Source organism: Brachyhypopomus gauderio, unplaced genomic scaffold, assembly GCF_052324685.1.
Source record: "Brachyhypopomus gauderio isolate BG-103 unplaced genomic scaffold, BGAUD_0.2 sc83, whole genome shotgun sequence".
Taxonomy (NCBI): domain Eukaryota; kingdom Metazoa; phylum Chordata; class Actinopteri; order Gymnotiformes; family Hypopomidae; genus Brachyhypopomus; species Brachyhypopomus gauderio.
This window is the reverse complement of record NW_027506904.1, coordinates 898881-970969: the sequence shown is the minus strand read 5'-3', so window position 1 is coordinate 970969 and position 72089 is coordinate 898881. Positions and strand designations below refer to the sequence as shown.

The window sequence follows — 72089 nt, the reverse complement described above, 5'->3', positions numbered from 1 at the left end:
AAGCTGATTAGTCTTTGCAATACATTATTCTTATCATTCTTCCGTCATGCAGCTAGGCTACTTCCGTTATGCTTTCCATTCCACAATCTAGAGTCTTAAAGAATTCAAATTCCTGCTGTGTGACCTTCAGAGTCGCCTGCTTCACAACCCATGTGAGCTGTCTAGAACCACACAGGTGCTTCACTCTGATAACATTATTTACAGGTGGCAAGGGCAGCATATTTCTCCAGCAACATCTTTAGAGTTTGGCTTCCAATACCACTGACCATTCTCATGCGCTAAAGAGTCACAAGCATATTTTTACAATCACAATGATTGGCACCTTTCATGACACTTTTAAAGCCACCTGTGTTGAAAATCGTGCCCATGTCTCTAAGCAGCCATGTCTCAACACAGAAGATACTTCTCCAAAGCTCATGGGCACACCACACCAGAGACATGAACTCTCTTCAGCAAGATCACAGCCTCCAACATCTTTCAAGCAATTCCATCACATAAACCAAGCTGTTTGAGCTAGGACAAACATTCACAAGTTCCTGATCCAAAGAGACCATAAAGTCTACATACAAAGCCATACATAACCCATGAGTAGTCCATAAGTAGAATATCAGCAAAGGCTCCTGCATATAGAGCATGTGTGCTGCAATATTCCACACACCACAATGATGTATGTCATCCTTTTAAGAAAGCACTTGTCTACCAACTTTTACTCCAGTGCAAACCACAATATAGCAAAATGCACATGTTTAATCATTTATTAAGCTGATTAGTCTTTGCAATACATTATTCTTATCATTCTTCCGTCATGCAGCTAGGCTACTTCCGTTATGCTTTCCATTCCACAATCTAGAGTCTTAAAGAATTCAAATTCCTGCTGTGTGACCTTCAGAGTCGCCTGCTTCACAACCCATGTGAGCTGTCTAGAACCACACAGGTGCTTCACTCTGATAACATTATTTACAGGTGGCAAGGGCAGCATATTTCTCCAGCAACATCTTTAGAGTTTGGCTTCCAATACCACTGACCATTCTCATGCGCTAAAGAGTCACAAGCATATTTTTACAATCACAATGATTGGCACCTTTCATGACACTTTTAAAGCCACCTGTGTTGAAAATCGTGCCCATGTCTCTAAGCAGCCATGTCTCAACACAGAAGATACTTCTCCAAAGCTCATGGGCACACCACACCAGAGACATGAACTCTCTTCAGCAAGATCACAGCCTCCAACATCTTTCAAGCAATTCCATCACATAAACCAAGCTGTTTGAGCTAGGACAAACATTCACAAGTTCCTGATCCAAAGAGACCATAAAGTCTACATACAAAGCCATACATAACCCATGAGTAGTCCATAAGTAGAATATCAGCAAAGGCTCCTGCATATAGAGCATGTGTGCTGCAATATTCCACACACCACAATGATGTATGTCATCCTTTTAAGAAAGCACTTGTCTACCAACTTTTACTCCAGTGCAAACCACAATATAGCAAAATGCACATGTTTAATCATTTATTAAGCTGATTAGTCTTTGCAATACATTATTCTTATCATTCTTCCGTCATGCAGCTAGGCTACTTCCGTTATGCTTTCCATTCCACAATCTAGAGTCTTAAAGAATTCAAATTCCTGCTGTGTGACTTTCAGAGTCGCCTGCTTCACAACCCATGTGAGCTGTCTAGAACCACACAGGTGCTTCACTCTGATAACATTATTTACAGGTGGCAAGGGCAGCATATTTCTCCAGCAACATCTTTAGAGTTTGGCTTCCAATACCACTGACCATACTCATGCGCTAAAGAGTCACAAGCATATTTTTACAATCACAATGATTGGCACCTTTCATGACACTTTTAAAGCCACCTGTGTTGAAAATCGTGCCCATGTCTCTAAGCAGCCATGTCTCAACACAGAAGATACTTCTCCAAAGCTCATGGGCACACCACACCAGAGACATGAACTCTCTTCAGCAAGATCACAGCCTCCAACATCTTTCAAGCAATTCCATCACATAAACCAAGCTGTTTGAGCTAGGACAAACATTCACAAGTTCCTGATCCAAAGAGACCATAAAGTCTACATACAAAGCCATACATAACCCATGAGTAGTCCATAAGTAGAATATCAGCAAAGGCTCCTGCATATAGAGCATGTGTGCTGCAATATTCCACACACCACAATGATGTATGTCATCCTTTTAAGAAAGCACTTGTCTGCCAACTTTTACTCCAGTGCAAACCACAATATAGCAAAATGCACATGTTTAATCATTTATTAAGCTGATTAGTCTTTGCAATACATTATTCTTATCATTCTTCCGTCATGCAGCTAGGCTACTTCCGTTATGCTTTCCATTCCACAATCTAGAGTCTTAAAGAATTCAAATTCCTGCTGTGTGACCTTCAGAGTCGCCTGCTTCACAACCCATGTGAGCTGTCTAGAACCACACAGGTGCTTCACTCTGATAACATTATTTACAGGTGGCAAGGGCAGCATATTTCTCCAGCAACATCTTTAGAGTTTGGCTTCCAATACCACTGACCATTCTCATGCGCTAAAGAGTCACAAGCATATTTTTACAATCACAATGATTGGCACCTTTCATGACACTTTTAAAGCCACCTGTGTTGAAAATCGTGCCCATGTCTCTAAGCAGCCATGTCTCAACACAGAAGATACTTCTCCAAAGCTCATGGGCACACCACACCAGAGACATGAACTCTCTTCAGCAAGATCACAGCCTCCAACATCTTTCAAGCAATTCCATCACATAAACCAAGCTGTTTGAGCTAGGACAAACATTCACAAGTTCCTGATCCAAAGAGACCATAAAGTCTACATACAAAGCCATACATAACCCATGAGTAGTCCATAAGTAGAATATCAGCAAAGGCTCCTGCATATAGAGCATGTGTGCTGCAATATTCCACACACCACAATGATGTATGTCATCCTTTTAAGAAAGCACTTGTCTACCAACTTTTACTCCAGTGCAAACCACAATATAGCAAAATGCACATGTTTAATCATTTATTAAGCTGATTAGTCTTTGCAATACATTATTCTTATCATTCTTCCGTCATGCAGCTAGGCTACTTCCGTTATGCTTTCCATTCCACAATCTAGAGTCTTAAAGAATTCAAATTCCTGCTGTGTGACCTTCAGAGTCGCCTGCTTCACAACCCATGTGAGCTGTCTAGAACCACACAGGTGCTTCACTCTGATAACATTATTTACAGGTGGCAAGGGCAGCATATTTCTCCAGCAACATCTTTAGAGTTTGGCTTCCAATACCACTGACCATTCTCATGCGCTAAAGAGTCACAAGCATATTTTTACAATCACAATGATTGGCACCTTTCATGACACTTTTAAAGCCACCTGTGTTGAAAATCGTGCCCATGTCTCTAAGCAGCCATGTCTCAACACAGAAGATACTTCTCCAAAGCTCATGGGCACACCACACCAGAGACATGAACTCTCTTCAGCAAGATCACAGCCTCCAACATCTTTCAAGCAATTCCATCACATAAACCAAGCTGTTTGAGCTAGGACAAACATTCACAAGTTCCTGATCCAAAGAGACCATAAAGTCTACATACAAAGCCATACATAACCCATGAGTAGTCCATAAGTAGAATATCAGCAAAGGCTCCTGCATATAGAGCATGTGTGCTGCAATATTCCACACACCACAATGATGTATGTCATCCTTTTAAGAAAGCACTTGTCTACCAACTTTTACTCCAGTGCAAACCACAATATAGCAAAATGCACATGTTTAATCATTTATTAAGCTGATTAGTCTTTGCAATACATTATTCTTATCATTCTTCCGTCATGCAGCTAGGCTACTTCCGTTATGCTTTCCATTCCACAATCTAGAGTCTTAAAGAATTCAAATTCCTGCTGTGTGACCTTCAGAGTCGCCTGCTTCACAACCCATGTGAGCTGTCTAGAACCACACAGGTGCTTCACTCTGATAACATTATTTACAGGTGGCAAGGGCAGCATATTTCTCCAGCAACATCTTTAGAGTTTGGCTTCCAATACCACTGACCATTCTCATGCGCTAAAGAGTCACAAGCATATTTTTACAATCACAATGATTGGCACCTTTCATGACACTTTTAAAGCCACCTGTGTTGAAAATCGTGCCCATGTCTCTAAGCAGCCATGTCTCAACACAGAAGATACTTCTCCAAAGCTCATGGGCACACCACACCAGAGACATGAACTCTCTTCAGCAAGATCACAGCCTCCAACATCTTTCAAGCAATTCCATCACATAAACCAAGCTGTTTGAGCTAGGACAAACATTCACAAGTTCCTGATCCAAAGAGACCATAAAGTCTACATACAAAGCCATACATAACCCATGAGTAGTCCATAAGTAGAATATCAGCAAAGGCTCCTGCATATAGAGCATGTGTGCTGCAATATTCCACACACCACAATGATGTATGTCATCCTTTTAAGAAAGCACTTGTCTACCAACTTTTACTCCAGTGCAAACCACAATATAGCAAAATGCACATGTTTAATCATTTATTAAGCTGATTAGTCTTTGCAATACATTATTCTTATCATTCTTCCGTCATGCAGCTAGGCTACTTCCGTTATGCTTTCCATTCCACAATCTAGAGTCTTAAAGAATTCAAATTCCTGCTGTGTGACCTTCAGAGTCGCCTGCTTCACAACCCATGTGAGCTGTCTAGAACCACACAGGTGCTTCACTCTGATAACATTATTTACAGGTGGCAAGGGCAGCATATTTCTCCAGCAACATCTTTAGAGTTTGGCTTCCAATACCACTGACCATACTCATGCGCTAAAGAGTCACAAGCATATTTTTACAATCACAATGATTGGCACCTTTCATGACACTTTTAAAGCCACCTGTGTTGAAAATCGTGCCCATGTCTCTAAGCAGCCATGTCTCAACACAGAAGATACTTCTCCAAAGCTCATGGGCACACCACACCAGAGACATGAACTCTCTTCAGCAAGATCACAGCCTCCAACATCTTTCAAGCAATTCCATCACATAAACCAAGCTGTTTGAGCTAGGACAAACATTCACAAGTTCCTGATCCAAAGAGACCATAAAGTCTACATACAAAGCCATACATAACCCATGAGTAGTCCATAAGTAGAATATCAGCAAAGGCTCCTGCATATAGAGCATGTGTGCTGCAATATTCCACACACCACAATGATGTATGTCATCCTTTTAAGAAAGCACTTGTCTGCCAACTTTTACTCCAGTGCAAACCACAATATAGCAAAATGCACATGTTTAATCATTTATTAAGCTGATTAGTCTTTGCAATACATTATTCTTATCATTCTTCCGTCATGCAGCTAGGCTACTTCCGTTATGCTTTCCATTCCACAATCTAGAGTCTTAAAGAATTCAAATTCCTGCTGTGTGACCTTCAGAGTCGCCTGCTTCACAACCCATGTGAGCTGTCTAGAACCACACAGGTGCTTCACTCTGATAACATTATTTACAGGTGGCAAGGGCAGCATATTTCTCCAGCAACATCTTTAGAGTTTGGCTTCCAATACCACTGACCATTCTCATGCGCTAAAGAGTCACAAGCATATTTTTACAATCACAATGATTGGCACCTTTCATGACACTTTTAAAGCCACCTGTGTTGAAAATCGTGCCCATGTCTCTAAGCAGCCATGTCTCAACACAGAAGATACTTCTCCAAAGCTCATGGGCACACCACACCAGAGACATGAACTCTCTTCAGCAAGATCACAGCCTCCAACATCTTTCAAGCAATTCCATCACATAAACCAAGCTGTTTGGGCTAGGACAAACATTCACAAGTTCCTGATCCAAAGAGACCATAAAGTCTACATACAAAGCCATAAATAACCCATGAATAGTCCATATACTGTTCACTAATTATATTTCTTATTACATTATATCCAGTCATCTTACAACAGTCCTCAGGACACGTATACTTCAAAAACGATAATAATTATCATTGGTCATTCTATAAAAAGAAGAAAATGTGAAATGTATTCTCACTATACCTGTTTAGAACAGTTTTGTAGATGTCAAAACTCATTACAAAGGCACAGACTTTATCAAAATGACAAACTTTAGAGGTTAGAAAGTTAACACTATTTAATTTGTAAATGAACAAAAATGCACGAGTGTCGCTTTAATTTGAAAAACAAATTGTTTTGTCTTGATTTGTTGTCCCGTTGCCTTGGTAAAATGCCTATAGCCTAAGGGCACGGCCTCCTTTTGATTATTCTTTTATTAATCTACAAAATAAAACTTTTCAGTCACATAAACAGACACAGGGCAAGGTAAACTAAATGGCACACATAATTACAGACATATTTAAAATAATTGTACATTATCGTAACGTAATACAGATGAATAGCGCAGCCACGGGGGCGCATGGGTAAGTGGGGAATGCCCCATTGGACCGAGGCAAATTACCCAAGAGGCCCCAGCGCGCCTCAGTTAAAAGATAGGTTTTACATGATGGTTAGGTTGTACAATTATTAAATACGTGTGTAATTGTTAGTATCATTTAGTTTAGCTTGCCTTGTGTCTGTTTATGTGACTGTACAGTCGTTGTCACTCCCGCCATGTTTGTGTCGCCATGTCATTAGACGTGTTCTTATATATCTTTTATGTGTAATTTAAATAGAAGGCGGAGTTTTCACATATCGACCGTGTGTGCAGCTGTTTTCCAGTGACTACAATCAAATCCGTCTCCCTTTTAATTTGTGGATTTACAAAAACGCACGAGTGTCGCTTTAATTTGAAAAACTAATTGTTTTGACTTGATTTGTTGTCCCGTTGCCTTGGTAAAATGCCTATAGCCTAAGGGCACGGCCTCCTTTTGATTATTCTTTTAATAATCTACAAAATAAAACATTTCAGTAACATAAACAGACACAGGGCAAGGTAAACTAAATGGCACACATAATTACAGACATATTTAAAATAATTGTACATTATCGTAACGTAATACAGATGAATAGCGCAGCCACGGGGGCGCATGGGTAAGTGGGGAATGCCCCATTGGACCGAGGCAAATTACCCATGAGGCCCGAGCGCGGCTCAGTTAAAAGATAGGTTTATGATGGTTAGGTTGTACAATTATTAAATACGTGTGTAATTGTTAGTATCATTTAGTTTAGCTTGCCTTGTGTCTGTTTATGTGACTGTACAGTCGTTGTCATTCCCGCCATGTGTGTGTCGCCATCTCATAACACCTGTTCATATAAGAGTTTTATGGGTAAATTCAACATCATTAAAAGCTCCTACTTGTTTACCCTATGTGCTACCATATTCCACCAACCTCAATTATGTCTGTTATTCTTTTAAGAACCCATATGTCTATCAACTTTTACTCCAGTGCAAACCACAATATAGCAAAATGCACATGTTTAATCATTTATTAAGCTGATTAGTCTTTGCAATACATTATTCTTATCATTCTTCCGTCATGCAGCTAGGCTACTTCCGTTATGCTTTCCATTCCACAATCTAGAGTCTTAAAGAATTCAAATTCCTGCTGTGTGACCTTCAGAGTCGCCTGCTTCACAACCCATGTGAGCTGTCTAGAACCACACAGGTGCTTCACTCTGGTAACGTTATTTACAGGTGGCAAGGGCAGCATATTTCTCCAGCAACATCTTTAGAGTTTGGCTTCCAATACCACTGACCATTCTCATGCGCTAAAGAGTCACAAGCATATTTTTACAATCACAATGATTGGCACCTTTCATGACACTTTTAAAGCCACCTGTGTTGAAAATCGTGCCCATGTCTCTAAGCAGCCATGTCTCAACACAGAAGATACTTCTCCAAAGCTCATGGGCACACCACACCAGAGACATGAACTCTCTTCAGCAAGATCACAGCCTCCAACATCTTTCAAGCAATTCCATCACATAAACCAAGCTGTTTGAGCTAGGACAAACATTCACAAGTTCCTGATCCAAAGAGACCATAAAGTCTACATACAAAGCCATACATAACCCATGAGTAGTCCATAAGTAGAATATCAGCAAAGGCTCCTGCATATAGAGCATGTGTGCTGCAATATTCCACACACCACAATGATGTATGTCATCCTTTTAAGAAAGCACTTGTCTACCAACTTTTACTCCAGTGCAAACCACAATATAGCAAAATGCACATGTTTAATCATTTATTAAGCTGATTAGTCTTTGCAATACATTATTCTTATCATTCTTCCGTCATGCAGCTAGGCTACTTCCGTTATGCTTTCCATTCCACAATCTAGAGCAGGGGTACTCAACTAAATTTGTCCGCGGTCCAATTTTGGCAGATAGCTGTCACCTGAGGTCCGGGGGGTGGCGAACGCAAGTTGTTGAGCTGGGGTGGTGAACGTAACACTCGTGACGGAGTGTTTTTTTCAATAGCCCTGAAATAAATACTCCGGTTTAAAATTAATTCTCCCGTCAAAATGAATAAATATGTTTTTTTTGGGTCCGTATCCAGTTAATCAGGAATGAGATTGGGTCCGGACAGGACTGCGTTCGGGTCCGGATACGGACCGCGGTCCGCCAGTTGCCGACCCCTGATCTAGAGTCTTAAAGAATTCAAATTCCTGCTGTGTGACCTTCAGAGTCGCCTGCTTCACAACCCATGTGAGCTGTCTAGAACCACACAGGTGCTTCACTCTGATAACATTATTTACAGGTGGCAAGGGCAGCATATTTCTCCAGCAACATCTTTAGAGTTTGGCTTCCAATACCACTGACCATTCTCATGCGCTAAAGAGTCACAAGCATATTTTTACAATCACAATGATTGGCACCTTTCATGACACTTTTAAAGCCACCTGTGTTGAAAATCGTGCCCATGTCTCTAAGCAGCCATGTCTCAACACAGAAGATACTTCTCCAAAGCTCATGGGCACACCACACCAGAGACATGAACTCTCTTCAGCAAGATCACAGCCTCCAACATCTTTCAAGCAATTCCATCACATAAACCAAGCTGTTTGAGCTAGGACAAACATTCACAAGTTCCTGATCCAAAGAGACCATAAAGTCTACATACAAAGCCATACATAACCCATGAGTAGTCCATAAGTAGAATATCAGCAAAGGCTCCTGCATATAGAGCATGTGTGCTGCAATATTCCACACACCACAATGATGTATGTCATCCTTTTAAGAAAGCACTTGTCTACCAACTTTTACTCCAGTGCAAACCACAATATAGCAAAATGCACATGTTTAATCATTTATTAAGCTGATTAGTCTTTGCAATACATTATTCTTATCATTCTTCCGTCATGCAGCTAGGCTACTTCCGTTATGCTTTCCATTCCACAATCTAGAGTCTTAAAGAATTCAAATTCCTGCTGTGTGACCTTCAGAGTCGCCTGCTTCACAACCCATGTGAGCTGTCTAGAACCACACAGGTGCTTCACTCTGATAACATTATTTACAGGTGGCAAGGGCAGCATATTTCTCCAGCAACATCTTTAGAGTTTGGCTTCCAATACCACTGACCATTCTCATGCGCTAAAGAGTCACAAGCATATTTTTACAATCACAATGATTGGCACCTTTCATGACACTTTTAAAGCCACCTGTGTTGAAAATCGTGCCCATGTCTCTAAGCAGCCATGTCTCAACACAGAAGATACTTCTCCAAAGCTCATGGGCACACCACACCAGAGACATGAACTCTCTTCAGCAAGATCACAGCCTCCAACATCTTTCAAGCAATTCCATCACATAAACCAAGCTGTTTGGGCTAGGACAAACATTCACAAGTTCCTGATCCAAAGAGACCATAAAGTCTACATACAAAGCCATACATAACCCATGAGTAGTCCATAAGTAGAATATCAGCAAAGGCTCCTGCATATAGAGCATGTGTGCTGCAATATTCCACACACCACAATGATGTATGTCATCCTTTTAAGAACCCATATGTCTATCAACTTTTACTCCAGTGCAAACCACAATATAGCAAAATGCACATGTTTAATCATTTATTAAGCTGATTAGTCTTTGCAATACATTATTCTTATCATTCTTCCGTCATGCAGCTAGGCTACTTCCGTTATGCTTTCCATTCCACAATCTAGAGTCTTAAAGAATTCAAATTCCTGCTGTGTGACCTTCAGAGTCGCCTGCTTCACAACCCATGTGAGCTGTCTAGAACCACACAGGTGCTTCACTCTGATAACATTATTTACAGGTGGCAAGGGCAGCATATTTCTCCAGCAACATCTTTAGAGTTTGGCTTCCAATACCACTGACCATTCTCATGCGCTAAAGAGTCACAAGCATATTTTTACAATCACAATGATTGGCACCTTTCATGACACTTTTAAAGCCACCTGTGTTGAAAATCGTGCCCATGTCTCTAAGCAGCCATGTCTCAACACAGAAGATACTTCTCCAAAGCTCATGGGCACACCACACCAGAGACATGAACTCTCTTCAGCAAGATCACAGCCTCCAACATCTTTCAAGCAATTCCATCACATAAACCAAGCTGTTTGAGCTAGGACAAACATTCACAAGTTCCTGATCCAAAGAGACCATAAAGTCTACATACAAAGCCATACATAACCCATGAGTAGTCCATAAGTAGAATATCAGCAAAGGCTCCTGCATATAGAGCATGTGTGCTGCAATATTCCACACACCACAATGATGTATGTCATCCTTTTAAGAAAGCACTTGTCTACCAACTTTTACTCCAGTGCAAACCACAATATAGCAAAATGCACATGTTTAATCATTTATTAAGCTGATTAGTCTTTGCAATACATTATTCTTATCATTCTTCCGTCATGCAGCTAGGCTACTTCCGTTATGCTTTCCATTCCACAATCTAGAGTCTTAAAGAATTCAAATTCCTGCTGTGTGACCTTCAGAGTCGCCTGCTTCACAACCCATGTGAGCTGTCTAGAACCACACAGGTGCTTCACTCTGATAACATTATTTACAGGTGGCAAGGGCAGCATATTTCTCCAGCAACATCTTTAGAGTTTGGCTTCCAATACCACTGACCATTCTCATGCGCTAAAGAGTCACAAGCATATTTTTACAATCACAATGATTGGCACCTTTCATGACACTTTTAAAGCCACCTGTGTTGAAAATCGTGCCCATGTCTCTAAGCAGCCATGTCTCAACACAGAAGATACTTCTCCAAAGCTCATGGGCACACCACACCAGAGACATGAACTCTCTTCAGCAAGATCACAGCCTCCAACATCTTTCAAGCAATTCCATCACATAAACCAAGCTGTTTGAGCTAGGACAAACATTCACAAGTTCCTGATCCAAAGAGACCATAAAGTCTACATACAAAGCCATACATAACCCATGAGTAGTCCATAAGTAGAATATCAGCAAAGGCTCCTGCATATAGAGCATGTGTGCTGCAATATTCCACACACCACAATGATGTATGTCATCCTTTTAAGAAAGCACTTGTCTACCAACTTTTACTCCAGTGCAAACCACAATATAGCAAAATGCACATGTTTAATCATTTATTAAGCTGATTAGTCTTTGCAATACATTATTCTTATCATTCTTCCGTCATGCAGCTAGGCTACTTCCGTTATGCTTTCCATTCCACAATCTAGAGTCTTAAAGAATTCAAATTCCTGCTGTGTGACCTTCAGAGTCGCCTGCTTCACAAACCATGTGAGCTGTCTAGAACCACACAGGTGCTTCACTCTGATAACATTATTTACAGGTGGCAAGGGCAGCATATTTCTCCAGCAACATCTTTAGAGTTTGGCTTCCAATACCACTGACCATTCTCATGCGCTAAAGAGTCACAAGCATATTTTTACAATCACAATGATTGGCACCTTTCATGACACTTTTAAAGCCACCTGTGTTGAAAATCGTGCCCATGTCTCTAAGCAGCCATGTCTCAACACAGAAGATACTTCTCCAAAGCTCATGGGCACACCACACCAGAGACATGAACTCTCTTCAGCAAGATCACAGCCTCCAACATCTTTCAAGCAATTCCATCACATAAACCAAGCTGTTTGAGCTAGGACAAACATTCACAAGTTCCTGATCCAAAGAGACCATAAAGTCTACATACAAAGCCATACATAACCCATGAGTAGTCCATAAGTAGAATATCAGCAAAGGCTCCTGCATATAGAGCATGTGTGCTGCAATATTCCACACACCACAATGATGTATGTCATCCTTTTAAGAAAGCACTTGTCTACCAACTTTTACTCCAGTGCAAACCACAATATAGCAAAATGCACATGTTTAATCATTTATTAAGCTGATTAGTCTTTGCAATACATTATTCTTATCATTCTTCCGTCATGCAGCTAGGCTACTTCCGTTATGCTTTCCATTCCACAATCTAGAGTCTTAAAGAATTCAAATTCCTGCTGTGTGACCTTCAGAGTCGCCTGCTTCACAACCCATGTGAGCTGTCTAGAACCACACAGGTGCTTCACTCTGATAACATTATTTACAGGTGGCAAGGGCAGCATATTTCTCCAGCAACATCTTTAGAGTTTGGCTTCCAATACCACTGACCATTCTCATGCGCTAAAGAGTCACAAGCATATTTTTACAATCACAATGATTGGCACCTTTCATGACACTTTTAAAGCCACCTGTGTTGAAAATCGTGCCCATGTCTCTAAGCAGCCATGTCTCAACACAGAAGATACTTCTCCAAAGCTCATGGGCACACCACACCAGAGACATGAACTCTCTTCAGCAAGATCACAGCCTCCAACATCTTTCAAGCAATTCCATCACATAAACCAAGCTGTTTGAGCTAGGACAAACATTCACAAGTTCCTGATCCAAAGAGACCATAAAGTCTACATACAAAGCCATACATAACCCATGAGTAGTCCATAAGTAGAATATCAGCAAAGGCTCCTGCATATAGAGCATGTGTGCTGCAATATTCCACACACCACAATGATGTATGTCATCCTTTTAAGAAAGCACTTGTCTACCAACTTTTACTCCAGTGCAAACCACAATATAGCAAAATGCACATGTTTAATCATTTATTAAGCTGATTAGTCTTTGCAATACATTATTCTTATCATTCTTCCGTCATGCAGCTAGGCTACTTCCGTTATGCTTTCCATTCCACAATCTAGAGTCTTAAAGAATTCAAATTCCTGCTGTGTGACCTTCAGAGTCGCCTGCTTCACAACCCATGTGAGCTGTCTAGAACCACACAGGTGCTTCACTCTGATAACATTATTTACAGGTGGCAAGGGCAGCATATTTCTCCAGCAACATCTTTAGAGTTTGGCTTCCAATACCACTGACCATTCTCATGCGCTAAAGAGTCACAAGCATATTTTTACAATCACAATGATTGGCACCTTTCATGACACTTTTAAAGCCACCTGTGTTGAAAATCGTGCCCATGTCTCTAAGCAGCCATGTCTCAACACAGAAGATACTTCTCCAAAGCTCATGGGCACACCACACCAGAGACATGAACTCTCTTCAGCAAGATCACAGCCTCCAACATCTTTCAAGCAATTCCATCACATAAACCAAGCTGTTTGGGCTAGGACAAACATTCACAAGTTCCTGATCCAAAGAGACCATAAAGTCTACATACAAAGCCATACATAACCCATGAGTAGTCCATAAGTAGAATATCAGCAAAGGCTCCTGCATATAGAGCATGTGTGCTGCAATATTCCACACACCACAATGATGTATGTCATCCTTTTAAGAACCCATATGTCTATCAACTTTTACTCCAGTGCAAACCACAATATAGCAAAATGCACATGTTTAATCATTTATTAAGCTGATTAGTCTTTGCAATACATTATTCTTATCATTCTTCCGTCATGCAGCTAGGCTACTTCCGTTATGCTTTCCATTCCACAATCTAGAGTCTTAAAGAATTCAAATTCCTGCTGTGTGACCTTCAGAGTCGCCTGCTTCACAACCCATGTGAGCTGTCTAGAACCACACAGGTGCTTCACTCTGATAACATTATTTACAGGTGGCAAGGGCAGCATATTTCTCCAGCAACATCTTTAGAGTTTGGCTTCCAATACCACTGACCATTCTCATGCGCTAAAGAGTCACAAGCATATTTTTACAATCACAATGATTGGCACCTTTCATGACACTTTTAAAGCCACCTGTGTTGAAAATCGTGCCCATGTCTCTAAGCAGCCATGTCTCAACACAGAAGATACTTCTCCAAAGCTCATGGGCACACCACACCAGAGACATGAACTCTCTTCAGCAAGATCACAGCCTCCAACATCTTTCAAGCAATTCCATCACATAAACCAAGCTGTTTGAGCTAGGACAAACATTCACAAGTTCCTGATCCAAAGAGACCATAAAGTCTACATACAAAGCCATACATAACCCATGAGTAGTCCATAAGTAGAATATCAGCAAAGGCTCCTGCATATAGAGCATGTGTGCTGCAATATTCCACACACCACAATGATGTATGTCATCCTTTTAAGAAAGCACTTGTCTACCAACTTTTACTCCAGTGCAAACCACAATATAGCAAAATGCACATGTTTAATCATTTATTAAGCTGATTAGTCTTTGCAATACATTATTCTTATCATTCTTCCGTCATGCAGCTAGGCTACTTCCGTTATGCTTTCCATTCCACAATCTAGAGTCTTAAAGAATTCAAATTCCTGCTGTGTGACCTTCAGAGTCGCCTGCTTCACAACCCATGTGAGCTGTCTAGAACCACACAGGTGCTTCACTCTGATAACATTATTTACAGGTGGCAAGGGCAGCATATTTCTCCAGCAACATCTTTAGAGTTTGGCTTCCAATACCACTGACCATTCTCATGCGCTAAAGAGTCACAAGCATATTTTTACAATCACAATGATTGGCACCTTTCATGACACTTTTAAAGCCACCTGTGTTGAAAATCGTGCCCATGTCTCTAAGCAGCCATGTCTCAACACAGAAGATACTTCTCCAAAGCTCATGGGCACACCACACCAGAGACATGAACTCTCTTCAGCAAGATCACAGCCTCCAACATCTTTCAAGCAATTCCATCACATAAACCAAGCTGTTTGAGCTAGGACAAACATTCACAAGTTCCTGATCCAAAGAGACCATAAAGTCTACATACAAAGCCATACATAACCCATGAGTAGTCCATAAGTAGAATATCAGCAAAGGCTCCTGCATATAGAGCATGTGTGCTGCAATATTCCACACACCACAATGATGTATGTCATCCTTTTAAGAAAGCACTTGTCTACCAACTTTTACTCCAGTGCAAACCACAATATAGCAAAATGCACATGTTTAATCATTTATTAAGCTGATTAGTCTTTGCAATACATTATTCTTATCATTCTTCCGTCATGCAGCTAGGCTACTTCCGTTATGCTTTCCATTCCACAATCTAGAGTCTTAAAGAATTCAAATTCCTGCTGTGTGACCTTCAGAGTCGCCTGCTTCACAACCCATGTGAGCTGTCTAGAACCACACAGGTGCTTCACTCTGATAACATTATTTACAGGTGGCAAGGGCAGCATATTTCTCCAGCAACATCTTTAGAGTTTGGCTTCCAATACCACTGACCATTCTCATGCGCTAAAGAGTCACAAGCATATTTTTACAATCACAATGATTGGCACCTTTCATGACACTTTTAAAGCCACCTGTGTTGAAAATCGTGCCCATGTCTCTAAGCAGCCATGTCTCAACACAGAAGATACTTCTCCAAAGCTCATGGGCACACCACACCAGAGACATGAACTCTCTTCAGCAAGATCACAGCCTCCAACATCTTTCAAGCAATTCCATCACATAAACCAAGCTGTTTGGGCTAGGACAAACATTCACAAGTTCCTGATCCAAAGAGACCATAAAGTCTACATACAAAGCCATAAATAACCCATGAATAGTCCATATACTGTTCACTAATTATATTTCTTATTACATTATATCCAGTCATCTTACAACAGTCCTCAGGACACGTATACTTCAAAAACGATAATAATTATCATTGGTCATTCTATAAAAAGAAGAAAATGTGAAATGTATTCTCACTATACCTGTTTAGAACAGTTTTGTAGATGTCAAAACTCATTACAAAGGCACAGACTTTATCAAAATGACAAACTTTAGAGGTTAGAAAGTTAACACTATTTAATTTGTAAATGAACAAAAATGCACGAGTGTCGCTTTAATTTGAAAAACGAATTGTTTTGTCTTGATTTGTTGTCCCGTTGCCTTGGTAAAATGCCTATAGCCTAAGGGCACGGCCTCCTTTTGATTATTCTTTTATTAATCTACAAAATAAAACTTTTCAGTCACATAAACAGACACAGGGCAAGGTAAACTAAATGGCACACATAATTACAGACATATTTAAAATAATTGTACATTATCGTAACGTAATACAGATGAATAGCGCAGCCACGGGGGCGCATGGGTAAGTGGGGAATGCCCCATTGGACCGAGGCAAATTACCCATGAGGCCCCAGCGCGCCTCAGTTAAAAGATAGGTTTATGATGGTTAGGTTGTACAATTATTAAATACGTGTGTAATTGTTAGTATCATTTAGTTTAGCTTGCCTTGTGTCTGTTTATGTGACTGTACAGTCGTTGTCATTCCCGCCATGTGTGTGTCGCCATCTCATAACACCTGTTCATATAAGAGTTTTATGGGTAAATTCAACATCATTAAAAGCTCCTACTTGTTTACCCTATGTGCTACCATATTCCACCAACCTCAATTATGTCTGTTATTCTTTTAAGAACCCATATGTCTATCAACTTTTACTCCAGTGCAAACCACAATATAGCAAAATGCACATGTTTAATCATTTATTAAGCTGATTAGTCTTTGCAATACATTATTCTTATCATTCTTCCGTCATGCAGCTAGGCTACTTCCGTTATGCTTTCCATTCCACAATCTAGAGTCTTAAAGAATTCAAATTCCTGCTGTGTGACCTTCAGAGTCGCCTGCTTCACAACCCATGTGAGCTGTCTAGAACCACACAGGTGCTTCACTCTGGTAACGTTATTTACAGGTGGCAAGGGCAGCATATTTCTCCAGCAACATCTTTAGAGTTTGGCTTCCAATACCACTGACCATTCTCATGCGCTAAAGAGTCACAAGAATATTTTTACAATCACAATGATTGGCACCTTTCATGACACTTTTAAAGCCACCTGTGTTGAAAATCGTGCCCATGTCTCTAAGCAGCCATGTCTCAACACAGAAGATACTTCTCCAAAGCTCATGGGCACACCACACCAGAGACATGAACTCTCTTCAGCAAGATCACAGCCTCCAACATCTTTCAAGCAATTCCATCACATAAACCAAGCTGTTTGAGCTAGGACAAACATTCACAAGTTCCTGATCCAAAGAGACCATAAAGTCTACATACAAAGCCATACATAACCCATGAGTAGTCCATAAGTAGAATATCAGCAAAGGCTCCTGCATATAGAGCATGTGTGCTGCAATATTCCACACACCACAATGATGTATGTCATCCTTTTAAGAAAGCACTTGTCTGCCAACTTTTACTCCAGTGCAAACCACAATATAGCAAAATGCACATGTTTAATCATTTATTAAGCTGATTAGTCTTTGCAATACATTATTCTTATCATTCTTCCGTCATGCAGCTAGGCTACTTCCGTTATGCTTTCCATTCCACAATCTAGAGTCTTAAAGAATTCAAATTCCTGCTGTGTGACCTTCAGAGTCGCCTGCTTCACAACCCATGTGAGCTGTCTAGAACCACACAGGTGCTTCACTCTGATAACATTATTTACAGGTGGCAAGGGCAGCATATTTCTCCAGCAACATCTTTAGAGTTTGGCTTCCAATACCACTGACCATTCTCATGCGCTAAAGAGTCACAAGAATATTTTTACAATCACAATGATTGGCACATTTCATGACACTTTTAAAGCCACCTGTGTTGAAAATCGTGCCCATGTCTCTAAGCAGCCATGTCTCAACACAGAAGATACTTCTCCAAAGCTCATGGGCACACCACACCAGAGACATGAACTCTCTTCAGCAAGATCACAGCCTCCAACATCTTTCAAGCAATTCCATCACATAAACCAAGCTGTTTGGGCTAGGACAAACATTCACAAGTTCCTGATCCAAAGAGACCATAAAGTCTACATACAAAGCCATAAATAACCCATGAATAGTCCATATACTGTTCACTAATTATATTTCTTATTACATTATATCCAGTCATCTTACAACAGTCCTCAGGACACGTATACTTCAAAAACGATAATAATTATCATTGGTCATTCTATAAAAAGAAGAAAATGTGAAATGTATTCTCACTATACCTGTTTAGAACAGTTTTGTAGATGTCAAAACTCATTACAAAGGCACAGACTTTATCAAAATGACAAACTTTAGAGGTTAGAAAGTTAGCACTATTTAATTTGTAAATGAACAAAAATGCACGAGTGTCGCTTTAATTTGAAAAACGAATTGTTTTGTCTTGATTTGTTGTCCCGTTGCCTTGGTAAAATGCCTATAGCCTAAGGGCACGGCCTCCTTAAAAAGCTCCTACTTGTTTACCCTGTGTGCTACCATATTCCACCAACCTCAATTATGTCTGTTATTCTTTTAAGAACCCATATGTCTGTGACCGGGGGGAGGTTCCCACACCACAGATACCCAAATAAATGAGTAGGCAAGCTGTTCCACACGTCAAAGATTTTATTTAGTAACAAGTATTAAAATATTATGATAAAACATCAAACTAAAAAAAGTACATAAAGCCAGTATTTATACACCGGCGCGTGGGCAATCAGATAAATTCACCGCTTTCTCGTCAGTAATGGTCAATAAGATTGCTTTGCATATGATGTCGTTATATGAACATACTGCACTAGCTGTGCATACACAAGAAAATATCACAACACGAAAGCTTAAAGCCAAAATAAACCTCACACAGTAAAACCCATGTAAAACACTCAAACCCAAGAAAAACCAAAGCTAGCAGAAGTTGCAGGCTTCATATAACTTAGAACACGCACAGCTGGGCAATAAAAACACCAATAACTGACAACAGGGTATTGCAATCTGATGCCGCACGCCCGTGGATAACAGCCGAGTATTAGTACACACAAAAAAAACAATTAAGAAAAATGTTTATTTTAAAAAACCAATGCTACTCAAGCGGATACAAATAGTTCCTCCTACTCTAGATATTCACGTATAAATACAATGGTGGAAAAACAGTGGCCTGCACGAGCCCAGCCTTGGTCCTCTACACAAGAGAAGAAAATTGCATTATTTTCTCTAAAAAACAAACACTACGAACGTAAGGTATCCTTACACGAACAATACAAGTATCCCATTTGAGAACATACACACAGACAGCCTACCAATTAAAACACCTGTGAAAGGTGCGCGCTTGGCCTGTTGGTGGTCCAGGTACGACGCTACTCCACTGCGCTTCACCTGCTCCAGACAGTGTAGTCGACTGGTCCCCGGAACTCCCGAAATGTGAAACAAATCTGCATATTAGCATCGGGATGCTACGCTCAACGCGTATAAGCCAGTCACAATGGTTAGAGAGCTACCTACCGATCGTCCGGACAGAAGCGGACTTCTATGTGACCGAAATGATGCTCAAGGTGTCTACTGCAGCCACTCACTAATAATCCGGCTGGAGACCGGTTTCCGTTCGAATAGATAGCTTAGATCTACCACATCCAAGCACCTTGAACTTTCAGCCGTGATACGCTATATTCAAACACACTCCTGGAGACCAGAAAACAGACGTCACACATGCGCGCACCTGGGCCATTTAACCTCGCTGCCGGATCACGTGATGGCTATAATTAAAATTGTAGAATATTTTAAATAGAATTAAATTACCATCGGACAACTCCATTCACAGATTAAAAGCTCGCAAACAGTACAGCCCTACCACATGTCTATCAACTTTTACTCCAGTGCAAACCACAATATAGCAAAATGCACATGTTTAATCATTTATTAAGCTGATTAGTCTTTGCAATACATTATTCTTATCATTCTTCCGTCATGCAGCTAGGCTACTTCCGTTATGCTTTCCATTCCACAATCTAGAGTCTTAAAGAATTCAAATTCCTGCTGTGTGACCTTCAGAGTCGCCTGCTTCACAACCCATGTGAGCTGTCTAGAACCACACAGGTGCTTCACTCTGGTAACGTTATTTACAGGTGGCAAGGGCAGCATATTTCTCCAGCAACATCTTTAGAGTTTGGCTTCCAATACCACTGACCATTCTCATGCGCTAAAGAGTCACAAGCATATTTTTACAATCACAATGATTGGCACCTTTCATGACACTTTTAAAACCACCTGTGTTGAAAATCGTGCCCATGTCTCTAAGCAGCCATGTCTCAACACAGAAGATACTTCTCCAAAGCTCATGGGCACACCACACCAGAGACATGAACTCTCTTCAGCAAGATCACAGCCTCCAACATCTTTCAAGCAATTCCATCACATAAACCAAGCTGTTTGAGCTAGGACAAACATTCACAAGTTCCTGATCCAAAGAGACCATAAAGTCTACATACAAAGCCATACATAACCCATGAGTAGTCCATAAGTAGAATATCAGCAAAGGCTCCTGCATATAGAGCATGTGTGCTGCAATATTCCACACACCACAATGATGTATGTCATCCTTTTAAGAAAGCACTTGTCTACCAACTTTTACTCCAGTGCAAACCACAATATAGCAAAATGCACATGTTTAATCATTTATTAAGCTGATTAGTCTTTGCAATACATTATTCTTATCATTCTTCCGTCATGCAGCTAGGCTACTTCCGTTATGCTTTCCATTCCACAATCTAGAGTCTTAAAGAATTCAAATTCCTGCTGTGTGACCTTCAGAGTCGCCTGCTTCACAACCCATGTGAGCTGTCTAGAACCACACAGGTGCTTCACTCTGATAACATTATTTACAGGTGGCAAGGGCAGCATATTTCTCCAGCAACATCTTTAGAGTTTGGCTTCCAATACCACTGACCATTCTCATGCGCTAAAGAGTCACAAGCATATTTTTACAATCACAATGATTGGCACCTTTCATGACACTTTTAAAGCCACCTGTGTTGAAAATCGTGCCCATGTCTCTAAGCAGCCATGTCTCAACACAGAAGATACTTCTCCAAAGCTCATGGGCACACCACTCCAGAGACATGAACTCTCTTCAGCAAGATCACAGCCTCCAACATCTTTCAAGCAATTCCATCACATAAACCAAGCTGTTTGGGCTAGGACAAACATTCACAAGTTCCTGATCCAAAGAGACCATAAAGTCTACATACAAAGCCATAAATAACCCATGAATAGTCCATATACTGTTCACTAATTATATTTCTTATTACATTATATCCAGTCATCTTACAACAGTCCTCAGGACACGTATACTTCAAAAACGATAATAATTATCATTGGTCATTCTATAAAAAGAAGAAAATGTGAAATGTATTCTCACTATACCTGTTTAGAACAGTTTTGTAGATGTCAAAACTCATTACAAAGGCACAGACTTTATCAAAATGACAAACTTTAGAGGTTAGAAAGTTAACACTATTTAATTTGTAAATGAACAAAAATGCACGAGTGTCGCTTTAATTTGAAAAACGAATTGTTTTGTCTTGATTTGTTTTCCCGTTGCCTTGGTAAAATGCCTATAGCCTAAGGGCACGGCCTCCTTTTGATTATTCTTTTATTAATCTACAAAATAAAACTTTTCAGTCACATAAACAGACACAGGCAAGGTAAACTAAATGGCACACATAATTACAGACATATTTAAAATAATTGTACATTATCGTAACGTAATACAGATGAATAGCGCAGCCACGGGGGCGCATGGGTAAGTGGGGAATGCCCCATTGGACCGAGGCAAATTACCCAAGAGGCCCCAGCGCGCCTCAGTTAAAAGATAGGTTTTACATGATGGTTAGGTTGTACAATTATTAAATACGTGTGTAATTGTTAGTATCATTTAGTTTAGCTTGCCTTGTGTCTGTTTATGTGACTGTACAGTCGTTGTCACTCCCGCCATGTTTGTGTCGCCATGTCATTAGACGTGTTCTTATATATCTTTTATGTGTAATTTAAATAAAAGGCGGAGTTTTCACATATCGACCGTGTGTGCAGCTGTTTTCCAGTGACTACAATCAAGTCCGTCTCCCTTTTAATTTGTAGATTTACAAAAACGCACGAGTGTCGCTTTAATTTGAAAAACTAATTGTTTTGACTTGATTTGTTGTCCCGTTGCCTTGGTAAAATGCCTATAGCCTAAGGGCACGGCCTCCTTTTGATTATTCTTTTAATAATCTACAAAATAAAACATTTCAGTAACATAAACAGACACAGGGCAAGGTAAACTAAATGGCACACATAATTACAGACATATTTAAAATAATTGTACATTATCGTAACGTAATACAGATGAATAGCGCAGCCACGGGGGCGCATGGGTAAGTGGGGAATGCCCCATTGGACCGAGGCAAATTACCCATGAGGCCCCAGCGCGGCTCAGTTAAACGATAGGTTTATGATGGTTAGGTTGTACAATTATTAAATACGTGTGTAATTGTTAGTATCATTTAGTTTAGCTTGCCTTGTGTCTGTTTATGTGACTGTACAGTCGTTGTCACTCCCGCCATGTGTGTGTCGCCATCTCATAACACCTGTTCATATAAGAGTTTTATAGGTAAATTCAACATCATTAAAAGCTCCTACTTGTTTACCCTGTGTGCTACCATATTCCACCTACCTCAATTATGTCTGTTATTCTTTTAAGAACCCATATGTCTATCAACTTTTACTCCAGTGCAAACCACAATATAGCAAAATGCACATGTTTAATCATTTATTAAGCTGATTAGTCTTTGCAATACATTATTCTTATCATTCTTCCGTCATGCAGCTAGGCTACTTCCGTTATGCTTTCCATTCCACAATCTAGAGTCTTAAAGAATTCAAATTCCTGCTGTGTGACCTTCAGAGTCGCCTGCTTCACAACCCATGTGAGCTGTCTAGAACCACACAGGTGCTTCACTCTGATAACATTATTTACAGGTGGCAAGGGCAGCATATTTCTCCAGCAACATCTTTAGAGTTTGGCTTCCAATACCACTGACCATTCTCATGCGCTAAAGAGTCACAAGCATATTTTTACAATCACAATGATTGGCACCTTTCATGACACTTTTAAAGCCACCTGTGTTGAAAATCGTGCCCATGTCTCTAAGCAGCCATGTCTCAACACAGAAGATACTTCTCCAAAGCTCATGGGCACACCACACCAGAGACATGAACTCTCTTCAGCAAGATCACAGCCTCCAACATCTTTCAAGCAATTCCATCACATAAACCAAGCTGTTTGAGCTAGGACAAACATTCACAAGTTCCTGATCCAAAGAGACCATAAAGTCTACATACAAAGCCATACATAACCCATGAGTAGTCCATAAGTAGAATATCAGCAAAGGCTCCTGCATATAGAGCATGTGTGCTGCAATATTCCACACACCACAATGATGTATGTCATCCTTTTAAGAAAGCACTTGTCTACCAACTTTTACTCCAGTGCAAACCACAATATAGCAAAATGCACATGTTTAATCATTTATTAAGCTGATTAGTCTTTGCAATACATTATTCTTATCATTCTTCCGTCATGCAGCTAGGCTACTTCCGTTATGCTTTCCATTCCACAATCTAGAGTCTTAAAGAATTCAAATTCCTGCTGTGTGACCTTCAGAGTCACCTGCTTCACAACCCATGTGAGCTGTCTAGAACCACACAGGTGCTTCACTCTGATAACATTATTTACAGGTGGCAAGGGCAGCATATTTCTCCAGCAACATCTTTAGAGTTTGGCTTCCAATACCACTGACCATTCTCATGCGCTAAAGAGTCACAAGCATATTTTTACAATCACAATGATTGGCACCTTTCATGACACTTTTAAAGCCACCTGTGTTGAAAATCGTGCCCATGTCTCTAAGCAGCCATGTCTCAACACAGAAGATACTTCTCCAAAGCTCATGGGCACACCACACCAGAGACATGAACTCTCTTCAGCAAGATCACAGCCTCCAACATCTTTCAAGCAATTCCATCACATAAACCAAGCTGTTTGAGCTAGGACAAACATTCACAAGTTCCTGATCCAAAGAGACCATAAAGTCTACATACAAAGCCATACATAACCCATGAGTAGTCCATAAGTAGAATATCAGCAAAGGCTCCTGCATATAGAGCATGTGTGCTGCAATATTCCACACACCACAATGATGTATGTCATCCTTTTAAGAAAGCACTTGTCTACCAACTTTTACTCCAGTGCAAACCACAATATAGCAAAATGCACATGTTTAATCATTTATTAAGCTGATTAGTCTTTGCAATACATTATTCTTATCATTCTTCCGTCATGCAGCTAGGCTACTTCCGTTATGCTTTCCATTCCACAATCTAGAGTCTTAAAGAATTCAAATTCCTGCTGTGTGACCTTCAGAGTCGCCTGCTTCACAACCCATGTGAGCTGTCTAGAACCACACAGGTGCTTCACTCTGATAACATTATTTACAGGTGGCAAGGGCAGCATATTTCTCCAGCAACATCTTTAGAGTTTGGCTTCCAATACCACTGACCATTCTCATGCGCTAAAGAGTCACAAGCATATTTTTACAATCACAATGATTGGCACCTTTCATGACACTTTTAAAGCCACCTGTGTTGAAAATCGTGCCCATGTCTCTAAGCAGCCATGTCTCAACACAGAAGATACTTCTCCAAAGCTCATGGGCACACCACACCAGAGACATGAACTCTCTTCAGCAAGATCACAGCCTCCAACATCTTTCAAGCAATTCCATCACATAAACCAAGCTGTTTGAGCTAGGACAAACATTCACAAGTTCCTGATCCAAAGAGACCATAAAGTCTACATACAAAGCCATACATAACCCATGAGTAGTCCATAAGTAGAATATCAGCAAAGGCTCCTGCATATAGAGCATGTGTGCTGCAATATTCCACACACCACAATGATGTATGTCATCCTTTTAAGAAAGCACTTGTCTACCAACTTTTACTCCAGTGCAAACCACAATATAGCAAAATGCACATGTTTAATCATTTATTAAGCTGATTAGTCTTTGCAATACATTATTCTTATCATTCTTCCGTCATGCAGCTAGGCTACTTCCGTTATGCTTTCCATTCCACAATCTAGAGTCTTAAAGAATTCAAATTCCTGCTGTGTGACCTTCAGAGTCGCCTGCTTCACAACCCATGTGAGCTGTCTAGAACCACACAGGTGCTTCACTCTGATAACATTATTTACAGGTGGCAAGGGCAGCATATTTCTCCAGCAACATCTTTAGAGTTTGGCTTCCAATACCACTGACCATTCTCATGCGCTAAAGAGTCACAAGCATATTTTTACAATCACAATGATTGGCACCTTTCATGACACTTTTAAAGCCACCTGTGTTGAAAATCGTGCCCATGTCTCTAAGCAGCCATGTCTCAACACAGAAGATACTTCTCCAAAGCTCATGGGCACACCACACCAGAGACATGAACTCTCTTCAGCAAGATCACAGCCTCCAACATCTTTCAAGCAATTCCATCACATAAACCAAGCTGTTTGGGCTAGGACAAACATTCACAAGTTCCTGATCCAAAGAGACCATAAAGTCTACATACAAAGCCATAAATAACCCATGAATAGTCCATATACTGTTCACTAATTATATTTCTTATTACATTATATCCAGTCATCTTACAACAGTCCTCAGGACACGTATACTTCAAAAACGATAATAATTATCATTGGTCATTCTATAAAAAGAAGAAAATGTGAAATGTATTCTCACTATACCTGTTTAGAACAGTTTTGTAGATGTCAAAACTCATTACAAAGGCACAGACTTTATCAAAATGACAAACTTTAGAGGTTAGAAAGTTAACACTATTTAATTTGTAAATGAACAAAAATGCACGAGTGTCGCTTTAATTTGAAAAACGAATTGTTTTGTCTTGATTTGTTGTCCCGTTGCCTTGGTAAAATGCCTATAGCCTAAGGGCACGGCCTCCTTTTGATTATTCTTTTATTAATCTACAAAATAAAACTTTTCAGTCACATAAACAGACACAGGCAAGGTAAACTAAATGGCACACATAATTACAGACATATTTAAAATAATTGTACATTATCGTAACGTAATACAGATGAATAGCGCAGCCACGGGGGCGCATGGGTAAGTGGGGAATGCCCCATTGGACCGAGGCAAATTACCCAAGAGGCCCCAGCGCGCCTCAGTTAAAAGATAGGTTTTACATGATGGTTAGGTTGTACAATTATTAAATACGTGTGTAATTGTTAGTATCATTTAGTTTAGCTTGCCTTGTGTCTGTTTATGTGACTGTACAGTCGTTGTCACTCCCGCCATGTTTGTGTCGCCATGTCATTAGACGTGTTCTTATATATCTTTTATGTGTAATTTAAATAAAAGGCGGAGTTTTCACATATCGACCGTGTGTGCAGCTGTTTTCCAGTGACTACAATCAAGTCCGTCTCCCTTTTAATTTGTAGATTTACAAAAACGCACGAGTGTCGCTTTAATTTGAAAAACTAATTGTTTTGACTTGATTTGTTGTCCCGTTGCCTTGGTAAAATGCCTATAGCCTAAGGGCACGGCCTCCTTTTGATTATTCTTTTAATAATCTACAAAATAAAACATTTCAGTAACATAAACAGACACAGGGCAAGGTAAACTAAATGGCACACATAATTACAGACATATTTAAAATAATTGTACATTATCGTAACGTAATACAGATGAATAGCGCAGCCACGGGGGCGCATGGGTAAGTGGGGAATGCCCCATTGGACCGAGGCAAATTACCCATGAGGCCCCAGCGCGGCTCAGTTAAACGATAGGTTTATGATGGTTAGGTTGTACAATTATTAAATACGTGTGTAATTGTTAGTATCATTTAGTTTAGCTTGCCTTGTGTCTGTTTATGTGACTGTACAGTCGTTGTCACTCCCGCCATGTGTGTGTCGCCATCTCATAACACCTGTTCATATAAGAGTTTTATGGGTAAATTCAACATCATTAAAAGCTCCTACTTGTTTACCCTGTGTGCTACCATATTTCACCAACCACAATTATGTCTGTTATTCTTTTAAGAACCCATATGTCTATCAACTTTTACTCCAGTGCAAACCACAATATAGCAAAATGCATATGTTTAATCATTTATTAAGCTGATTAGTCTTTGCAACACATTATTCTTATCATTCTTCCGTCATGCAGCTAGGCTACTTCCGTTATGCATTCCATTCCACAATCTAGAGTCTTAAAGAATTCAAATTCCTGCTGTGTGACCTTCAGAGTCGCCTGCTTCACAACCCATGTGAGCTGTCTAGAACCACACAGGTGCTTCACTCTGGTAACGTTATTTACAGGTGGCAAGGGCAGCATATTTCTCCAGCAACATCTTTAGAGTTTGGCTTCCAATACCACTGACCATTCTCATGCGCTAAAGAGTCACAAGCATATTTTTACAATCACAATGATTGGCACCTTTCATGACACTTTTAAAGCCACCTGTTTTGAAAATCGTGCCCATGTCTCTAAGCAGCCATGTCTCAACACAGAAGATACTTCTCCAAAGCTCATGGGCACACCACACCAGAGACATGAACTCTCTTCAGCAAGATCACAGCCTCCAACATCTTTCAAGCAATTCCATCACATAAACCAAGCTGTTTGGGCTAGGACAAACATTCACAAGTTCCTGATCCAAAGAGACCATAAAGTCTACATACAAAGCCATAAATAACCCATGAATAGTCCATATACTGTTCACTAATTATATTTCTTATTACATTATATCCAGTCATCTTACAACAGTCCTCAGGACACGTATACTTCAAAAACGATAATAATTATCATTGGTCATTCTATAAAAAGAAGAAAATGTGAAATGTATTCTCACTATACCTGTTTAGAACAGTTTTGTAGATGTCAAAACTCATTACAAAGGCACAGACTTTATCAAAATGACAAACTTTAGAGGTTAGAAAGTTAACACTATTTAATTTGTAAATGAACAAAAATGCACGAGTGTCGCTTTAATTTGAAAAACGAATTGTTTTGTCTTGATTTGTTGTCCCGTTGCCTTGGTAAAATGCCTATAGCCTAAGGGCACGGCCTCCTTTTGATTATTCTTTTATTAATCTACAAAATAAAACTTTTCAGTCACATAAACAGACACAGGGCAAGGTAAACTAAATGGCACACATAATTACAGACATATTTAAAATAATTGTACATTATCGTAACGTAATACAGATGAATAGCGCAGCCATGGGGGCGCATGGGTAAGTGGGGAATGCCCCATTGGACCGAGGCAAATTACCCAAGAGGCCCCAGCGCGGCTCAGTTAAAAGATAGGTTTTACATGATGGTTAGGTTGTACAATTATTAAATACGTGTGTAATTGTTAGTGTCATTTAGTTTAGCTTGCCTTGTGTCTGTTTATGTGACTGTACAGTCGTTGTCACTCCCGCCATGTGTGTGTCGCCATCTCATAACACCTGTTCATATAAGAGTTTTATGGGTAAATTCGACATCATTAAAAGCTTCTACTTGTTTACCCTGTGTGCTACCATATTCCACCAACCACAATTATGTCTGTTATTCTTTTAAGAACCCATATGTCTATCAACTTTTACTCCAGTGCAAACCACAATATAGCAAAATGCATATGTTTAATCATTTATTAAGCTGATTAGTCTTTGCAACACATTATTCTTATCATTCTTCCGTCATGCAGCTAGGCTACTTCCGTTATGCATTCCATTCCACAATCTAGAGTCTTAAAGAATTCAAATTCCTGCTGTGTGACCTTCAGAGTCGCCTGCTTCACAACCCATGTGAGCTGTCTAGAACCACACAGGTGCTTCACTCTGGTAACGTTATTTACAGGTGGCAAGGGCAGCATATTTCTCCAGCAACATCTTTAGAGTTTGGCTTCCAATACCACTGACCATTCTCATGTGCTAAAGAGTCACAAGCATATTTTTACAATCACAATGATTGGCACCTTTCATGACACTTTTAAAGCCACCTGTGTTGAAAATCGTGCCCATGTCTCTAAGCAGCCATGTCTCAACACAGAAGATACTTCTCCAAAGCTCATGGGCACACCACACCAGAGACATGAACTCTCTTCAGCAAGATCACAGCCTCCAACATCTTTCAAGCAATTCCATCACATAAACCAAGCTGTTTGGGCTAGGACAAACATTCACAAGTTCCTGATCCAAAGAGACCATAAAGTCTACATACAAAGCCATACATAACCCATGAGTAGTCCATAAGTAGAATATCAGCAAAGGCTCCTGCATATAAAGCATGTGTGCTGCAATATTCCACACACCACAATGATGTATGTCATCCTTTTAAGAAAGCACTTGTCTACCAACTTTTACTCCAGTGCAAACCACAATATAGCAAAATGCACATGTTTAATCATTTATTAAGCTGATTAGTCTTTGCAATACATTATTCTTATCATTCTTCCGTCATGCAGCTAGGCTACTTCCGTTATGCTTTCCATTCCACAATCTAGAGTCTTAAAGAATTCAAATTCCTGCTGTGTGACCTTCAGAGTCGCCTGCTTCACAACCCATGTGAGCTGTCTAGAACCACACAGGTGCTTCACTCTGATAACATTATTTACAGGTGGCAAGGGCAGCATATTTCTCCAGCAACATCTTTAGAGTTTGGCTTCCAATACCACTGACCATTCTCATGCGCTAAAGAGTCACAAGCATATTTTTACAATCACAATGATTGGCACCTTTCATGACACTTTTAAAGCCACCTGTGTTGAAAATCGTGCCCATGTCTCTAAGCAGCCATGTCTCAACACAGAAGATACTTCTCCAAAGCTCATGGGCACACCACACCAGAGACATGAACTCTCTTCAGCAAGATCACAGCCTCCAACATCTTTCAAGCAATTCCATCACATAAACCAAGCTGTTTGGGCTAGGACAAACATTCACAAGTTCCTGATCCAAAGAGACCATAAAGTCTACATACAAAGCCATACATAACCCATGAGTAGTCCATAAGTAGAATATCAGCAAAGGCTCCTGCATATAGAGCATGTGTGCTGCAATATTCCACACACCACAATGATGTATGTCATCCTTTTAAGAAAGCACTTGTCTACCAACTTTTACTCCAGTGCAAACCACAATATAGCAAAATGCACATGTTTAATCATTTATTAAGCTGATTAGTTTTTGCAATACATTATTCTTATCATTCTTCCGTCATGCAGCTAGGCTACTTCCGTTATGCTTTCCATTCCACAATCTAGAGTCTTAAAGAATTCAAATTCCTGCTGTGTGACCTTCAGAGTCGCCTGCTTCACAACCCATGTGAGCTGTCTAGAACCACACAGGTGCTTCACTCTGGTAACGTTATTTACAGGTGGCAAGGGCAGCATATTTCTCCAGCAACATCTTTAGAGTTTGGCTTCCAATACCACTGACCATTCTCATGCGCTAAAGAGTCACAAGCATATTTTTACAATCACAATGATTGGCACCTTTCATGACACTTTTAAAGCCACCTGTGTTGAAAATCGTGCCCATGTCTCTAAGCAGCCATGTCTCAACACAGAAGATACCTCTCCAAAGCTCATGGGCTTTATTAAAAATTATTAAAATTTTGAGATTTCATCAACAAAAACAGAACATTGTATCATATCACATGACACTTGACGTTACTTCTGAACAGTACTACTCAACAACATACACAGACACTTGGTTACAAACGTAGAGGAAGAACAAGAGTTTGTCTGCTAATACCAGTCCAGTGATTAATAAGGTAATACCTAGAAGCACATATATAGTTTACATTAATAAGCCTGAGATTCTGCATATGTCTTGCAGGTAAGTCATTTTCTTTACTTCTGATACAGAGTCTTTACTCCTGTTCTGTTTTGGCAACTGTAACGATCTGCGCGGGGCAGAACAGGGAGGCGGACACAAGCGCTGAGGAGAGCGAGATTTATTACAGGAAATTCTATAGGCAGAGTCGATGTAACGGGCATGGGTCATAACGGTTTGGCAATCCTGACATGAAATGTACAAAGGCATGAACACGGACAAAGAAAACAACAAGGAAGACTGACTACGGAAGGGCAGGCAAAATACACGGGTGACGGGTAACACAAGGCGCAACACGGCAGTACTCACGATGAACGAGATCTGACAACTCACAGGCATAAACAAAAAGACCGACAACTAGACCTGGGAGACACAGGGACTAATATACACAGGACTAAACTAGGGACAGGTGATGACAATGACACAGGGGCGTGGTAACAAACAAGGAATCCATCAAAACCAACGAGCAGGGCGGGACAAACAGGCAGGGAACACGGACATGAGGGAACCCAGAGTGACAGCTACGAGAGGGGGCGTTGCCCTACGTGACAGAACCCCCCCTCAAAGCGTGCCACTCCGGGGCACGCAAGGGCAGACAGGACAGGGACAGCGGACACAGGACAGACCGGAGGGACAGGACCAGACAAAATAGGACGAGGGACCTGGGACACGGCATGACACGGGACACAGGGAGACCGGATAGGGCCAGGGCGAGGCACAGGAGCAGGGCTGGACAGGACAGGACCGGGGACAGACACTGGAGCGGGGCCAGGGGACAGGGCAGAGGTAAACACTGAGGCAAACACGGCCTGGACGACGGAGACTGGGACAGGAACGAAGTGGGTCACAATCTGGGGAACAGACACGGGAACCGGGACAGAGAGGACACCACTGGAACCAGACACAGGGACGGGCACAAGGACACGAACAGGCACACACACAGGGACTGGGACCAACACAAAACCAGGGACAGAACATGGGAGCAAGGGGAACATGGGTACAGAGGCAGGTGTACAGGGCAGAGCAGAGGGCACATAATGTCCGGGCCCAATAGAGGGCAGCACAGTCTCTGGGGACACAGGCGCGGCCGGGCGGCGGGCAGCGGGCACAGGCGCGGCCGGGCGGCGGGCAGCGGGCACAGGCGCGGCCGGGCGGCGGGCAGCGGGCACAGGCAGGGTCCGCTGGCGGGCAGCGGGAACAGGCAGGGTCCGCTGGCGGGCAGCGGGCACAGGCAGGGTCCGCTGGCGGGCAGCGGGAACAGGCAGGGTCCGCTGGCGGGCAGCGGGAACAGGAGCCGGCGTGGACGACCCCTCCAGGGTCGCGGGGACAGGAACCGGCGTGGACGACCCCTCCAGGGTCGCGGGGACCGGAACCGGCGTGGACGACCCCTCCAGGGTCGCGGGGACAGGAACAGGCACGAACTGCCGACGGGCAGCGGGGACAGGAATCCGAGGTGAGGAGATGCACTCGGGGGGCGGAGCCACCAAGCCGACGTTCTCGGGGGGCGGAACCGCCATGCTGACGTCCTCGGGGGGCGGAACCGCCAAGCCGACGTCCTCGGGGGGCGGAACCGCCAAGCCGACGTCCTCGGGGGGCGGAACCGCCAAGCCGACGTCCTCGGGGGGCGGAGCCACTATACTGACGTCATCGGGGGGCGTGTCCGCCAAGCCGACGTCCTCGGGGGGCGGAGCCACCATACTGACGTCATCGGGGGGCGTGTCCGCCAAGCCGACGTCCTCGGGGGGCGGAGCCACTATACTGACGTCATCGGGGGGCGTGTCCGCCAAGCCGACGTCCTCGGGGGGCGGAGCCACCATACTGACGTCATCGGGGGGCGTGTCCGCCAAGCCGACGTCCTCGGGGGGCGGAGCCACTATACTGACGTCATCGGGGGGCGTGTCCGCCAAGCCGACGTCCTCGGGGGGCGGAGCCACTATACTGACGTCATCGGGGGGCGTGTCCTCCAAGCCGACGTCCTCGGGGGGCGGAGCCACCATACTGACGTCATCGGGGGGCGTGTCCGCCAAGCCGACGTGGCTCGTACTCCCCCCAAAAAAATACATGGGGGTGTCCTGTGGACTAGCCGGCGGGATCAGCGATGTTAAGTCCTCCTCCTCAGTGTCCGGGTTGAGCCTGGAAGAACACACAGACACAGAAGCCTCTCGGTTGCTCTCTCTGCGACGGCTCCGCCTCCTCCGAGGCGTCGGGAGCTCGCAGTGGCCACCGAGAGCAAACCGAGGGTTAAGCCAACGCTCGTCTGTGCGCTCATTCCGTCTGCCCGCTGCTTGCACCACAGGTTGCTCACGCCTGTGGTGTTCGCCAAGCCGGGCAGACACGTAGCGCTCAATAGGAGTCTCGACGCGAAAGCCAGTCGAAACCGAAAGTGACTGGGCTTTCGTTGGTGCGCGTCGAGACTTCCGTGTTCCCACAGCGCCAGGGGAATTTCTGTCTCTGGTTCGTTCACGCTGCGATATCGGAGAGTTGAACTGGACCGAACCAGCCAACATCTCATCACAGCGATTAAACTCACCAGAGTCTCGCTCCCTCGCTGTGTCCTTGTAAGGTCGGTCTTTATGTAACGATCTGCGCGGGGCAGAACAGGGAGGCGGACACAAGCGCTGAGGAGAGCGAGATTTATTACAGGAAATTCCATAGGCAGAGTCGATGTAACGGGCATGGGTCATAACGGTTTGGCAATCCTGACATGAAATGTACAAAGGCATGAACACGGACAAAGAAAACAACAAGGAAGACTGACTACGGAAGGGCAGGCAAAATACACGGGTGACGGGTAACACAAGGCGCAACACGGCAGTACTCATGATGAACGAGATCTGACAACTCACAGGCATAAACAAAAAGACCGACAACTAGACCTGGGAGACACAGGGACTAATATACACAGGACTAAACTAGGGACAGGTGATGACAATGACACAGGGGCGTGGTAACAAACAAGGAATCCATCAAAACCAACGAGCAGGGCGGGACAAACAGGCAGGGAACACGGACATGAGGGAACCCAGAGTGACAGCTACGAGAGGGGGCGTTGCCCTACGTGACAGCAACACTTACACATTTTACTGTGTTTACCAAAGACAAAATATTTTTCAAGTTCAATTTTTAATGCCCATTATTCTAAAAAAGAAAACAAAACTTTTTTTAGCTTAATCCACATACACTTTTGTCACAGAAGGCCGGCCTCCGAGCACAGGGGAGACACCCACACAATGACACACCTCTGCAGTGCCACTCCCTCACTCTCAATCACCCACATATTGACACACCCCTCATCAGTTGCGCACACCTGCTGCATATGATCCCTCTTCTTTAAAACCCTCACAGGTCCCACCATTTTGTACTGAGTATTCTTGATATCAGCCCTGAATGAAGTTTTGACCTTTTTGCCTGACTAGATTATGCTCCGATTGCTAACCTTTGTTTCTCAGCGGTTCAGGTGAGTTTTGCTTTTGGTGAGTTTTTTTGTTTGTTTTAATGGACAATTAAAATGTAACTGCATTACCCTCACCTCCTGCTGCATCCATGGTGACACACCTTTTTAAAAATCTGGGATGAATGTCAGTTGAGTAATGTTTTGTAGTTATCTTGATAACTGGAAAACAGTCTCTCAGATGGTTCAAATGCTGCTCAACAAGTACTTGTAGATATGATGTAGAGAGGAACAAAATTTGAACAGTTTATATCAATTCAAGAATAGTTACAAACTATTTTTTTTTTCTGATTTCTTGCAGCACTAAACAAAGATTGTATGGCAATGTGGCATATGTGATGAGGCCAGGTTAATCTTGATTAATCTGCTGGAGAGTAAGGAAACTCTATTGCCAAATTTAAGTGTTCAGATCAATTTCTCCTGAAAGAACAGGCTCTTTGAGCACACACTGAACTTCATTTCAGACTATGCCTTCAGGAATTACGTGTTGTCAGCTCAAAAGCAGGAAAATTAACCAGTTTGCTCATTCTGTTAATTTCATAAGCTGCCTTTTGAATTTCATTCCATTTATGCACCACTTTTTCATTCTCATGAACAGTCCAGCATTTTCTCCAATATGCATTCACGATGTCTGCATTTGCTGTATGCAATTCCTTCATCTTTGAATCCAATTCATGCAAAGTGTCCACAGATGGGACCCAGTGCACCAAAAATGTAATTTTCCTATTAGCTGTGTTTTAGCTGAATTTGCTAATCAATGTACAACATAATTAAGTGGTGAGCTAGCACACTTGGCGCATAATCTCCATAATCTGGAGATTGGGAGCTTTACAGGTGCAGTCCATGTTGGTGTATGTGTAGCACTGCCTGTGTCCCTAGGTCCGAGTACCTGATGGATTATGACGACAGGCTTATTAGTTAGAAACAGGGTTGTACAATAAAACAAGTGAGTCAACAGTCTGCTATAATGTAATAGAATAAATGCAGCACTATACCCATACCAAATTTACACAATGTCCTGGAACAGAAAACAATGCCACAATAATCTTTGTTAATTACCAAGTGTTTTAATGCTTGGAGAAATGTTTTCTGATTTACAGCATATAAATACTGCTCGGCTCCAGTGGATTCAACACGTGGATATTCACTTGCATCTCTGACACCACCAGCCCAGAACAATGTTTGTCCTGAAGCTCACTCTACTCTCTTGTAAGTTTTAACCATGTTTGATGCTCAACCTTCTCCCTTGCATCTCAACAAGAGAAAAAGTAATCAGAACCAAGCTGAAATTTATTTGCACATTTTAGTGCAGGACGTACTCCAGCAAACAATGCAGGACTCCAAGGATGATCTGTTGGTCCAAGTAAAACACTGATTTGCATTGAATGCAAGGACTGATTTGTAGAGGTTTAAGGACTGATTTGTAGAGGTTTAAGGACTGATTTGTAGAGGTTTAAGGACTGCCTGTTTGTCTTTCTCTTTTGTCAGTGCTGATGGCTCCTGGCTTGCTTGTTTATGCAGGTAAAAATATGCACCAATGCATCTATGCATCTGCATATTTATCAGATGAGTGCATATATGCACTCATTGTATTTTACTACTGCTTAAATGTTAACAATAAAAAAAAAAAGAAATTAGAAACCATCATGGCAGAGTTTTAGTCTGTCAACAATTCTAACAGTTTTATTGTGCTGAAGTGGCAGAAACAGCAGGAGGTGATGGTTGGGCTGTGTTCTTTAATGTCCATACTCTCATAAGAGGCATGAACAGCACAACACTATAACGAAAGGAAAAGGTGCTAAATAACTACTAGAGGCGCAAAACACGCGACAGTCACAATCCTTGTCTGGAATGAGGAGGCGATGATGAGGTTACGGGTGTGTATGTTCAGGAGTATTGTATTTTTTGTATTGTTTTTCTGATCGGAGGCTGTGTTGCTCAAGTGCTCTTAAGAGCTCACTTTACCTCACAGGTGCAAAGGGAAAACCAGTTGTACTGTACATGCTTCATACACCATCTTCAATGATCCATGTATTGGGATTTCCAAATACCTCACAGTCTCCTATCGTTGCCTCCCAGTTTGTAAGTAATTAATCCTTCATACAGTAACTAATCCTCTGTACTATTCTCTACAGTAGCATGCCTTACAGAAACATCTGGTTGATTACAATCTGCTATGATATGTCCTGCAGACACCAGTGTGACCTGCGAGGGCAGTAATGCTGCACTGAAATGTGGTTTGTACAATCTCCTTTTAGTATCCCCTCATAAAATCAAGGTTCTGTCACTGCCCCACTAACTCCAACTATAAAGCAAGGAAAATTGAGTTATGATGTCTAGGTTTAATTTGGTTTTACAAATCTACATATCATTTAATGGAGATATTGTCAAATATAATAGAGAAATTAATTAATCTATTAATAGATAAATTATCCAGATAATTGATAAATTGTCAAATATTAATGCATGTTTAAGCATAGAATGTACCTTTAATTAAATCAACTGGACTTTGAGAAGTAAATGTAGGTGTCATGGTGCGAGGAATGAGGCAGGATGCGTAGACTAGGTCCATAAACATGTAGCTATATTCTTATAACCAATATGGTGTATGTAACACTTGGCAAAACATACAACACCCAAGGCAAGTGCATAGCATACTCACAAAAACTAGCACGGGACAGGACTTGCACGATATATACACAGCACTTAAGCCCTGACACATTAGACTGACGAGATGTGTGAACACGTACAAACAACCACACGCAGGAAGTACATATGTGAACGTGAACTACGTATTCACAGGCCCAAAGGGAGGGGTCCGGTTAAGTACGGAGAAGCAAGACCATGCAGGGATTTTCAACAAAAGCAGTTTTTTGTATGCAAAGCATGACCGGAAGTCAATGTGGTTGATCTAGTATGAGTGACTTGGGCAAGAGTTTAATGACTCTGTTCTGGTGGGTGGTTTTTCAACGTACTGAAGTAAACTGATTGTTTTATTGGGAATGCCAGTGACTGGTTGTCCCAGAGGTGACTGGGTGGGTGTGATGCACTTCTGATCTCCATGACAGTTGAAGTAGTTGTCAGAAATTACGACATGAGACTCGTTACTTGCAACTTGGTGACTTGTTCACAAGTCAATACAGTCAAGTCCCAAGTCTTAAACTTCAAGTCCTAGTCAAGTCACCAGATGTAATTTCAATATTTAACACAATTGATGCAGTTGATTATTAGTATATTAAGTTAGTCAGACTAACTAGGCGTTTGAGCGTTTCGGTTCACTTGAGTGAGGTTGTCGTCGTCACCTGCACCCCCCCCGTTCGTCCGTCCCGCCCCCCCGGTCCCTGCTTTCGAATTATTGTTGATGCGGACCGCTGACAAGTCAAGTTGCTCATGTGGACCCCTGTAACAGTTAATTTTCGACCCCTGAGTTATCACATCCCAGCTAGCTAGCTAACCGTTATAGCATTATGTTAAATCTACATAGTAGAGACTTACTCTTGTTTGTGCAGCCTCAAATTTCAAACAAAGTTTGAAGTGGCTGCATCTCCATCTCTTATCCTAATTCCACATGTCTTGCATGTTGCAGTTCTTATTTTATTCACAACAGCATAATCTTTATAATTGAACGGGATCATTTTTGGGAGCATGTTGCTTGTCCCCCCCGCACAAATTCAACGCTGCTACCCCCCTCCCCCTCTCCTCCGATTGGCTGCAGAACTTCACCTGTAGTTTACGGATAAACTGAGCTGAGCAGTTCACATTTTACAGCACCATTAATACAAAATGATCCAGTTATGTGACTCTATATTACTTATGTTAAAATAAGGATTTCAAGTCTTAAAGCTCAAGTCCGATTCAGTCAGTAAAGGTAGTCTAAGTCAAGTCATAAGTCGGACTGGAGTCCAAGTCATGTGACTCGAGTCCACACGTCTGGAAATTAGATACATAGATAATTTTTACATTTTAAGGAAACTTGAGAATGATTTCCAAACATACACAGTATTTATTCAGTAGTCATGATCTCTGAGCACTGCTTATATGAAGTGATTTCTGCGCAGTAGACACTAACCCATTTCTATTGTACTAAACTGTTTCATTTGTAGAAGCCGGTGTTTTGGATATCCTCAGTGCTAACTTTGGCAGAACTGATTCCACCACCTGCTCTGCTGGGAGACCCAGGAGTCAAATCTCCAATACCAATTGTTATGGAAACAACACATTAGCTGAAGTTACAAATAGGTGAGTCTACCCTGAAGTCAAAGTATTTTACTTTTACATTATTGATTTCTAGGAGAGAAATCTAAAAATAGTTGCACTACAGTGCCAATTTCAGTCCCTGACTGAAGAGCACAAGTGTAACGAATCAAGGGGTTAGGCGTGACGCAAATGCAAGTTCTTAGGAGTTTATTAAACAAAACAAGAGACAGACTACACTGACGAGAACTACAAAGCACAGGAGAATGTACGCAACAGAACACCACGTAACACACAACCAACCAGATGGCTAGAAGTCGGGCTGGGGCCTGCGGGGACCAGCAGGACAGGCCGGCGGGCAGCGGGAACAGGCGGGGTCCGCCGGCGGGCAGCGGGAACAGGCGGGGTCCGCCGGCGGGCAGCGGGAACAGGCGGGGTCCGCCGGCGGGCAGCGGGAACAGGAGGCAGAGGCGCCCAGTCGGCCCTGGAGAACTCTGGGGCAGAGGCGTCAGAGGAGACGTCGTCGGGGGCCGAGGCAGCCGGGCGGACGTCGTCGGGGGCCGAGGCAGCCGGGCGGACGTCGTCGGGGGCCGAGGCAGCCGGGCGGACGTCGTCGGGGGCCGAGGCAGCCGGGCGGACGTCGTCGGGGGCCGAGGAGGCCGAGGCAGCCGGGCGGACGTCGTCGGGGGCCGAGGCAGCCGCCAACGGGCAGGAGTCGTCCGGGGACGCGGCCAACGGGCAGGAGTCGTCCGGGGACGCGGCCAACGGGCAGGAGTCGTCCGGGGACGCGGCCAACGGGCCGACCTCAACAGGGGCCGGAGCCGCCAGATGGACATCGTCTGGAGCAGGCGGGTACACCGGGCAGGCGTCGTCTGGGGCCGGGGACGCCGGGCAGGCGTCGTCTGGAGCCAGGGGGGCGTCATCAGGGGGCAGAGCTGCAGGAGCAGCGACGTCGTCAGGGAGCGGAGACACAGGAGCGGCATAGACAGGGGCCGGGGGCGCCGGGACGGCATCGTCCGGAGCCGGGGATGTGGCCAGCGAGCAGACGACGCCAAGTGGTGCGGCCAGCGGGCAGACGTCATCAGCGTGATTGGGCCCCATGGCCGCCGGAACGACATCAGAGGGCGTGGCCGCCGGAACGACATCAGAGGGCGTGGCCGCCGGAACGACATCAGAGGGCGTGGCCGCCGGAACGACATCAGAGGGCGTGGCCGCCGGAACGTCGTCATCAGAGGGCGTGGCCGCCGGAACGTCGTCATCAGAGGGCGTGGCCGCCGGAACGTCGTCATCAGAGGGCGTGGCCGCCGGAACGTCGTCATCAGAGGGCGTGGCCGCCGGAACGTCGTCATCAGAGGGCGTGGCGACTTGAACACCAGCACTAACCCCTGGGTTCACCCTCCTCCCCACACTGCGCTGAAACGAGGGCCGGATGGCAGTACCAGCAAACCTAGTCCGCATTAGGTCACTGAAGCCCTTCACTGTCCATGCGTCACCCAAACGTCTCGACAAGATTGTCTGCCCACTCCAGTGCTTTGGACTTTAGTTGAGAGCGCATAAAAAGCACTAACACCCTCTCAGGAGGTGGGGGGCAAGTCAACAATTGAATGTACATCTCGCACTGAAAAATAAAATAATCAGCGGACATAGTTTCCCCATGGTATATATCCGGGCAGGGAGCTAGAGAAGGCAAAGCAACGCATTTGCCAAAAGCGTCCTTGGTCAGGACTGATTGTATGTTATCCAGGCTAGCCCGAAAAGAATCCTCATCACGGGAAATTTCCTCTCTTTCAGGAGAACAAGTAACCTGCTGCATCACTTTAAATTGGTCGGTCATTATGTAACAAATCAAGGGGTTAGGCGTGACGCAAATGCAAGTTCTTAGGAGTTTATTAAACAAAACAAGAGACAGACTACATTGACGAGAACTACAAAGCACAGGAGAATGTACGCAACAGAACACCACGTAACACACAACCAACCAGATGACGACAGAACCACTAAGAGACAGAACTAATCATGATAAACTACGAAGACACACACATACCATACGACAGAACTAGAAACCACGGAGTACCAAACAAACAAGTAGCTACAAACGCTCATGGTACAAATACAAAACAACTGTAAAGTCAAACAGACAGCATCTATCAATAAACGGTGTACATGACAAGAAAGCTAAAGCTAAAGGACTAACTAAACACAGAAGCAAACACTGGCAGATGAAACAAAACCACAGAAGGGAACTACCAAACACAGGGAGACTGAACAGGAGGCCAGAAACAGACACGGAACACAACTAGAACATTAGCAGAAAGGAGAACCAAGTCAGGAAAAGGGGGAAACATGGAACTAGACCACAGAGTACTCACGAAACACAATGACCGACACGGAGGACTGAAACAGATGGGATGATGTACTCTGAACAGGGGAGTGAAACGAGATTCAGGTGTGGGCACTCAAGACGGGGGCGGGGCAGACATGAGGGAAAGCACAGAAACAGGGAAACTAGGCGGGACCAGGGAGGAGGGCGGAACTGGACGTAACAACAAGTGAAAGATAATACAAAAATGGTATTAAATGGAGAGGCAAAAAATTAGCTTTTCAAAAAGTAGTTCTTCATTCTGTTTTAAGAATTCTGCTATTTATCTCCACAGGTGTGAAGGCAAGAGCAGTTGTGTGGTCCCTGCCACAAACTCTTCTCCGACCCCTGTGTCGGCACCTACAAGTACCTGAGCATTGGGTATTCCTGCAGGATTATCTGTGAGTTTCTTTCACTGCTCAAGACGCCACTTGTTGGTTGTTGCACTAGAGTGACTACTTTCACTCCATTTTCTCCTGTTCAGTTATGCCAATTGTGTTGATCGTTTTTCCTGATATGATTTTAAACAAATGAATTCACACTTTGCATCTCTTATTAGCCAGACTGAAATCTGATGGTATATAGCAGGGGTAATCAACTATATTGTTCCGCGGGCCAAATTTGGCAGATAGCTCTGACCTGCGGTCCGAGGGACGGGAGGGGGGGGTGGCGACGCAAGTTGTTGAGCAGGGGGGGGTGGTGTTTTTTTCGTGACGGAGTGTATTTTTCAATAGCGCTGAAATAAATGCTCTGGTTTAAAATGAATTCTCCCGTCAAAATAAAGACATATTTTTAACATTTTATTCTGGGTCCGGATGGGATGGCATTTGGGTCCGTATCCAGTTAATCGGGAATGAGATTGGGTCCGGACAGGACTGCGTTCGGGTCCGGATCCGGACCGCGGTCCGCCTGTTGGTGACCTCTGGTATATAGCATACAAAATGCTCAAATATTTCCATTTTCTTTTAAACACAGCAACTAACATTTCTGCATGGAGTTGGTACGTGGGTGGTTGTATGGTGCATTGAGAGGGGTTTGTTGTCAAATGTGGCTCAAACAGACCAGTGTCTATGTACCCCCAGGGAGTGAGGGTATTTATAATTAGGGTTTGGATTTAACTCTCACTCCTTATGGTCATTAGTGTAGTGAGTAACATGAATTACAGAAATTTGTACAGCAAGGACACTGTGCAGAACCTCATGTTTTTCTTTACTGCTACTAACTGCTCTATTTTCTTACAGAACTCGATGAATTTCATCTTCATTGGTGTCCTGTCTACAAAAGTTAGTCCTATTCTCATCATGTTAAAATATGTAACCCTGCAGAGGCATGATTCACTACATATATTAAATAACTGTTTATTGAACTGTTGTACTGTAATGATTTTTGACCCTTGTGACTCGGCTCAAAAAAAATGCATGATGTTATGTGTACAACCTTAAATTTAGTGAACACAATGAAATGGAAAAATGCCAATGAAATGATACAGAAACACTCATGACCAGCATTTGCCAGATGTATGTGAATTTCGTAAATGGACTTCATAAAAAGTGATTGTGTTGATGGGTGAGGGAGTGCAAACAAAAATGAAGCAATCACTCCAGTCTCGGGGGGGGGGGGGGGGGGGGGGAGGATGTAATGAATAACGTTCATCAGCGTAAAGCCTGGGACAAATCCAAATGAAGGATACAATAACCAGCAGTCAACTGGTACAAAGACATGTATAGACATATTGTATATAGACAAATTACCCTCGGGTGTTGGGTTTCCTAATGGGCCCCGCCCAACTGAAGGGCAAACACATCACAACAGGATAATGAAATATTGCCGGTGCTGACAGAGGAGGCCGGCAGGGGGCCTGCATAATGTGACGGGTGTAAACCATGAGGGTATGGACACTACCTACCAATGTACTCTACCTGCAAACTATAACTTTAAAAACTCTCTCATCCATGTGAATAAGTGTATACACAAGAAAACCATCAGGAGTAAGCCTGTTAAAGGAACTACCCCTGCTGGTGGGGTATGGTGTGAAGCTCAGTGTGAATATGCCCTGAATAAAGATGGTGGTAGTCTGGTGGTCAAAGTCAAGGGTGTGGCTTCTTTCCTTGTCAGTTTGTAATTTTTCTTTAGCAATTGACAAGACTTTACTGACTTAAATTAATCAATGTGAGAGAACGTCTCATGGATAGCATAGAAAAAGAGTTGCCTCTGGTTGTAACGTGGCTTGCGCCACGGAGCGAGGAGACGGACACAAATGCTGAGATGAGCGAGATTTAATGAAGGGAATACCAAAACCAGAGTCGATAACACAGACTGGGGTCATAACGGGCAGGCTATCCAGACATGAAACGTAGACAGGCATGATCACGGACAAGGGAAACAACGAGGCAGGCTAACAACGGAAGGGCAGGCAAAACACACGGAGGACGGGTAAACCAAAATGCAAACAACACGGCAGAACTCACGGCAAACAGGATCAGACAAAACGACGCACGAACCGACGGAATGACAAGGCACAGAGAAGACAACCAAACAGCATGAACAAAACCACGGATAACTAGACTGGGGAAGTGCTGGGACTTATACACAATGAACTAAACTAGGGACAGGTGACGGCAATGACACGGGGGCGTGGTAACAAACAAGGAATCACGGAGACAAACGAGCGGGGCGGGATAAACAGGCACGGGACACAGACACAAGGGAACCCGGAGTGACAGCCAAGGGAGGGGGCGAGGCCATACGTGACACTGGTTATTAGATTTAGAAAATACAGTGGCATCCCAGCAGGCATTTCAACGTTGAATCAACGTCACATGTGATGGTTGAATCAACGTTGGATTTGGTGTCGATTTTGAAAAGTGAATCAACGTTGATATGCCAACGTTGTACATTCAACCTTGAATAAGCCACAAAACTCGCGTTCATTATGCTCAAAATTGCATGGGAGAGAGGAAAAAAAGACAACTGTGTGCTAGGGGTGGGTATCACCACTGATTTCCCATTTCGATTAGATTCCGATTCACAAGGTCCCGATTCGATTTTCGATTTGATTCGATCAGATTCAATATCGATTCTTGTAGGGACATTTCAGTTACAATAAAAAGTGTAGTTTGAATGTTAAATGTTGTAATGATACAAGGAACACTCAAACTTTATTAAAATGTATTAAGATATCAGTGTTTATACTGTGAACAACAGTTACATTCTTTTTTTAATTTCCACATAGCTCCTTTACCAGAAAAGGCATTGAAAGCGGTTTTGAACAGCCTTTTAAAGTGCAAATTAAGTTTTTTTTTACATGTAACAAAAACATTTATGAACATAGTTCTGAATATTGTAAACATTATGGTCCAAAAACTAAGATTTATTCATGACTGCTTTCTGACATCTTGGAGATTGTCAAATTTTTCTGCAAGAAAATGAGTTGATCAACATGTTGAGGAGTGAGACAGCTCCTTTGTGCAGTAACAATATTGTCAGCTGTTGAGAAAACCTCACAGCTTTATACTTAACGCGTCGTGTGAGGGTCCGCGCGCTGAAAACGACGTAATCGCGGTGGCTCTGTGCGCTTCACAAGGTCGTGCACGTCTCGAATTTTGTAACTTTGCGCACGCCGGGCTTAAGCGCAATGAACAAAGTCATAATTGCAGGGTTCATACACCTGCAGCCATGCTTAACTGATCACCCCAGCCAAGTGCCGGTGCTCAAGAAAAAAGGATGGTCTCGCGAGATAAAACGCGATACAATAAAACGGTATGCATATGTGGGGAAAATTGGCTAATTCTAAAGATCGATCTCAGGTTTCATAAATCGATATCGAATCATTCAAATGAAGATCGATTTGAATCGAAAGATCGATTTTTTAAACACACCCCTACTGTATGCCATAATGGAAAAAAGAACAATTTAATTTTTTTTATTCTCTCTGTAAATTTCTTCTCCGAGAACCACCACACAACCTCTCCAGTGCATACTTGAGGTGTTTAGCCATCGTGTCCATTGCCTCCTGTTGTATGATTTTGTGTGTGCTGAGAACAGTGTCTAAAGAGGAAAAACAAACATCATAAATATCGTACATTCTGTATACAGTGCCAACAATTTTTAATGAACGAACATCTAAACTTGTAAAAATATTGATTTTTCATCCACTCATTTCTAATTGCTCATGCTAGCTAGTCAGGCATCCTCACAACACCTAGCCAGGAAAGCTAACCAGCTAGCGTTACTGGGGTCGCCTGTTTTAGTAACTCTATGTGTAATTAATAATATTATGCTTCTCAGGTATTGACTAAACTTTGACTTTACTTACCGTAACCTAACTTTACAAGATGCCAAGTGAGCAAAAATGCCAAACTCTCCCAGCGTACGCCACACCAACGTACGCCACACCAAGCAGCCAGGGTCGCCGGGTCTGGAACAGAAAAAATGCCTTGATATTAATATATGATACGTTATAATACCGTGCATATTATGTAAGAAGAAAGAATAAAAAGGACATACATACCTTTACATTTCACGACCTCCGCCTGCATCACTGACGACACTGACAGAATCCCTCGAGTCATCACACAAGACTCACAGTTGCTCTGCCTGATGTCCAATACTGTCTCCTGCACTATTTAAACTTGTTGATTTGTCATTGCGAAGTTTTGTTTCTGCCTCAAAACATTTCAAACTGTTTCATTGCCTGATGTTGTTTTCTTGGTTAATACCTGCCTGTTATTGACGACGTTTTTGGACGAATTAATAAATAAATAAAAATTATATTAATAATAATAATAATAATAATAATAATAATAATTAATACCTTTTTCAAAACCCTCATCCATTGCCAAAGAGTTGTTTGTACTTTTTTTTTTGTATTGTGTTTTTTTAACTTGAAATGGTAATACAAAGGCAGGTTGAAGATATTACGTTGATTCACCATTAATAGTTCAACGTTTGCACAATCATTTAACATTAAACGTTGTTTCAATGTTGAAACAACAACAGACAGTATTTCAACCATATTTCACATTTCAACATTGAAGGTCGGTCGTGTGCCAGCTGGGATTATTCTCTAGTGCTGGAGGTACACCAGACAACTTGGCACAGGCCACGGAATAGACTCAGGACTATCTGGAGGGTTTCCTATCTGGGGGTTTTACTATTTGGATGCGTTACTATCTGGGGGTTTTACTATCTGGGTGGTTTAGAATTTTCCGGAAGAAGATGCAAGAAGTGGCTGACGACTGGGACCACTAGACTTCTCTGCTTACCCAAGTTCCATTATGGCTCTGAAGAGGACTATGCAGAGATGATGATGACAACATTAATGTAAGGCTCTAAAATCTTGTTCAGTCTAAGCAAAGTCCACCTTTCTGTCCTTTCTATGAGCTTGGAGAACAGCTCCAAATCAAGAGACCACAGTCAGTGGTAGTCAAGAGAAGCTCTAGTTTGGCAGCACAGGGAAGGAATTTCTAGAGGTGAAGTACCTCACTGTTACCTTCTGGTTCTGCGCTTTTAGCTAGGCTGTAGTAATTTAATGCCGGAGTGGCTGCCAGACTTCAGAAAAGTTTCACTTTCCTCTGTCCAGCATATAATCAGGTACAGAGCTAATTTTCCCTCTTTACTTTTTCCAAATGTCTGCCCTCCTACACGAGAATTACTGAGACAAGGAAAGATGAGCCTTTCTTGATATCCTGGGCCAGCCACCTCCTGCCTAACCAGCTGTGGATGAAGGATCCATACCCTGCACTGGCCCCTCTCACCAGCCTGGAATCTCCCCCTGCTATGGCTATATCTCCGCCATGCTATGGCTATTATTGACCATCAACAAGTTTAGGACTGAATAATAATTACATAGAGAACACATGTATATAAATACACACAAAGATGAGAATTATTTATCACTCTTTGTTTATGTATCTCTAATTGTTGTCATGATGACCGGCCTTGGCCAGAGGAGGATGGGTTGCCCCCTGAGTTTTGAATCCTCTCAAGGTTTCTTCCTCATGCTCATGTTTTTTCTTGCCACTGTCGCCCTTGGCTTGCTCACTGGGGGCTTGGACTCAGACACTTTTAAAGCTGCTTTGTGACAACTGTTGTAAAAAGCGCTATATAAATAAATTCGGAATAGATTTTGTGCCAAAATATTTGAGTTAATCTGAATTAAAACCTCTGTCCATGTGCCCAAAGAATGTAAATTGAAGGGCAGCTGAATTTAATGCTGATTCACTGCAGGAGCCACTCGGTGGTTAATGCAGCAGCTTTTAATTCAGTGTTGATTGTCACCAGATTTTTCTCCACGTTCTTGGTTGATTTCCTCACTACTGGTTACAGGCTAAGCTAAATAGCTAGGCTAATAATTGAAACCATTACAAAGCTACTTTTATTATGTCCAAGCTCTAACTAGCAGAACACACAATTAACAAATGAAAGTTATAAAAAAGTTATAAAATTGCACAAATCCTACAAATTCGGTGCCACTTGTTCGCAGTGGATTTAATTATACTGATGGCGTGGATGAGCTTTCACTGATAAAAAATGGTCTACAATAATAAATCCTTTAAATTGTACAGTGTTTTTGTTAACTCTCTTCCACTGTAGATTCACCTACCCAATAATCTAAAATCTACGTTATCGTCAAACAGTATTCTGAAGTAGTAATTTAGAGCTGACTAGCTGGCTGCTGGCTAGTATCTTTCACCCAACATAATTTACAAACAAATGTTATGAACTATCTTCATATCAACAAATACAACAAATGGCACGTCAGGATGATTTAAGTGAGTGGCCGATACGCTGAGTCAACTAAACGAGTTTTTAGATGCCTGTCAGCAGAGGTAGATGGCGTTTCTGGACACTGGATGCCACTGGCCAAACTAAGTGCCATATTATGTGGCAGCTGCCACAAGGTGCCATTTCTGAGTGGCATAGTAGCCACTTTGTGCTGCTTACACACCAAACAGGGTCCGCACCCTTACAGGAAACATGGCAGAAAGATGCACCTCCCAATGACCTCCGAGATGTTTTGTGATTGGCCACATGTGAGTTTGCTTTGCTCTACATTTGTTTGCATTTTGTGTCTTCTTCTGTAGCAATGCTGTGATTAATGAAGAAGTCTCTGTTGACACGGTCTTAGTCGTTTAGTAAGTTTAGTACAAAAAGAACAGCCTCAAACCAAGCACCCTAGGTTTGCTTGAGAGAGGTCTCGGGCCAATGTGAATCTTTCTCTCCAGAGCTTTAGGTCACCACACCTATATATGCAAGTTTGTTAATGCAAGACTAGGTTCCTATATATTTGCATACATCATATATATTGACAAATAGGCATATTATTTCACATTATTTCACTCTGTGAAATTCCCTTAATAAAATCAAGTGATACTCAGTTGGTGTGTTGTGTGTCTCAGAGAGATCTAAACTAAATTTAAAGATCTTGACATCAGCCTAGTGGGCACGACACATACATCATATATAAGTCGATAAATATGAGAGAAAGGGGCCTCAATATTTAGAACAGAGACAGGAAGAGGGCCCACCAGACCTTTGACTTTTATATTAGGGCCACTTTCAGTTCAATCAGAACCATGTGAAACCCACATTTCATTTTAGCCTACTTAACGAATGAACAACTGATACAAGCGAACACAAAACCCTAACTACTACACACGCATAGAGATAATTAGACACACCAAGAATAGCATAACCAGAGCGAGAGAATGTCAAGTTTACTACGGAAAAAGGGAGAAAGATGACAGGAACAGAAACTACAAGATGAGAGGCGATAGCAGGCTAAATAAATTCAGGGTAGCGGAGAAACACGGGGAGGTCTGCCATAAAAAAAAAACCAGACAGCAACTGAGAAAAAACAATGGGTCTAGATACCTGGGCCCGTATTTATCAAACTTCTTAGAATTACTCCTAAGAATGCTGCTAAGAATTGACTTATGTCTAAAATAATTCTTAGTTAAAAGCTGAGACTAAAAGTTAGTTATCAAGCCTCTCAGTCTCACTTTAAGCGAAGTGTAGGAGCAATTCGTAAGTGTCAGTCTCAGAGCTGATTTACGACACCTGGCTGTACCGCAAAGCTGATCCTGGATGACGTCGTTTCAAAACTCCCTGCAAGAACCAATCACTGGATCGGATTTCATGTTCAAGAATATTTCCTGAGAAATGTCAAGATAAAATTCAGAAAATGTTGAAATACCTTCACATTTAACTTAATAATGTTGCAGTCATGATTTTTGTAAAATAACACAGCGTATTTACGTAGTTAATAAACAATCTTTATAAAAAATTTGTTTCCTTCTTTCTTTTGTTATTCATATGTTTTCTCTGATTTATTTTGGATACTGCATACATTCTAACTGAATCACATTCAGGCGGAGGACCACCGGGCAAGCCTCTTAGCTAGAGGTGAAACGATTCTTTGAGTAACTCGAGTAATTCGATTACAAAAAATACTCGAGGCAAATTCTTTGCCTCGAGGCTTCGTTTAATTTGTCACCATCTATTTTAAATGTTTAAAATCCCGCTTTGTACTACTACGCAGCTCCGGTATCATTGTTTTACACTGACTGTTATAACTGACGCACAGGTTTAAGGCAGCGTGATTTGTATTGATGGAAATGGCGGAAAACGAAGATAGCGGTGTCCGTAAAAGGGCAAAAATGTCAAAAGTGTGGGACCATTTTTCGCTGCGCAAGGTGGACAACGTAGTGCAGTGTATTTACTGTAAAACGGATCTGGCCTACCCAGGGCATAATTTGAGCCAGATCCTGGCGGAACCAATAGTTATTGAACAAATAATTCTATAAAAGACATTTTTAAACACAAGATCCACATTCAGGCTTCCTAAATCACATAAGAGCTCTCCCTTTTAGCGATGCCTTTCTGCGTCTCCATAAAGCTAAAAGCTAGTTATACTTTCGCGAGTGACCGTAGCGTGCAACTCCGCGAACGGCGGAAGCGTTCATACTTGACGTGTCACAATTCTGTGCAGTGTTGTCCGTAACGATATGTGGTAGTATAAAGAAACACCCCTCAAAAAAAGGAATGAACATTTACCTGATGAATTTTAATGTTGCATTGTGTTTCAGGTTTGAAAAGTGCTGGAATTTAGGCTTAAAATGCACCTCTGCACTTAAAACACTTATAAAACACACGTAAATCATTTAAAAGTAATTTATATAAACGGATTGGCTTGTTATTTTGACATTTGTGCGCCTAAGCGTTGCGTTTTGTGTGCGATCCGGTGACATTGTTGGCCTCAGTGATCCCTTGTCTCATGCCGCTGTTTGCGTTCCAGCATCGTTTGATTTACAAATTAAGCACTGGGCCTACCATAACAGTAGCTACTTCCTCAATGCTTCAGCACCTAAACTGAAAGCATCCGCACGTGTACTGCGCTTCTCCAAGTGGAATAACAGCCAATTGCTTGCTCATTTTAAGAGAACATTCATGTTGCATTACACACTATCAATATTATTGTGTTAAAAACACAAAAGTGTGATTTTATCCGATTACTCGATTAATCGATGAAAAAATTGACAGAATACTCGATTTAAAAAATATTCGATAGTTGCAGCCCTACTCTTAGCGCAGTTTGTGAGGTGGTGCAGCGTATCATGGGGGAAGACACTGTGGTGATATGTGGAATGGATCCTGCATTAATGAAATTCTAAAGTATATCTCAAAGACAATGTTTTTAACATTTATTTAGATTTGCACACAAACACTGTGATGCTAATAAAATAATTGCATCTGTCAGTATTAAAGCTCGTGCTCCCGACCCTGCTGGCTTGAGCGCAGATTCTCCATCTGCCCCTCCCTCTCAGACAGCGCTTCCAAACACCACCAGTCATGAATGGCCAGAGGAAAAGTGAGCGTCTGAAGGAAGTCTGGCAGAGGACTCACTCCCAAATGACATACAATAACTGACAAGGCAGAAGTCAAAGCTTAAAATTAAAGTATGAAAATCGCAGCATGAATATTACACTCTTGCACGAAAAAAAGAAAAAAAAAATTAACCCATGCTTATCTTAATGCCTAATTATTGTGCATATTTGTGCATTGTGCATATTTGTGTGCAAATGTGTACCTAAAATGAAGGTTCGCACGCGTCTTTGTCTTCTCAGTGCCATCTCAGCCCCCTAGTGGCAACTCTTAACGACTTATGAGTCCTCTGGAGCAGTCTTAACTTTTCGGGAGAGTAAGAGTGATTCTTATACTTGAGAGTTTTGATAACTGGCACTTACACTTAACTCTGTGAGTAGGAGCAAATCTAAGAATTTTTCAGCACTTAAGTCCAAAATTCCACTCTAAGAAGTTTGATAAATACGGGCCCTGACAAACGAAGGTAGAGAAGGGACACAGGTGAAACAGATTACACGTAAGAAAAGAAAGACTGGACCAGGATAGGTAAACATAGAGGAAGGGAAAACTACGGTAATGAATGATTGACAGGGGGCGGAGCCAATGTATTCCAGAGGTACTGTACTACATTAAAGCTTTTACGCATTTTATTAAAATTGAGATTTCATCAACAAAAACAGGACATTGTATCATATCACATGACACTTGACGTTACTTCTGAACAGTACTACTCAACAACATACACAGACACTTGGTTACAAACGTAGAGGAAGAACAAGAGTTTGTCTGCTAATACCAGTCCAGTGATTAATAAGGTAATACCCAGAAGCACATATATAGTTTACATTAATAAGCCTGAGATTCTGCATATGTCTTGCAGGTAAGTCATTTTCTTTACTTCTGATGCAGAGTCTTTACTCCTGTTCTGTTTTGGCAACACTTACACATTTTACTGTGTTTACCAAAGACAAAATATTTTTCAAGTTTAATTTTTAATGCCCATTTTTCTTAAAAAGAAAACAAAACTCCACATACACTTTTGTCACGGTAGGCCGACCTCCGAGCACAGGGGAAACACCCACACAACGACACACCTCTGCAGTGCCACTCCCTCACTCTCAATCACCCACATATTGACACACCCCTCATCAGTTGCGCACACCTGCTGCATATGATCCCTCTTCTTTAAAACCCTCACAGGTCCCGCCATTTTGTATTGAGTATTCTTGATACCCGTCTCAGTGGTTCAGGTGAGTTTTGCTTTTGGTGAGTTTTTTTGTTTGTTTTAATGGACAATTAAAATGTAACTGCATTACCCTCACCTCCTGATGCATCCATGGAGACCCACCTTTTTAAAAATCTGGGATGAATGTCAGTTGAGTAATGTTTTGTAGTTATCTTGATTCCTGGAAAACATTCTTTCGGATGGTTCAAATGCTGCTCAACAAGTACTTGTAGATATGATGTCGAGAGGAACAAAATTTGAACAGTTTATATCAATTCAAGAATAGTTACAAACTATTTTTTTTCTGATTTCTTGCAGCACTAAACAAAGATTGTATGGCAATGTGGCGTATGTGATGAGGCCAGGTTAATCTTGATTAATCTGTTGGAGAGTAAGGAAACTCTATTGCCAAATTTAAGTGTCCAGATCAATTTCTCCTGAAAGAACAGGCTATTTGAGCACACACTGAACTTCATTTCAGACTATGCCTTCAGGAATTACATGTTGCATCAGCTCAAAAGCAGGAAAATTAACCAGTTTGCTCATTCTGTTAATTTCATAAGCTGTTCTTGCCTTTTGAATTCATCCCATTTATGCACCACTTTTTCATTCTCATGAACAGTCCAGCATTTTCTCCAACATGCATTCACGATGTCTGCATTTGCTGTATGCAATTCCTTCATCTTTGAATCCAATTCATGCAAAGTGTCCACAGATGGGACCCAGTGCACCAAAAATGTAATTTTCCTATTAGCTGTATTTTAGCTGAATTTGCTAATCAATGTACAACATAATTAAGTGGTGAGCTAGCACACTTGGCACATAATCTCCATAATCCGGAGATTGGGAGCTTTACAGGTGCAGTCCATGTTGGTGTATGTGTAGCACTGCCTGTGTCCCTAGGTCAGAGTACCTGATGGATTATGACAACAGGCTTATTAGTTAGAAACAGGGTTGTACAATAAAACAAGTGAGTCAACAGTCTGCTATAATGTAATAGAATAAATGCAGCACTATACCCATACCAAATTTACACAATGTCCTGGAACAGAAAACCATGCCAGTGCTAGTGTTTTCATGCTTGGAGAAATGTTTTCTGATTACAGCATATAAACACTGCTCGGCTCCAGTGGATTCAACACGTGGATATTCACTTGCATCTCTGACACCACCAGCCCAGAACAATGTTTGTCCTGAAGCTCACTCTACTCTCTTGTAAGTTTTAACCATGTTTGATGCTCAACCTTTTCCCTTGCATCTCAACAAGAGAAACAGTAATCAGAACCAAGCTGTGAAGTTTATTTGCACATTTTAGTGCAGGACGTCCTCCAGCAAACAATGCAGGACTGCAAGTATGAAATGTTAGTCCAAGTAAAACACTGATTTGCATTGAATGCAAGGACTGATTTGTAGAGGTTTAAGGACTGCCTGTTTGTCTTTCTCTTTTGTCAGTGCTGATGGCTCCTGGCTTGCTTGTTTATGCAGGTAAAAATATGCACCAATGCATCTATGCATCTGCATATTTATCAGTTTTTTTTTTTTACATATTTACATTGTATTTTATTACTGCTTAAATGTTAATAAAAAAAAAAAAGAAATTAGAAACCATCATGGCAGAGTTTTAGTCTGTCTTAACAATTCTAACAGTTTTATTGTGCTGAAGTGGCAGAAACAGCAGGATGTGATGGTTGGGCTGTGTTCTTTAATGTCCATACTCTCATAAGAGGCATGAACAGCACAACACTATAATGAAAGGAAAAGGCGCTAAATAACTACTAGAGGCGCAAAACACGCGACAGTCACAATCCTTGTTTGGAATGAGGAGGCGATGATGAGGTTACGGGTGTGTATGTTCAGGAGGAGGGTGACTACAGGGTGTACAGGAGCTGGAGTGTGTAGGAGTGGGCATCTCCCCTGAGGTGGTGGACGGGCCTACCGTGTCATTTATTAATGTACACGTCTATCGTTGTTGGTTCTTTCAGAAAATGAAGTCACCTGTTATGGTAGTGTCCAGCACCTCGGCTGTGGTAAGTTATTCTCAGCAACAAACTGAACCATATACATATTTTTTATGTAAGGACTTCAATGTTAACTTCCTTCTAGAAATGTATAGGATTTTGTATGCTCTTTCAGTGGTAAATGTAAACTATAATTAAAGAATGTAGAACACATAAATACGGTTGCTTATCAGTACAATGAGCATTTTATTTATGAATTATTTTGACATAATGTGACTGTTCATACTGTTAAAGGATTTAGTCAATCTCTCAGCATTGCAGAGAATAAACTCCACATTTATATCCACACTTTCAGACACTGGAGTAATAAATGTGACGTCTGCAATATATGGCCGGACAGATAAAAGCATTTGTAGTGTTGGTCGTCCTGCTTCTGAAACCCAGAACACCGCATGTACCTTGAATATTCCCATCATCTCTGCTAGGTACAACAAACATACATGGCATATAGCAAGTATTTTATTTTTCTATACCTCTTATGAATATTACTGAAGAAAATATGGAATGCTGGTTTGAGACTTTGGTAAAAATTAGATGAATAATTGGAATACCCCCAGACAAATCTGAATCTAACAAAAGACTGGTAATCAAACTGTTACTATTCCTTTGATGTTGGATAGTTTTGTTCCATCATACAGAGTGATCCATCAGAGTCCATCACCCAACACGTCTGACATTTAATATCCTTTGTAATAAACAGGTGCAATGGGTTTAGACAGTGTGAGTTTAAGACTGATAAGCTTGGCAGCACAGACCCGTGTTTGGGAACTTTCTAGTACTACAACACAACTTTCACCTGTATGCAAGGCCGTAAGTATAACGGATATAGTCTGCCAAGTTTGACATCTACCATATTGTTGTAAACCTTTTGAACACCTGCTGTGCTGCAGAGTTCTGATTCTTACACGCCTGATGCATTGTCCTAATTGAATAATTATCCTACTTATTGGAGTGACATCTTAATCCTGCAGTTCTGCAGGGTGGTAGACGTCCAGGTCCTGATGCATGTTTTGTCTGTTTCCACCAGGTGTCATTGTAATATGTGAGGATGGCTACAGCACATTGGACTGTGGTGAGATCACCCTCCTTCATCTTTGCCTTATTTGGTCAATACTGATTGTTTGTGCGTCCATAAGAAACCTACTGCAGATCAATTATACTTTCAAAACTGTCGATGCTCCAAACTGTTCACTGTGTGTCTGTGCAGGGAATGATGTGGTTGACATCATCAATGCTAACTACGGGCGCACAGATTCTACAACCTGCTCAACTGGCCTGCCCAGTTTCATCCTGGCTAACACCAACTGCTATGCTTCCAACACACTCTCTCTTGTGGCTGCAGAGTAATGTTTTGTATTTTTTATTGTTTTTCTGATCGGAGGCTGTGTTGCTCAAGTGCTCTTAAGAGCTCTTGGTAACACCTCACTTTACCTCACAGGTGTAATGGGAAAACCAGTTGTACTGTACATGCTTCATACACCATCTTCAATGATCCATGTATTGGGATTTCCAAATACCTCACCGTCTCCTATCGTTGCCTCCCAGTTTGTAAGTAATTAATCCTTCATACAGTAACTAATCCTCTGTACTATTCTCTACAGTAGCATGCCTTACAGAAACATCTGGTTGATTACAATCTGCTGTGATGTGTCCTGCAGACACCAGTGTGACCTGCGAGGGCAGTAATGCTGCACTGAAATGTGGTTTGTACAATCTCCTTTTAGTATCCCCTCATAAAATCAAGGTTCTGTCACTGCCCCACTAACTCCAACTATAAAGCAAGGAAAATTGAGTTATGATGTCTAGGTTTAATTTAGTTTTACCAATCTACATATCATTTAATAGATAAATTATCCAGATAATTGATTGTCAAATATTAATGCATGTTTAAGCATAGAATGTACCTTTAATTAAATCAACTGTACTTTGAGAAGTAAATGTAGGTGTCATGGTGCGAGGAATGAGGCAGGATGCGTAGACTAGGTCCATAAACATGTAGCTTTATTCTTATAACCAATATGGCGCATGTAACACAACATACAACACCTAAGGCAAACGCATAGTCACAAAGACTATACTCGGAGCATACTCGCACAATATATACACAACTCTTAAGCCCTGACACATTAGACTGACAAGATGTGTGAACATGTACAACCACACAGGAAGTACATATGTGAACGCGAACTACGTATTCACAGGCCCAAAGGGAGGGGTCTGGTTAAGTACGAAGAAGCAAGACCATGCAGGGATTTAACAAAAGCAGTTTTTGTATGCAAAGCATGACCGGAAGTCAGTGTGGTTGATCTAGTATGAGTGACTTGGGCAAGAGTTTAATGACTCTGTTCTGGTGGGTGGTTTTTCAACGTACTGAAGTAAACTGATTGTTTTATTGGGAATGCCAGTGACTGGTTGTCCCAGAGGTGACTGGGTGGGTGTAGTGCACTTCTGATCTCCATGACAATTGAAGTAGTTGTCAGAAATTATGACATGTGAACAAGTCACCAAGATGCAAGTAACAAGTCTCAAGTCCTAGTCAAGTCACCAGATGTAATTTCAATATTTAACACAATTGATGCAGTTGATTATTAGTATATTAAGTTAGTCAGACTAACTAGGCGTTTGAGCGTTTCAGTTCACTTGAGTGAGATGTCTTCGCAATTGTCGTCGTCACCTACACCCGCGTCCCTGCTTTCGAATTATTGTTGGTGCGGACCACTCACGTCAAGTTGCTCATGTGGACCCCTGTAACAGTTAATTTTCGACCCCTGAGTTATCACATCCCAGCTAGCTAGCTAACCGTTATAGCATTGTTAAATATACATAGAGACTTACTCTTGTTTGTGCAGCCTCAAATGTCAGTTTGAAGTGGCTGCATCTCCATCTCTTATCCTAATTCCACATGTCTTGCATGTCGCAGTTCTTATTTTATTCACAACAGCATAATCTTTATAATTGAACGGGATCATTTTTGGGAGCATGTTGCTTGTCCTCTCCGCACAAATTCAACGCTGCTACCCCCCTCCCCCTCTCCTCCGATTGGCTGCAGAACTTCACCTGTAGTTTACGGATAAACTGAGCTGAGCAGTTCATATTTTACAGCACCATTAATACAAAATGATCCAGTTATGTGATTCTATATTATGTTAAAATAAGGATTTCAAGTCTTAAAGCTCAAGTCCGATTCAAAGTGAGTAAAGGTAAAGTCTAAGTCAAGTCACAAGTCATCAGTTTAGTGACTGAAGTCGGACTAGAGTCCAAGTCATGTGACTCGAGTCCACACGTCTGGAAATTACAGATACATAGATAATTTTTACATTTTAAGGAACCTTGAGAGAATGATTTCCAAATATACACAGTATTTATTCAGTAGTCGTGATCTCTGAGCACTGCTTATATGAAGAGATTTCTGCGCAGTAGACACTAACCCATTTCTGTTGTACTAAACTGCTTCATTTGAAGAAGCCGGTGTTTTGGATATCCTCAGTGCTAACTTTGGCAGAACTGATTCCACCACCTGCTCTGCTGGGCGACCCAGGAGTCAAATCTCCAATACTAAGTGTTATGGAAACAACACATTAGCTGAAGTTACAAATAGGTGAGTCTACCCTGAAGTCAAAGTATTTTACTTTTACATTATTGATTTCTAGGAGAGAAATCTAAAAATAGTTGCACTACAGTGCCAATTTCAGTCCCTGACTGAAGAGCACAAGTGAAAGATAATACAAAAATGATATTAAATGGAGAGGCAAAAAATTAGCTTTTCAAAAAGTAGTTCTTAATTCTGTTTTTAGAATTCTGCTATTTATCTCCACAGGTGTGAAGGCAAGAGCAGTTGTGTGGTCCCTGCCACAAACTCTGTCTTCTCTGACCCCTGTGTCGGCACCTACAAGTACCTGAGCATTAGGTATTCCTGCAGGATTATCTGTGAGTTTCTTTAATCACCCAAGTATAATTTCACTGCTCAAGACGCCACTTGTTGGTTGTTGCACTAGAGTGACTACTTTCACTCCATTTTCTCCTGTTCAATTATGCCAGTTGTGTTGATCGTTTTTCCTGATATGATTTTAAACAAATGAATTCACACTTTGCATCTCTTATTAGCCAGACTGAAATCTGATGGTATATAGCAGGGGTAATCAACTATATTGTTCTGCAGGCCAAATTTGGCAGATAGCTCTGACCTGCGGTCCGGTGGACGGGAGGGGGGGGTGGCGACGCAAGTTGTTGAACAGGGGGGTGGGGGGGTGGTGGTGACGTAACACTGTGGTGACGGAGTGTTTTTTTTTTTTTTTTTTTTTTTTTTTTTTTTTTTTTTTTCCCCAATAGCGCTGAAATAAATGCTCCGGTTTAAAATTAATTCTCCCGTCATAATAAAGACATATATTTTTAACAATTTATTCTGGGTCCGTATCCAGTTAATCGGGAATGAGATTGGGTCCGGACAGGACTGCGTTCGGGTCCGGATCCGGACCGCGGTCCGCCTGTTGGTGACCTCTGGTATATAGCATACAAAATGCTCAAATATTTCCATTTTCTTTTAAACACAGCAACTAACATTTCTGCTTGGAGTTGGTACGTGGGTGGTTATATGGTACATTGTGAGGGGTTTGTCAAATGTGGCTCAGACAGACCAGTGTCTATGCACCCCCAGGGAGTGAGGGTATTTATATTTAGGGTTTGGATTTAACGCTCACTCCTTATGGTCATTAGTGTAGTGAGTAACATGAATTACAGAAATTTGTACAGCAAGGACACTGTGCAGAACCTCATGTTCGTTTTTCTTTACTGCTACTAACTGCTCTATTTTCTTACAGAACTCAATGAATTTCATCTTCACTGGTGTCCTGTCTACAAAAGTTAGTCCTATTCTCATCATGTTAAAATATGTAACCCTGCAGTATCTATCCTGCAGAGGCATGATGCACTACATATATTAAATAACTGTTTATTGAACTGTTGTACTGTAATGATTTTTGACCCTTGTGACTCGGCTCAAAAAAATAATGAATGACGTGATGTGTACAACCTTTAAAATTTAGTGAACACAATGAAATGGAAAAATGCCAATGAAATGATACAGAAACACTCACGACCAGCATTTGCCAGATGTATGTGAATTTCGTAAATGAACTTCATAAAAAGTGATTAATTGTGTTGATGGGTGAGGGAGTGCAAACAAAAATGAAGCAATCACTCCAGTCTGGGGGGGGGGGAAGGAGGATGTAATGAATAACATTCATCAGCGTAAAGCCTGGGACAAATCCAAATGAAAGATACAATAACCAGCAGTCAACTGGTACAAAGACATGTATAGACATATTGTATATACAAATTACCCTTGGGTGTTGGGTTTCCTAATGCCCCCCCCAACTGAAGGGCGAACACATCACAACAGGATAACGAAATATTGACAGTGCTGACAGAGGAGGCTGGCAGGGGGCTTACGTAATGTGATTGGTGTAAACCATGAGGGTATAGACCAGGGGTACTCAACTGGTGGTCAGGACCCAAACTCATTCCTGATTAACTACGATCGCCACCCCCCTGCTCAACAACATGCGTTCGCCGCCACCCCCCCCGCTCAACAACTTGCGTTCGCCACCCCCGCCGCACCGGACCTCAGGTCACGGGTATTTGCCAAAATTGAACCGTGGACAAATTTAGTTGAGTACGCCTGGTATAGACACACTATACCTGCAAACTATAACTTTTAAAAACTCTATCCATGTGATTAACACTAGAAGCGCCAAAGCTCCGGTCATTTGACCGCTGTGACGTCTACTAGAAGCGCCGCCTCTGGTCGACCTAATTATACCTAGAAGCGCCGAGCACCGGTCACTTGACCGCAGCAGCACAAAAAATAATATCTTTGCACTGGATCCAATTTCAGAACCCTCCTTTCATGACTTTTCCCAGAATTGTCCTTTTAATAAACTAGTATTTTTACATTGTTAAAAGAAACCCTGCACATGCTAGTTTCAATCGATTTCGCTCGTATCTCTGTAATATTGTCGTCGTCGCCTACACTTCAAGACTGATTCTCTTTCCTGCCAGCGGGTGTCGCAAAGATTCGTATGTCATTTAATATTTAGTATAACTAAAGATCAATAGTTTTCAAAACTAAATTATTCAAAGTTCAAACTGATTATTGTGTAAAGACAAAATGGAATTCGTCCGTTGAACGAAAGTGAAAGTGTTTCACTTTCCAAAGTCTTAAAATATATACTTTATTTATTAATATTTAATATATACTATATACAAGTTTACATCAATGGTTTTCAAACCGTGAGAGCGTCTTGCTTTGCCTAATAAATGCTTTAGTAGTTTGCAGGAATTCTGCGAATGGTAATTAGCCTACTTATCAAGTCAATATCTCAAAGAAATGATCTCTCGGGTATAATCCCTCTTCGCCAGGGCTAGCTGTTAGATACATACATTATGTATGGCTGCTTTTGACACACTGGCATTACAAAAGAATTAAGCAGAATGCAAGTTACGTATGTAAATGCATACCTTTGCGAGCGAAACTGAGATGATGGCATGGGCGGTGCTGTTATGAACACTTTATTCACAATAGCATTCATGAGGCAACGTGAGCTATAAATTCGTCGGGACGCGGCTACACAGTTTGAGTGAAAACTCTGCTTGGGCGATCGAACAGCAACACAGTTTGCTTGAAAGCTCGGTTTGGGCGTTTGAACAGCAACACAGTTTGCTTGAAAGCTCGGTTTGGGCGATCGAACAGCAACACAGTTTGCTTGAAAGCTCGGTTTTGGCGTTTGAACAGCAACATAGTTTGCGTGACTCCTCGGTTTGGGCGTTTGAACAGCGACACAGTTTGCTTGAAAGCTCGGTTTGGGTGATCGAACAGCAACACAGTTTGCTTGAAAGCTCGGTTTGGGTGATCGAACAGCAACACAGTTTGCTTGAAAGCTCGGTTTGGGTGATCGAACAGCAACACAGTTTGCTTGAAAGCTCGGTTTGTGTGATCGAACAGCAACACAGTTTGCGTGACTCCTCGGTTTGGGCGTTTGAAAGGTTGCATAGTGCATTATAAAAATGGCACAGAGAATCATGTACACCCCAAAGCAAGTGCTGGACATGCTGTGCAATATTGATGAGATGGAATCGGAGGGCGAACAATGTGAGGTGTCGGATGGAGAGGGCGAAAGTGAAATGGATCTGAATCTTGAATCTGATTCAGAATCGGACTCTGAAACTGAGTGTGGTGGTGACTCATTTCAGGCCAAAGACGGTTTTCTACAACCTCCTAGACCTGGCTGCAATAAATGCACATATATTGTTCAAACCAGTGGGGAACCGTCAGGGCCCTCTACGCCCTCTCAGAGGGCCTAAAATATTCTTAAAGCATTATATCTATAATTATCCAATTTTATTTTATCTACTTACAGTTTGACATTCGACATCTAAACAATTACAAAAATATAAGCAAATAAAATATTCACCCGTGTCTATTCAATCTGTGTTGGAAGGTGAGGGGTTGAGTGGAAGCCTGTGAGCCTGTGTCTCCCCCTATCAGGACTGTGATGCCCGCTGTTCGTTTACAGAGGGCCTGGCAGTTATAATTCAGCGCAATACCAGTTTCAAATGACAGCAAAATTGACCAATCATATCTTCTCTCTTAGTGGGCGGGCTTAACTGTATGATAATTTCCGCCCGCTGTGGCGACGCTAGCTGTCGTTAGCACCATCGCTAGCTAGTTTCGATTCATCCCTTTGACGTCCTCGTGCGCGTTGTTTACATATTCCGCTTCCGAGAACCACGGAGCTGTGAACCTTATTTTGTTTGGAAACTTATTTTGCTTAAGATGTTATCTAGTACAGATATTATTGTTTATTGCGTTTTTAAAGCTGTACTGTCGTCTCAGTTTTTCTTTATTTAGTTTATTAAGAAAGGAAAAAAAAAAATTCGGGGGGGAGGGGGGGGGGGTAGCGGGCCCAGGTTTAAAGGTCACGGTTCGCTACTGGTTCAAACAGTGCATGAACGTTAACCTGAGCAGACGAAGGTTTATTCTCGAGTTGGTAAAGGAGCTGTGTGCACAGCAGAAAATGGCGAAAGCGGCTAGGGCAGTGGCACAAAAGCGAATTTTACCTGAAGCTCCTTGCCCGCCCTCAAAAAGAAAACAATGCCAAGTCGGCAGATGTTCAGGGAACAAAACGTATGACATCTGCCAGACATGTAAGCGACTGGTCTGTGGCAAATGTGCAAAGACTGCACCTAAGCTGTGTTTTGAATGTTGAGTTGTGTGAAGCTGACACACCAATCAAAACAAAGGGAACTTAATTTGAGGTGGTGAACGAAACTTATGCAATATACGCTAAAGAGAGACGGGATGCACCCGTTGTTGGCCTGTAGCTGTGTTCTACAACCTCCAAAACCTGGCTGTAATTAATAAATATTGTTCAAACAGTGCATGAACATTAACCACAGCGGTGGAGGTTTATTCTCAAGTTCACAATTCACTACATAAATGTAACTTAATTTGAGGTGGTGAACGAAACTTATGCAATATACGCTAAAGAGAGACGGGATGCACCCGTTGTTGGCCTGTAGCTGTGTTCTACAACCTCCAAAACCTGGCTGTAATTAATAAATATTGTTCAAACAGTGCATGAACATTAACCACAGCGGTGGAAGTTTATTCTCAAGTTCACAATTCACTACATAAATGTAACTTAATTTGAGGTGGGGAACGAAACTTATTCAATATACGCTAAAGAGAGATGGGATGCACCCGTTGTTGGCCTGTAGCTGTGTTCTACAACCTCCAAAACCTGGCTGTAATTAATAAATATTGTTCAAACAGTGCATGAACATTAACCACAGCGGTGGAGGTTTATTCTCAAGTTCACAATTCACTACATAAATGTAACTTAATTTGAGGTGGGGAACGAAACTTATGCAATATACGCTAAAGAGAGACGGGATGCACCCGTTGTTGGCCTGTAGCTGTTTTCTACAACCTCCAAAACCTGGCTGTAATTAATAAATATTGTTCAAACAAAGCATGAACATTAACCACAGCAGTGGAGGTTTATTCTCAAGTTCACAATTCACTAAATAAATGTAACTTAATTTTAGGTGGTGAACGAAACTTATGCAATATACGCTAAAGAGAGACGGGATGCACCCGTTGTTGGCCTGTAGCTGTGTTCTACAACCTCCAAAACCTGGCTGTAATTAATAAATATTGTTCAAACAGTGCATGAACATTAACCACAGCGGTGGAGGTTTATTCTCAAGTTCACAATTCACTACATAAATGTAACTTAATTTGAGGTGGTGAACGAAACTTATGCAATATACGCTAAAGAGAGACGGGATGCACCCGTTGTTGGCCTGTAGCTGTGTTCTACAACCTCCAAAACCTGGCTGTAATTAATAAATATTGTTCAAACAGTGCATGAACATTAACCACAGCGGTGGAGGTTTATTCTCAAGTTCACAATTCACTACATAAATGTAACTTAATTTGAGGTGGTGAACGAAACTTATGCAATATACGCTAAAGAGAGACGGGATGCACCCGTTGTTGGCCTGTAGCTGTGTTCTACAACCTCCAAAACCTGGCTGTAATTAATAAATATTGTTCAAACAGTGCATGAACATTAACCACAGCGGTGGAGGTTTATTCTCAAGTTCACAATTCACTACATAAATGGAACTTAATTTGAGGTGGGGAACGAAACTTATTCAATATACGCTAAAGAGAGATGGGATGCACCCGTTGTTGGCCTGTAGCTGTGTTCTACAACCTCCAAAACCTGGCTGTAATTAATAAATATTGTTCAAACAGTGCATGAACATTAACCACAGCGGTGGAGGTTTATTCTCAAGTTCACAATTCACTACATAAATGGAACTTAATTTGAGGTGGGGAACGAAACTTATGCAATATACGATACATGTAAATCACCGAATGGTGATAACGCTCGGTGATAACACGGTCGTTAGGACGTGGGATCACACATCGGCTATTCACCGATCAAACACCTCATTTGAAACGGCAACACAATACGGCAAGATAAAAAAGTGAACATTAGAGAGGGCAGAGGCAACTATATTCGTGAAGCCATCCGTATCATTTTAATAATTTTGCGTTTTGTTACGCAAAGGTACATAGCCTACCTTTTATAATGATATTTTTGTAATTATTTTGCCTATTTATGCTTTTTGTTCTTTGTCTAACACAAAACATTATAGACATTTATTTGTAGATTTGTTATGTTCACCATAGCCTACAATTCACTAACATACACAACTTTTAGACATTAAAACTTGAAATGGCGTAACATTGAGTATACAAACAAACTTGCTTTAGCTCGGTCTACGGGCTTCACTTTGCTACTCTGAGTATCGAACAAGCTTTTTGTGGATGTGGGGGTGGAAGGCTGCAGCGCAGTCTGTTTCATTAGCAAGACAAAAGACGTGAACGCTTCACAGTGGGGGTGCGGGCCAGTGGGTTAGTGGTGTGGCGAACGTACATGATAATATAGTGACATATATGCCAACAGAATAACACACAGACAAATAAGCAAACTATTACACTAACCAAGCAAACTATTACACTAACCAAGAAACAAAACTGAAACTATATTTTGCATTTACGTTTTCGCACAAACCAGGAAATGCAATATGAAACTAAACAAAACTGACAATGGGAAAGCTACTGAGAACAAGGTCACAAGGCACTGATTCTAAAAGGTTTAGTCACATTAATTTGTTAACATATTGACGTTACGTGCAAATGTCACCATTACGAATATTTTGTTTGGGCGGCTCATTCTTCCTTTTGTGCAAAACGCCATCTAGCGTTAATTATGTGTCAGTACCAGCTCCCCTGTGTAAAGACTCAGCGGTCTTTTGACCGCCCGAGGCGCGCTTTAAGTAGGTGAAAACAACACGGCGCTAGTAGGAGGCAGAGATGCTCACAAGTCATTTTTTGCAAGTCCAAGTCAAGTCTCAAGTCTTTGATCTCAAGTCCAAGTCAAGTCTCAAGTCTTTGATCTCAAGTCCAAGTCAAGTCTCAAGTCTTTGTTCTCAAGTCCAAGTCAAGTCCCAAATATTTGAGCGACACTGTAGTCGCAAATCACTGTATAGTTGTAATGGACTGTTATGACACTTCTGATGTATAATAGCTTAAACTGGTAAATGAAGAAATACAATTTTTAAAAGTGCGCACGCACACACAAATGTTGTCCAGATAAATTTTGTATCCGTATTTTTCTCCAAAAAGTATTTTTCTTACAAAACTGACATTTTTCTGGATACAATATTCGCTTCTTTCAGTAGAACATCTGCTATATTTTGTTTTAAAAGATAAAGGAGGGCTGTGAAATTAAAAAATCACATTTTTAACTATATATATGAAAGGTCTGCATATAAAGAAAATAGCAACCAAATTAGTGATTATAAAATAAAAATTAAAACAGAATTCAAATTTTACAATAATAATGATTCTGACATAAAAAGCCCTGCAGCAACAACTATTTGTCTCCTAATGAACTGGATCAAACACTCTATCTATTTGAACTTCAAGGTGTCTTTCAGTGTCCAATACAAGGAAAATGTTTATGCAACTAACGCATTACATTTTTAAAAGATCAGGATTGACAGGGTACTTGCACTTAGCCTGGCTCGGTGAGGGCGCATTATGAGGCCTCCATGACTGAACACCCTCTCTACTGGTGCACTGGTGGCAAGTCAATACCAATATTGCAATATTGCTAATAACCTTTCAGGCAGTGACTAACCTTTCCGGGTGGGTTTTCAGGTGGCGAATAAAATTAGATGTGGTGGAACCAGCGTACTGTATTTTTATGCCACACACTCTGCAGTTTGCTGCTCTTCTATTTGCTACTTGTACTTGTTTTGTACCCAAAACTTATTATGAATGGTGGAACAGAAGCGAGCGTCCTCACCAGCGCCGTCATGATCGCGATGTTTTGCGGCGCGCGCAGCGCCAGGTTCGGAGGTGTGCGGAGTCGCGCGCAACGGTCACTTGCGAAATACTTGACGCGTCGCGAAAATGTTACGTCAGCGGGAAGTAAAAAGCATTCAGACGGGCGGAGAAAAGGTTGTCAAATGAAACGCAAAAGAACATTACAAATAAAAGATTGTTCACGAGTCTCAAATCACGAGTCCAAGTCGAGTCGCAAGTCTTTTGAATGCAAGTCTAAGTCGAGTCTGAAGTCACTGTATATGCGACTTAAGTGCGACTCGAGTCCGAGTCCCAAACTCGAGTCCCCATCTCTGGTAGGAGGTGGTGAAATCGGTCAGATGACCGGCCCTCCGCGCTTCTAGGTATAAGTATGTAAATGAGGCGCGGCGCTTCTAGTGTTAAGTGTATACACAAGAAGACCATCAGGAGTAAGCCTGTTAAAGGAACTACCCCTGCTGGTGGGGTATAGCGTGAAGCTCAGTGTGAATATGCTCTGAATAAAGATGGTGGTAGTCTGGTGGTCAAAGTCAAGGGTGTGGCTTCTGTCCACAGTTTGTCATATTTTTTTTTAGCAGTTGACAAGACTTTACTGACTATTAAATTAATCAATGTGAGAAAATGTCTCATGGAAAGAGTTGCCTCTGGTTATTAGATTTAGAACATACAGTGGCGTTATTCTCTAATGCTGGAGGTATACCAGACAACTTTGCACAGGCCATGGAATAGACTCAGGACTATCTGGGGGTTTTACTATTTGGAGGGGTGTGAACGTGGTACGAGTGGGTGAATATGGAGGTGGGTCCACTACAGAGAGTGAGATGAACATGCACGCACAAAAGTTCCAGTTCCAGGTGTTTTAATGTTGAAATCCAATGAATAAATAAATAACTGACGAATAAACGTAAAGGAAAACTGTATAAAGGAAAACTAATATGTACAATGTACTCAAGCCCGCAAAGGCTTATAAGCAGTACTTTTAAACAAGCACTGGCAACAGCAGCCAGTCTAGCCCCTAACTTCCTTGGGCTTAACGCAACACATACAATATCCACCAACCAATAACCAACCAACATCAACCTCTCCACCATCTACCTCCCTCTAGCCTCTGAGAGGAAGCCCTCTTATACTGGTAGCCCCTCCCCTTAATTAAGCTGGGGCATACCATTACCACTAGCCGGGGTTATCTATAAACACAAACATACCATACATACATTACATAACATTACTGCAGTAACAATATATACATGACATTTCACATTCAGTGCACCATAACAACAATGATGATTAATATGTCCATCCATTGTGTACATCTGTCCTCAGGTATTCCCAGGACCTGTAACCCCCCCTCCCCTCCTTTAGTAGGCCGAGGGCCCTTCGGCCACTATAAGAGAAGGAGCTGGCTGGGCCGCCAGTCCCCCTGAGAATCGCTCATAGAGGTCAGTACTACATTTTGTCGATTACTTGAATGTCTATAGAGTCTTTTGGTGATGGGCCAGAGCTACTGGCATCATCACACACCCCCCCCCTTACCGCAGTCACTCGCTAGAATGACGGGAGAGGAAGTCCGCTGTGACGTTCTGGGTGCCTTTCCGGTAGCGCACCTGGAACTTAAACGACTGCAGTGACAGGTACCACCGCGTAATCCTGGCATTGCTGTCACGCATGCGATGCATCCACTGCAACGCCCTATGGTCCGTTTCTAGCACAAAGTCAGCACCGGTGAGGTAATATCTCAATGAATCCAGCGCCCACTTAACTGCTAGTGCCTCCTTTTCAATTGTTGAATAGTTCAGCTCCCTAGGAAACATCTTTCTGCTGATGTAGAGGACTGGTCTCTGGTCCTCGCCCTCACCCTGCAGCAGAACTGCCCCTAGGCCGCTGCCTGAAGCGTCCGTTTGCACTATGAATGGTCTGTTGAAGTCTGGACTGCGCAATACAGGGTCTGCGCACAAGCACTCCTTGAGATCCTTGAATGCGGTCTCACACTCTTCAGTCCATTTCACCCTTTGAGGTTTGTCCTTTTTAATCAAGTCCGTTAATGCTGCCGCCCTGCTGGAGAAATTGGGGATAAACCGCCGATACCAGCCGACGAGACCCAAGAAGGACCTCACCCTTCTCTTTGTCGTTGGTGCTGGACACCCCTTGACCGCTTCCACTTTGTCAACTTGTGGGCGGATAAGCCCTCCTCCCAGGACGTAGCCCAGGTATGACACCGTGTCTCTTGCTAGGTTACACTTCGCCGGGTTCGCCGTTAATCCAGCGTCTGCGATGCGTTGGAGAACTATGCCCACGTGTTGGACGTGCTCCTCCCACGTCGCGCTGAATATTACGACATCGTCAATGTATGCTGCTGCGAAGTCCCCTGTGTCTTTCAGTACAGCATCCATTAGTCTCTGGAACGTTGCAGCAGCTCCATGGAGACCAAACGGCATGACCAGGAAATGATACAGTCCGCTCGGTACCCGGAACGCTGTCAGCTCCCTTGCTTCTGGGCACAATGGCACTTGCCAGTAACCTTTGCATAGGTCCAGTGTCGTCAGGTACCTTGCCTTCCCCAGCCGCTCGATCAGCTCATCTGCTCGCGGCATCGGGTAAGGGTCAAATGCAGAAACTGAATTCAATTTTGAGAAGTCAACGCAAAAGCGAAGCTCTCCATCCTTCTTAGGGACTAGGACCACTGGGCTGCACCATTCACTTGTGGATGGCTCAATCACCCCTAGCTCCATCATCTTTTCCACCTCCATCTTGAGGTTCGGGATCAGGCGTGCAGGAACTCTGCAATTGGTCTGCCTGATGGGCTCTTGTTTCAGTAGCCGTATTTTGTGCTCGGTGACATTAGTCCTCCCTGGGTCCTCACTGAAGACGTCCGTAGGAATGTGTTTCCTTAGCTGTAGCTGTTGCTGAAATCCCAGGTGTGAGAGACTAAGAGGTGCAGCTGGTCCGTTTCCTCCAGGAAAGTACTGTTCTTTACTCTCCTCTTCTTCATCCACGGCCCGAACCCATAGCTGTTCCGTGTTGCTTACTTTGGCTTCGTTCCATGGTCTGAGCATGTTGATGTGTAGTATCTGGTGCTTCTTCTTTCTATCAGGAAGCAACAGTTCATATGAGGTTTGCCCCACTCGTCGTACAACCTCGTACGGCCCCTGCCATTTTGCAAGCAGGCTTGTGTCTGAGGTGGGCAATAAGACCAGTACTTTCTCCCCTGGCCTCAGCTCTCTGTCTCTTGAAGCCTTGTCGTACCATTCCTTCTGTTGTTGTTGGGCTTTCCTCATGTTCTCTCTGACCAACTCAGTCAGTGTTGTCATTTTTTCTCTCATTTTCAGGACGTGTGACAGAATGTTCAGTCTCTTTGTTGGATTAGGTCCTTCCCATGCCTCCTTGAGTACATCCAATGGGCCTCTCACTTCTCTTCCATAGAGGAGCTGGAACGGTGAGAACCCAGTTGACGCCTGTGGCACTTCTCGGTAGGCGAACAACACGTATGGGAGCCACTTGTCCCAGTCAGAGCCAGTCTCTGACACAAACTTGCGAAGCATGCACTTCAGGGTCTTATTGAAGCGCTCAACCAAGCCGTCAGTTTGTGGGTGAAAGGGGGTCGTCCTGATGCCTTTTATACCCATTAACGCAAAGACGTCTTTAAGCTGCTTGGACATAAAGTTTGTTCCCTGATCTGTGAGTATTTCACGTGGTATGCCTACTCTAGATATTAACTGTAGGAGTGCATTAACCAGCTGGCGTGTTTTCACTTTACTTAGTGCAAATGCTTCTGGATAGCGTGTTGCATAATCGGCAATTACTAAAATATAGCGTTTGCCACTCTGACTCTTGGGTAGGGGACCTACTACGTCCATGGCGATCCGTGAAAACGGGACGTCAATAACAGGTAAGCTTATCATGGGTACTCTGTCTGATTTTCTTTTTGGTGCTGTTAGCTGGCACTCTGGGCATGCTTTGCAGAACTCTATTATATCTAACTGCTGACGTGGCCAGTAGAATCGGTTCGCTACTCTGCTCTGAGTTTTAGCGTGCCCGAGGTGACCTGCCCATGGGTCAGAATGACCTAATTTAAGTACTTCCTGCCTCAAACCCACAGGTACCACGAGTTGTTCTATTTCACCTTTTACTCTGAAAAGAATGTCCCTAATTATTGTGAACCGGATCTCGCCCTTCTCTGTGCTCGGGTTCTCTGCCTTTAGGAATAATGGCTCAAGTGTTTTGTCCTGACGTTGTAACTGCGCTATGTTACCAGGCAATGCATCATCCTCTATATCAGGACATTCTACTTGTTCCTCAATAGCAGTGCCTCTGATTTTATCTTGTCTTTTCTGACTTTTAGACTTTTTAATTTTAGGAGTCTCATTATAGGGTAGTTCCTTCAAGAGAGTTTGATTTTCCCCTGCTACACTTTCTTGCTTAGCCTGCAGCCTGGTTACAACCATTACATCAGCTGTATTCTGCCTATCTGCTAAGAGGTCTATTAAAACGGGTACATCTCTGCCTAAAATCACGGAGTAGGGTGATTGCTGAATTATTCCCACGTTTAGTAGATAAGCCTGTCCCTGGACCTCTATGCTCACTTCTGCTGTGGGATATACCTGCTCGTCCCCGTGTATGCATTTTACCCGTAATTTCCCGGTGTGTACGACTTCATCGTTGGGAAAACATTTAGCAGATACCAGCGTCTGACTAGCTCCCGTATCTATGAGCGCTTTGAATTTTCTACTGCCTATTTTTACAGTAATTGTGCTGTTTTTAGTGTCATCAACAGTTTCAAAGCTAAACTCTTTCCTTGGGCTGTACGACAAACGACTGGAGCTACTCGATAAATTAGGACAAGCACTGATTTTGTGGCCGGTTTGGTTACAGTTAAAGCACCGTAGTGTTTTATCTGCGGGGCGTCTGTCGCTAGCTGCTCTCACGTTAATCGCACTCGGGCGCCCGTGTGTAGGTGGTCTGCTATATTGTGGCATCGGACTACCCCGTCCCCCAGCAAACTTACCCAACTCGGCGTGCTGACGCGGTTTGTTGATTTCGTCGAAGCGGAAGTTGCCTTCTGTCTGTCGCGCTGCCACGAATGCCTCGGACATCTCTACCGCTTGGAGAGTTGAACCGGGACTACGCTCGATAATCCACCTCCTGAGCTCTGGCTTGACCATGCGCAGGTACTGTTCCAGCACGATCGCGTCGCCAATCTCTTCCTTGGTCTTCTCCTGTGGTGTCATCCACTTCTCGTAGAGTCCTTTCAGTCTAGTGTAGAGTTCCCGTGGTGTCTCTGCCTCGAGTATGTTGTTCATCCGGAACCTCTGACGGTAAGTGTCTTTGTTTATTTCGTATTTTCTCAGGATAGCGTCTTTTACCTTGTGGTAGTCGCCGATGTCCGTACCATCCATAGCTACGTAAGCCGCCCTGGCTTTTCCTTCCAGAAGCGGGGCCAGATGTAGCGCCCAACTTCCACTTGGCCAGTTCGCCGTTTGCGCTATGCGTTCAAACATTGTGAGGAAGTGTTCGATATCATCTGACTCTTTTAACGTTGGCAGTCTTGGTGTCGGCCACGCTGTGTGTGATGAAACTTGCGATGTAGCTTGCAGAGTTTCACTTTCATACGCTTGGTCTGCGCATTCTGTTTGAGTGCGTCGTATAATCCGAGAATGAGCGAATTCGGTTGTGTCTTCGCTCTGCTCTTGTTCGCGTCTTCCTGCAGCCCGGTCCTTGTGGACTTCTTCCTGCAGTAAACCGAACTGGTGCTGCATTGAGCGCCATCTTTGCTCTTGTTTTGCGACTTCTTTTTGGAAGTAGTCGTCCCTTCCTTTTTGCTCTGTCATAAAGTTCTGGAGCATTGCACACAGCTGTTCTACGTCTGCGGGTGGGTCGCCAGACGCAGCTTCGGTGCTAGAGCTTAGGAGCGGGTCATCTTCTCTTTGCTGTGGTTGACTCATTGCTGGTGGAACTCTTTTTGGCGGCATTCTCCCAGTCTT

General features: G+C 42.4%; 1 protein-coding gene across 2 annotated transcripts; it reads left to right on the top strand.

Moving 5' to 3' along the window:
• The first annotated feature begins 34363 nt into the window (after window positions 1–34363).
• On the top strand, window positions 34364–59105 carry LOC143493265 (rhamnose-binding lectin-like). Of its 2 annotated transcripts, none has more exons than XM_076991579.1 (13): window positions 34364–34495; window positions 53238–53346; window positions 53584–53616; window positions 54114–54158; window positions 54445–54574; window positions 54850–54959; window positions 55177–55221; window positions 55357–55492; window positions 55588–55697; window positions 55808–55852; window positions 57615–57747; window positions 57967–58076; window positions 58967–59105. In XM_076991579.1, coding segments are annotated over exons 6-13 (591 nt in total). In that variant the 5' UTR covers window positions 34364–34495; window positions 53238–53346; window positions 53584–53616; window positions 54114–54158; window positions 54445–54574; window positions 54850–54949; the 3' UTR covers window positions 58969–59105. The 2 variants fall into 2 exon arrangements, with proteins under 2 accessions (XP_076847694.1, XP_076847693.1); XM_076991578.1 differs by having other exon boundaries at window positions 57612–57747.
• Window positions 59106–72089: the final 12984 nt, after the last annotated feature.

Bases quoted from the DNA above. Each gene is read 5' to 3' on its own strand.
- LOC143493265 (XM_076991578.1), top strand. The intron at 55,222-55,356 runs GTGAGATCACCC...GTGTCTGTGCAG, and splicing joins CTACAGCACATTGGACTGTG to GGAATGATGTGGTTGACATC. The intron at 55,853-57,611 runs GTTTGTACAATC...CTTCATTTGAAG, and splicing joins TAATGCTGCACTGAAATGTG to AAGCCGGTGTTTTGGATATC.